The sequence below is a fragment of the Mytilus californianus genome, unplaced genomic scaffold (genome assembly GCF_021869535.1).
Source record: "Mytilus californianus isolate M0D057914Y unplaced genomic scaffold, xbMytCali1.0.p SCAF_8, whole genome shotgun sequence".
Classification (NCBI taxonomy): Eukaryota; Metazoa; Mollusca; class Bivalvia; order Mytilida; family Mytilidae; genus Mytilus; species Mytilus californianus.
In genome coordinates this window covers 52467128-52539216 of record NW_026262734.1, presented here as the reverse complement: position 1 = coordinate 52539216, position 72089 = coordinate 52467128, and the positions used below count along the sequence as shown (strand labels likewise).

General features: G+C 32.9%; 1 protein-coding gene and 1 long non-coding RNA gene across 2 annotated transcripts; both read right to left on the bottom strand.

Annotated features, from left to right (window-relative positions):
* Positions 1–30081: 30081 nt before the first annotated feature.
* LOC127710593 (uncharacterized) lies at positions 30082–51087 on the bottom strand. The gene is made up of 4 exons (XM_052216542.1): positions 51054–51087; positions 48257–49031; positions 42803–42895; positions 30082–31629 (listed from the first exon to the last, which is right to left on the bottom strand). Exons 2-4 carry the CDS (start codon positions 48906–48908, stop codon positions 30212–30214), a joined length of 2163 nt encoding a protein of 720 aa, XP_052072502.1. The 5' UTR covers positions 48909–49031; positions 51054–51087; the 3' UTR covers positions 30082–30211.
* Positions 32042–38275, bottom strand: LOC127710628 (uncharacterized). The gene is made up of 2 exons (XR_007986250.1): positions 37809–38275; positions 32042–36927 (listed from the first exon to the last, which is right to left on the bottom strand). It is a non-coding gene; the product is annotated as an uncharacterized LOC127710628 (long non-coding RNA).
* Positions 51088–72089: the final 21002 nt, after the last annotated feature.

The window sequence follows — 72089 nt, the reverse complement described above, 5'->3', positions numbered from 1 at the left end:
AAATAACTTTGCATCAGACAATACTGTCTACATTTATAGTTGGAAGTGACAGTCTTGTTACATCAAGGTTCCATGTTTTATCATATCTAAGCAAAGATTTGAGCAAAAAGAAGCATATCTCCATCTCCCATATTATTATATATGCTTTTTAATATGCAAATGTGGGGAACGGCCTAAATTGACAACCTGTTTTTTTAAGCTTGACATTGCAAAAGACCATTTTATCCACATGTGTTATGATATTTGAAACTTATATTTCCATTAAAAGTACATTTAAAACATGTAAAAGGTTTTCTTATAGCTTAACAACTTCAGAAAATTGTGGTAAGTGAAAAATATTACATTTCATATAAGGCCTCACTTCATTTGAAAACCTCTATTTTTTGCACATGCTCATATAAAATTAATTTCTGGCCTTTTTTATAAGTCTGATACATGAAGTATGCTATCTGTTGCTTTTAATAGGTGATAGCTTATACATAGAGACATTAAAAAGTGCAAGTTTTGGTATTTTTTGGTTTTTAGAAGCCCAAATTTGATAGTTGAAATTGTTCTAATTCAACGCCACAATTCAGCACCCAAAGTTCTGATATAAAAAATGCCACATTTTTTATAATTGGTATCATATGTCTTTGAAACTTTGTAAACTGTTTCAAAATACACTAAGCTTAATTAATGCCAAGTTTTATTAGAATTGGTCAAGTTTTACACCCCAAATAGGCCCAAGACCACAATTAATGATCCCGCTTTTCGTTGTCCACGAATATAGTTCCTTTTAATTAGGGTGTATTTTTTCTTAATTTTTTTTCTTTCCCTTCCTCACTCATTTCTTAGTTTTTTTTTTGGTGGAAATAAAAGAAGAGAGGTGAAATAAACTTTAAGATGTTGTATTTTAACTGATTTTGATATGGAAAGAGTGATTAGGCCAGGTGCAAAAAGGTGATATTTACAGTTTTCGGAACATCTCTTGACTTGTCCATAGGGGTATGGATGTGTATTGGCTAAATTTGTAAGAGTGATTGGTTCAATCTTTCTGAATTTTGGATATATTTTTGGACTAGTACTATACATTACACACACAAAAGATTTGACAAAAATGCATGGTGCATTTTTTTTAATGAAACAAAACGTTATAAAATACACTAATAGGGGAATTTAATTGTGGTCTGTGGCCTAAGAGGTGAATTCAGGAAATATTGAATTTGTACTTTGACAACTTCCCTGAATGATCTATTGGCATTAATTTGTCAAACTACATGAGAATAAATGATTTCCACTTTTATTTGATAGAAATTTTGTAAAAAAGTGACATTTCAGCCTACATGCCCAAAATTGAACTTTTTCAGTTGTTTCAATATTTTTACAAAAGTAGCATGCTTACTTTCTCTCTGACAGATTTTTCTGGTTTTTCTATTTGTGTTTGTGGTATCTAATGTAGATGTTTAACTCATTTTTGAACACTGAACACAAAAAAAAGTAGATAAAATCAGAATAAGAGTGCAAAATGTGCTGCTTTAATGGTCTTAGTCTAACGGTTAGTATGAAGCAAGTGAAAAATGAGGTTCTATGCACATACAAGTTGAATTCCTTTTAGTAGATTTCACTGAATCTCTATCAAAAGCACTTATTACTGGTTGTTTGGCCTTGTCTGTTTCACAGACTACCATTATTTTCTTTTGTTTAATAGCTAGTGGTTAAAATATTGGCCTTTTCAAGCTGAAATGTCATGCCGGTTTTAAAAAGTACAGTAAATAACTTTGCATCAGACAATACTGTCTACATTTATAGTTGGAAGTGACAGTCTTGTTACATCAAGGTTCCATGTTTTATCATATCTAAGCAAAGATTTGAGCAAAAAGAAGCATATCTCCATCTCCCATATTATTATATATGCTTTTTAATATGCAAATGTGGGGAACGGCCTAAATTGACAACCTGTTTTTTTAAGCTTGACATTGCAAAAGACCATTTTATCCACATGTGTTATGATATTTGAAACTTATATTTCCATTAAAAGTACATTTAAAACATGTAAAAGGTTTTCTTATAGCTTAACAACTTCAGAAAATTGTGGTAAGTGAAAAATATTACATTTCATATAAGGCCTCACTTCATTTGAAAACCTCTATTTTTTGCACATGCTCATATAAAATTAATTTCTGGCCCTTTTTATAAGTCTGATACATGAAGTATGCTATCTGTTGCTTTTAATAGGTGATAGCTTATACATAGAGACATTAAAAAGTGCAAGTTTTGGTATTTTTTGGTTTTTAGAAGCCCAAATTTGATAGTTGAAATTGTTCTAATTCAACGCCACAATTCAGCACCCAAAGTTCTGATATAAAAAATGCCACATTTTTTATAATTGGTATCATATGTCTTTGAAACTTTGTAAACTGTTTCAAAATACACTAAGCTTAATTAATGCCAAGTTTTATTAGAATTGGTCAAGTTTTACACCCCTAATAGGCCCAAGACCACAATTAATGATCCCGCTTTTCGTTGTCCACGAATATAGTTCCTTTTAATTAGGGTGTATTTTTTCTTAATTTTTTTTCTTTCCCTTCCTCACTCATTTCTTAGTTTTTTTTTGGTGGAAATAAAAGAAGAGAGGTGAAATAAACTTTAAGATGTTGTATTTTAACTGATTTTGATATGGAAAGAGTGATTAGGCCAGGTGCAAAAAGGTGATATTTACAGTTTTCGGAACATCTCTTGACTTGTCCATAGGGGTATGGATGTGTATTGGCTAAATTTGTAAGAGTGATTGGTTCAATCTTTCTGAATTTTGGATATATTTTTGGACTAGTACTATACATTACACACACAAAAGATTTGACAAAAATGCATGGTGCATTTTTTTTAATGAAACAAAACGTTATAAAATACACTAATAGGGGAATTTAATTGTGGTCTGTGGCCTAAGAGGTGAATTCAGGAAATATTGAATTTGTACTTTGACAACTTCCCTGAATGATCTATTGGCATTAATTTGTCAAACTACATGAGAATAAATGATTTCCACTTTTATTTGATAGAAATTTTGTAAAAAAGTGACATTTCAGCCTACATGCCCAAAATTGAACTTTTTCAGTTGTTTCAATATTTTTACAAAAGTAGCATGCTTACTTTCTCTCTGACAGATTTTTCTGGTTTTTCTATTTGTGTTTGTGGTATCTAATGTAGATGTTTAACTCATTTTTGAACACTGAACACAAAAAAAAGTAGATAAAATCAGAATAAGAGTGCAAAATGTGCTGCTTTAATGGTCTTAGTCTAACGGTTAGTATGAAGCAAGTGAAAAATGAGGTTCTATGCACATACAAGTTGAATTCCTTTTAGTAGATTTCACTGAATCTGTATCAAAAGCACTTATTACTGGTTGTTTGGCCTTGTCTGTTTCACAGACTACCATTATTTTCTTTTGTTTAATAGCTAGTGGTTAAAATATTGGCCTTTTCAAGCTGAAATGTCATGCCGGTTTTAAAAAGTACAGTAAATAACTTTGCATCAGACAATACTGTCTACATTTATAGTTGGAAGTGACAGTCTTGTTACATCAAGGTTCCATGTTTTATCATATCTAAGCAAAGATTTGAGCAAAAAGAAGCATATCTCCATCTCCCATATTATTATATATGCTTTTTAATATGCAAATGTGGGGAACGGCCTAAATTGACAACCTGTTTTTTTAAGCTTGACATTGCAAAAGACCATTTTATCCACATGTGTTATGATATTTGAAACTTATATTTCCATTAAAAGTACATTTAAAACATGTAAAAGGTTTTCTTATAGCTTAACAACTTCAGAAAATTGTGGTAAGTGAAAAATATTACATTTCATATAAGGCCTCACTTCATTTGAAAACCTCTATTTTTTGCACATGCTCATATAAAATTAATTTCTGGCCCTTTTTATAAGTCTGATACATGAAGTATGCTATCTGTTGCTTTTAATAGGTGATAGCTTATACATAGAGACATTAAAAAGTGCAAGTTTTGGTATTTTTTGGTTTTTAGAAGCCCAAATTTGATAGTTGAAATTGTTCTAATTCAACGCCACAATTCAGCACCCAAAGTTCTGATATAAAAAATGCCACATTTTTTATAATTGGTATCATATGTCTTTGAAACTTTGTAAACTGTTTCAAAATACACTAAGCTTAATTAATGCCAAGTTTTATTAGAATTGGTCAAGTTTTACACCCCTAATAGGCCCAAGACCACAATTAATGATCCCGCTTTTCGTTGTCCACGAATATAGTTCCTTTTAATTAGGGTGTATTTTTTCTTAATTTTTTTTCTTTCCCTTCCTCACTCATTTCTTAGTTTTTTTTTTGGTGGAAATAAAAGAAGAGAGGTGAAATAAACTTTAAGATGTTGTATTTTAACTGATTTTGATATGGAAAGAGTGATTAGGCCAGGTGCAAAAAGGTGATATTTACAGTTTTCGGAACATCTCTTGACTTGTCCATAGGGGTATGGATGTGTATTGGCTAAATTTGTAAGAGTGATTGGTTCAATCTTTCTGAATTTTGGATATATTTTTGGACTAGTACTATACATTACACACACAAAAGATTTGACAAAAATGCATGGTGCATTTTTTTTAATGAAACAAAACGTTATAAAATACACTAATAGGGGAATTTAATTGTGGTCTGTGGCCTAAGAGGTGAATTCAGGAAATATTGAATTTGTACTTTGACAACTTCCCTGAATGATCTATTGGCATTAATTTGTCAAACTACATGAGAATAAATGATTTCCACTTTTATTTGATAGAAATTTTGTAAAAAAGTGACATTTCAGCCTACATGCCCAAAATTGAACTTTTTCAGTTGTTTCAATATTTTTACAAAAGTAGCATGCTTACTTTCTCTCTGACAGATTTTTCTGGTTTTTCTATTTGTGTTTGTGGTATCTAATGTAGATGTTTAACTCATTTTTGAACACTGAACACAAAAAAAAGTAGATAAAATCAGAATAAGAGTGCAAAATGTGCTGCTTTAATGGTCTTAGTCTAACGGTTAGTATGAAGCAAGTGAAAAATGAGGTTCTATGCACATACAAGTTGAATTCCTTTTAGTAGATTTCACTGAATCTGTATCAAAAGCACTTATTACTGGTTGTTTGGCCTTGTCTGTTTCACAGACTACCATTATTTTCTTTTGTTTAATAGCTAGTGGTTAAAATATTGGCCTTTTCAAGCTGAAATGTCATGCCGGTTTTAAAAAGTACAGTAAATAACTTTGCATCAGACAATACTGTCTACATTTATAGTTGGAAGTGACAGTCTTGTTACATCAAGGTTCCATGTTTTATCATATCTAAGCAAAGATTTGAGCAAAAAGAAGCATATCTCCATCTCCCATATTATTATATATGCTTTTTAATATGCAAATGTGGGGAACGGCCTAAATTGACAACCTGTTTTTTTAAGCTTGACATTGCAAAAGACCATTTTATCCACATGTGTTATGATATTTGAAACTTATATTTCCATTAAAAGTACATTTAAAACATGTAAAAGGTTTTCTTATAGCTTAACAACTTCAGAAAATTGTGGTAAGTGAAAAATATTACATTTCATATAAGGCCTCACTTCATTTGAAAACCTCTATTTTTTGCACATGCTCATATAAAATTAATTTCTGGCCCTTTTTATAAGTCTGATACATGAAGTATGCTATCTGTTGCTTTTAATAGGTGATAGCTTATACATAGAGACATTAAAAAGTGCAAGTTTTGGTATTTTTTGGTTTTTAGAAGCCCAAATTTGATAGTTGAAATTGTTCTAATTCAACGCCACAATTCAGCACCCAAAGTTCTGATATAAAAAATGCCACATTTTTTATAATTGGTATCATATGTCTTTGAAACTTTGTAAACTGTTTCAAAATACACTAAGCTTAATTAATGCCAAGTTTTATTAGAATTGGTCAAGTTTTACACCCCTAATAGGCCCAAGACCACAATTAATGATCCCGCTTTTCGTTGTCCACGAATATAGTTCCTTTTAATTAGGGTGTATTTTTTCTTAATTTTTTTTCTTTCCCTTCCTCACTCATTTCTTAGTTTTTTTTTGGTGGAAATAAAAGAAGAGAGGTGAAATAAACTTTTAGATGTTGTATTTTAACTGATTTTGATATGGAAAGAGTGATTAGGCCAGGTGCAAAAAGGTGATATTTACAGTTTTCGGAACATATCTTGACTTGTCCATAGGGGTATGGATATGTATTGGCTAAATTTGTAAGAGTGATTGGTTCAATCTTTCTGAATTTTGGATATATTTTTGGACTAGTACTATACATTACACACACAAAAGATTTGACAAAAATGCATGGTGCAATTTTTTTTAATTAAACAAAACGTTATAAAGAACTAATAGGGGAATTTAATTGTGGTCTTTGGCCATATAACGTTCCTTTACCACTAATCCTTTGTTTTACAAGAGATATAACCCCTAAATAAATTTCATATAACACTAGTCCTTAGTTTTTTAAGGGATATGAACCCTAGATAACGGGCATATAACACTGATACTAAGTTTTTCAAGGGATATGAACCCTATAAAACGTTCATATAACACTGATACTGAGATATTCTAGGTGAATGACCACTAGCGAACTTTCCTACAACACTGATGATGAGATGTTGGAGGTTTTTTATCGGTAGAGAACGTTCTGAAACACTCTTACTGAGATATTTGGAGTGTATAACCCCTAGATAAAATTCATATACCACTGTTGCTGAGTTTTTCTAGGGATGTAATCCCTAGATAACGTTTTTAAACACTGGTACTGAGTTATTCGAGGAGTATGACCAATAGATAACGTTCCTATAACACTGGTCCTTTTGTTTTACAAGAGATATGACCCCTAGATAACGTTCTTATAACACTGGTCCTGAGTTTTTCAGGGGATATGAACCCTAGATAACGTGCATATAACATTGATACTAAGTTTTTAAGAGATATGAACCCTATAAAACGTTCATATAACACTAACATGAGATATTCTAGGCGAATTGCCACTAGCGAACGTTCCTACAACACTGCATAATAATGAGTTGTTCCAGGTTTTTTATCGGTAGGGAACGTTCTGAAACACTCTTACTGAGATGTTTGGAGTGTATAACCCCCAAATAACGTTCATATAACACTGATACTGAGTTTTGCAAGGGATATGAACCCTAGATAACGTGAATGAAACACTGATACTAAGTTTTTTAAGAGATATGAACCCTATAAAACGTTCATATAACACTAACATGAGATATTCTAGGCGAATTGCCAATACCGAACGCTCCTACAATACTGATAAAAAATGTTCGAGGTTTGTTATCTCTAAGAAACGTTTCTAAAAACTCTTACTGAGATATTTGAAGTGTATTACCCCTAGATAACGTTCATATAACACTGGTACTGAGTTTTCGAGGTTTATAACCCCTATATAAGATTCATATACCACTGATGCTGAGTCGTTTTTAGGGATGCAATTCCTAGATAACGTTCTTAAACACTGATCCTGTGTTTTACAAGTGATATGACCTCTATATAACGATCATATAACACTGGTCCTGAGTTTTTCAAGGGGTATGAACCCTATAAAACGTTCACATTACACTAATACTGAGATATTCAAGGCGAATTACCGCTAACGAACGATCCTACAACACTAAAATTGAGTTGTTCGACGTTTTGTATCTGCCCGGAACGTTCTGAAACACTCTTACTGAGATGTTTGAAGTGAATAACCCATAGATAAGATTCATATACCACTGATGCTGAGTGGTTTTCAGGGATGCAATCCCTAGATAACGTTCTTAAACACTGATCCTGAGTTTTTCAAGGGAAATGAACCCTAGATAACGTGCATATAACACTGATACTAAGTTTTTCAAGGGATATGAATCCTATAAATGTTCATATAACACTAATACTGAGATATTCTAGGTGAATGACCACTAGCGAACGTTCCTACAACATTGATAATGAATTGTTCGAGGTTTTTTATCGGTAAGGAACGTTCTGAAACATTCTTACTGAGATGTTTGGAGTGTATAACCCCTCGATAACGTTCATAAAACACTGATCCTGTGTTTTACAAGTGATATGACCTCTATATAACGATCATATAACACTGGTCCTGAGTTTTTCAAGGGGTATGAACCCTATAAAACGTTCACATTACACTAATACTGAGATATTCAAGGCGAATTACCGCTAACGAACGTTCCAACAACACTGAAATTGAGTTGTTCGAGGTTTTATATCTGTATGGAACGTTCTGAAACACTCTTACTGAGATGTTTGAAGTGTACAATCCCTAGATAAGATTCATATACCACTGATGCTGAGTGGTTTTCAGGGATGCAATCCCTAGATAACGTTCTTAAACACTGATCCTAAGTTTATCAAGGGAAATGAACCCTAGATAACGTGCATATAACACTGATACTAAGTTTTTCAAGAGATATGAATCCTATAAAACGTTCATATAACACTGATACTGAGATATTCTAGGTGAATGACCACTAGCGGACGTTCCTACAAAATTGATAATGAGTTGTTCGATGCTTTGTATCTGTACAGAACGTCATGAAACACTCTTACTGAGATGTTTGATATGTATTACCCCTAGATAACGTTCATATAAAACTGGTACTGAGTTATTCGAGATGTATAGCCCCTAGATAAAATTCATATACCACTGATGCTGAGTTTTTCCAGGGATTTCATCCCTAGATAACGTACTTAAACTCTGTTACTGAGTTATTCGAGGAGTATGACCACTAGATAACGTTCCTATAACACTGGTCCTTTGGTTTACAAGAGATATGACCCCTAAATAACGTTCCTATAACACTGGTCCTTGGTTTTTCAAGGGATATGAACCCAAGAAAACGTGCATATAACACTGATACTTAGTTTTTTTAGGAGTATGTCGTTTGGATCACAATTTTAAAAGACTTGAATTGACTTTTGTGAGGGCTATACCTATACAAAATATACAAATAAAGATTCACGATTTCTCTAAATTTCCACAAAAAAGGTCCTCATTTAGTAAGAATCTATCATGTGTGTCCCCAATTGATGTTACTTGGAGAAGCATACGTGTCCTTACTTGAATTACTTGGTCAAGCATATTTGTGCCCCAGTTTGATTTTTGTTTTAAAGTGTATAACCCCTAGATAACGTTCATATAACACTGGTACTGAGTTATTCGAGGTGCATAACCCCTAGTTAACATTCATATAACTAATGGTTTACTTTTATAAATTTTGACTTGGATGGAGAGTTGTCTCATTGGCACTCATACCACATCTTCTTATATCTATATACCACTGATACTGAGTTTTTCCAGGGATGTGATCCCAAAATAACGTTCTTAAACACTGGTACTGAGTTATTCGAGTGGTATGAACCCCAGATAACGTTCATATAACATTGGTCCTGAGTTTTTCAAGGGATAAGAACCCTAGATACCGTGAATGTAACACTGATACTAAGTTTTTCAAGGGATATGAAGCCTATAAAACGTTCATATAACACTGATACTGATATATTCTAGATGAATGACCACTAGACAACGTTCCTACAACACTGATAATAAGTTGTTAGAGGTTTTTTCTCTGCAGGGAAGGTTCCTAAACACTTTTAACGTGATGTTTAGATAGTATAACACCTATATAACTTTCGTATAAAACTGATACTGAGATATTCTTGGAGAATGACAACAAGCTAACGGTCCTAAAACACTGATAATGAGTTGTTCGACGTTTTGTAGCTATACGGAACGTTCTGAAACACTGTTACTGAGATTTTTTAAGTGTATTATCCCTAGATAAAGTTCATATAACACTGGTACTGAGTTATTCGAGGTGTATAACCCCTAGATAAAATTCATATACCACTGATGTTGAGTTTTTCCAGGGATGTGAGCCCGAGAAAACGTTCTTTTACACTAGTACTGAGATATTCGAGCACTATGACCACTACATAACGTTCCTATAACACAAGAGATATGACCCATAGATAATGATAAAAAAACACTGGTCCTGAGTTTTACAAGGGATATGAACCCTAGATAACGTGCATATAACACTGATACTAAGTTTTTCAAGGGATATGAACCCTATAAAACTTTCATATAACACTGATACTAAGATATTCTAGGTGAATGACCACTAGCGAATGTTCCTACAACACTGTTAATAAGTTGTTAGAGGCTTTTGATCTTAGGGTACGTTTCGAACACTCTTACTGAGATGTTTGGAGTGTATAACACTGATACTAAGATGTTCTAGGAGAATGACAACTAGTAAACGTTCCTAAAACTGATAATGATTTTTTCGACGTTTTGTATCTGCATGGAACGTTCTGAAACACTCTTACTGAGATGTTTGAAGTGTATTACCCCTAGATAACGTTCATATAACACTGGTACTGAGTTAATTGAGGTGTATAACCCCTAGATAAAATTCATATACCAAAGATGCTGAATTTTTCATGGGATGTGATCCCAAGATAACGTACTTAAACATCTGTACTTTGTTACTTGAGTGGTATGACCACTAGATAACTTTCCTATTACACAGGTCCTGTGTTTTACAAGGGATACGACCCCTAGATAACGTTCATATAGCACTTGTCCTGAGTTTTACAAGGGATATGAACCCTATATAACGTGCATATAACACTTATACAAAGTTTTAAAGGGATATGAACCCTATAAAATGTTCATATAACACTAATACTGCGATATGCAAGGCGAATTACCGCTTGCGAACGTTCCTACTACACTGATAATGATTTGTTTGACGTTTTGTATCTGTATGGAACGTTCTGAAACACTCTTACTGAGACGTTTGAAGTGTATAACCCCTAGATAACGTTCATATAACACTGGTACTGAGTTAATCGAGGTGTATAACCACTAGACTAAATTCATATACCACTGATGCTGAGTCTTTTTCAGGGATGCGATCCCTAGATAACGTTCTTAAACACTAGTACTGAGTTATTCGAGGAGTATGACCACTAGATAACGTTCCTATAACACTGATCCTTTGTTTAACAAGAGATATGACCACTAGATAACGTTCCTATAACACTAATCCTTTGTTTTACAAGAGATATGAACCCTAGATAACGTTCATATAACACTGGTCCTGAGTTTTACAAGGGATATGAACCGTAGATAACGTGCATATAACACTGATACTAAGTTTTTCAAGGGATATGAACCCTATAAAACGTTCACATAACACTGATATTGAGATATTCTAGGTGAATGACCACTAGCGAGCGTTCCTACAACAACACTGATAATGAGTTGTTCGAGGTTTTTTATCGGTAGGGAACGTTCTGAAACATTTTTACTGAGATGTTTGAAGTGCATAACCCCTCGATAACGTTAATATAACACTGATACTGAGATATTCTAGGAGAAAGACAACTAGCGAACGGTCCTAAAACACTGATAATGAGTTGTTCGCCGCTTTGGGTCTGTACGGAACGTCCTCAAACACTCTTACTGAGATGTTTGAAGTGTATAACCCCTAGATTACGTTTAAATAACACTTGTACTGAGTTATTCGAGGTGTATAGCCACTAGATAAAACTCGTATACTACTGATGCTGTGTTTTTTATCCCGATATAACGTACTTAAATACTGGTACTGAGTTATTCGAGGAGTATGACCACTAGATAACGTTTCTAAAACACTTGTCCTGTGTTTTACAAGAGATATGACGTGCATATAACACTGATACTAGTACTTAGTTTATTAAGGTGTATGTCGTTTGGATCACGTTTTTATAAGACTTGAATTGACTTTTTTGAGGGCTATACCTATAATACAAAATGTACAAATAAAGATTCACGATTTTTCAAAATTTCCATAAAAAGGGCCTCATTTAGTATGAATCTATCATGTGTGTCCCCAATTGATGTTACTTGGACAAGCATACGTGTCCCCACTTGATTTTACTTGGTCAAGCATATTTGTGTCCCAGTTTGATTTTTGTTAGAAAGTGTATAACCCCTAGATAACGTTCATATACCAACGATGCTGAATTTTTCATGGGATGTGATCCCAAGATAACGTACTTTAACATCTGTACTGAGTTATTCGAGTGGTTTGACCACTAGATAACGTTCCTATTACACAGGTCCTGTGTTTTACTAGTGATATGACCTCTATATAACGATCATATAACACTGGTCCTGAGTTTTTCAAGGGGTATGAACCCTATAAAACGTTCACATTACACTAATACTGAGATATTCAAGGCGAATTACCGCTAACGAACGTTCCAACAACACTGAAATTGAGTTGTTCGAGGTTTTATATCTGTATGGAACGTTCTGAAACACTCTTACTGAGATGTTTGAAGTGTACAATCCCTAGATAAGATTCATATACCACTGATGCTGAGTGGTTTTCAGGGATGCAATCCCTAGATAACGTTCTTAAACACTGATCCTAAGTTTTTCAAGGGAAATGAACCCTAGATAACGTGCATATAACACTGATACTAAGTTTTTCAAGGGATATGAATCCTATAAAACGTTCATATAACACTGATACTGAGATATTCTAGGTGAATGACCACTAGCGGACGTTCCTACAAAATTGATAATGAGTTGTTCGATGCTTTGTATCTGTACAGAACGTCATGAAACACTCTTACTGAGATGTTTGATATGTATTACCCCTAGATAACGTTCATATAAAACTGGTACTGAGTTATTCGAGATGTATAGCCCCTAGATAAAATTCATATACCACTGATGCTGAGTTTTTCCAGGGATTTCATCCCTAGATAACGTACTTAAACTCTGTTACTGAGTTATTCGAGGAGTATGACCACTAGATAACGTTCCTATAACACTGGTCCTTTGGTTTACAAGAGATATGACCCCTAAATAACGTTCCTATAACACTGGTCCTTGGTTTTTCAAGGGATATGAACCCAAGAAAACGTGCATATAACACTGATACTTAGTTTTTTTAGGAGTATGTCGTTTGGATCACAATTTTAAAAGACTTGAATTGACTTTTGTGAGGGCTATACCTATACAAAATATACAAATAAAGATTCACGATTTCTCTAAATTTCTACAAAAAAGGTCCTCATTTAGTAAGAATCTATCATGTGTGTCCCCAATTGATGTTACTTGGAGAAGCATACGTGTCCTTACTTGAATTACTTGGTCAAGCATATTTGTGCCCCAGTTTGATTTTTGTTTTAAAGTGTATAACCCCTAGATAACGTTCATATAACACTGGTACTGAGTTATTCGAGGTGCATAACCCCTAGTTAACATTCATATAACTAATGGTTTACTTTTATAAATTTTGACTTGGATGGAGAGTTGTCTCATTGGCACTCATACCACATCTTCTTATATCTATATACCACTGATACTGAGTTTTTCCAGGGATGTGATCCCAAAATAACGTTCTTAAACACTGGTACTGAGTTATTCGAGTGGTATGAACCCCAGATAACGTTCATATAACATTGGTCCTGAGTTTTTCAAGGGATAAGAACCCTAGATACCGTGAATGTAACACTGATACTAAGTTTTTCAAGGGATATGAAGCCTATAAAACGTTCATATAACACTGATACTGATATATTCTAGATGAATGACCACTAGACAACGTTCCTACAACACTGATAATAAGTTGTTAGAGGTTTTTTCTCTGCAGGGAAGGTTCCTAAACACTTTTAACGTGATGTTTAGATAGTATAACACCTATATAACTTTCGTATAAAACTGATACTGAGATATTCTTGGAGAATGACAACAAGCTAACGGTCCTAAAACACTGATAATGAGTTGTTCGACGTTTTGTAGCTATACAGAACGTTCTGAAACACTGTTACTGAGATTTTTTAAGTGTATTATCCCTAGATAAAGTTCATATAACACTGGTACTGAGTTATTCGAGGTGTATAACCCCTAGATAAAATTCATATACCACTGATGTTGAGTTTTTCCAGGGATGTGAGCCCGAGAAAACGTTCTTTTACACTAGTACTGAGATATTCGAGCACTATGACCACTACATAACGTTCCTATAACACAAGAGATATGACCCATAGATAATGATAAAAAAACACTGGTCCTGAGTTTTACAAGGGATATGAACCCTAGATAACGTGCATATAACACTGATACTAAGTTTTTCAAGGGATATGAACCCTATAAAACTTTCATATAACACTGATACTAAGATATTCTAGGTGAATGACCACTAGCGAATGTTCCTACAACACTGTTAATAAGTTGTTAGAGGCTTTTGATCTTAGGGTACGTTTCGAACACTCTTACTGAGATGTTTGGAGTGTATAACACTGATACTAAGATGTTCTAGGAGAATGACAACTAGTAAACGTTCCTAAAACTGATAATGATTTTTTCGACGTTTTGTATCTGCATGGAACGTTCTGAAACACTCTTACTGAGATGTTTGAAGTGTATTACCCCTAGATAACGTTCACATAACACTGGTACTGAGTTAATTGAGGTGTATAACCCCTAGATAAAATTCATATACCAAAGATGCTGAATTTTTCATGGGATGTGATCCCAAGATAACGTACTTAAACATCTGTACTTTGTTACTTGAGTGGTATGACCACTAGATAACTTTCCTATTACACAGGTCCTGTGTTTTACAAGGGATACGACCCCTAGATAACGTTCATATAGCACTTGTCCTGAGTTTTACAAGGGATATGAACCCTATATAACGTGCATATAACACTTATACAAAGTTTTAAAGGGATATGAACCCTATAAAATGTCCATATAACACTAATACTGCGATATGCAAGGCGAATTACCGCTTGCGAACGTTCCTACTACACTGATAATGATTTGTTTGACGTTTTGTATCTGTATGGAACGTTCTGAAACACTCTTACTGAGACGTTTGAAGTGTATAACCCCTAGATAACGTTCATATAACACTGGTACTGAGTTAATCGAGGTGTATAACCACTAGACTAAATTCATATACCACTGATGCTGAGTCTTTTTCAGGGATGCGATCCCTAGATAACGTTCTTAAACACTAGTACTGAGTTATTCGAGGAGTATGACCACTAGATAACGTTCCTATAACACTGATCCTTTGTTTAACAAGAGATATGACCACTAGATAACGTTCCTATAACACTAATCCTTTGTTTTACAAGAGATATGAACCCTAGATAACGTTCATATAACACTGGTCCTGAGTTTTACAAGGGATATGAACCGTAGATAACGTGCATATAACACTGATACTAAGTTTTTCAAGGGATATGAACCCTATTAAACGTTCACATAACACTGATATTGAGATATTCTAGGTGAATGACCACTAGCGAGCGTTCCTACAACAACACTGATAATGAGTTGTTCGAGGTTTTTTATCGGTAGGGAACGTTCTGAAACATTTTTACTGAGATGTTTGAAGTGCATAACCCCTCGATAACGTTAATATAACACTGATACTGAGATATTCTAGGAGAAAGACAACTAGCGAACGGTCCTAAAACACTGATAATGAGTTGTTCGCCGCTTTGGGTCTGTACGGAACGTCCTCAAACACTCTTACTGAGATGTTTGAAGTGTATAACCCCTAGATTACGTTTAAATAACACTTGTACTGAGTTATTCGAGGTGTATAGCCACTAGATAAAACTCGTATACTACTGATGCTGTGTTTTTTATCCCGATATAACGTACTTAAATACTGGTACTGAGTTATTCGAGGAGTATGACCACTAGATAACGTTTCTAAAACACTTGTCCTGTGTTTTACAAGAGATATGACGTGCATATAACACTGATACTAGTACTTAGTTTATTAAGGTGTATGTCGTTTGGATCACGTTTTTATAAGACTTAAATTGACTTTTTTGAGGGCTATACCTATAATACAAAATGTACAAATAAAGATTCACGATTTTTCAAAATTTCCAAAAAAAGGGCCTCATTTAGTATGAATCTATCATGTGTGTCCCCAATTGATGTTACTTGGACAAGCATACGTGTCCCCACTTGATTTTACTTGGTCAAGCATATTTGTGTCCCAGTTTGATTTTTGTTAGAAAGTGTATAACCCCTAGATAACGTTCATATACCAACGATGCTGAATTTTTCATGGGATGTGATCCCAAGATAACGTACTTTAACATCTGTACTGAGTTATTCGAGTGGTTTGACCACTAGATAACGTTCCTATTACACAGGTCCTGTGTTTTACTAGTGATATGACCTCTATATACCGATCATATAACACTGGTCCTGAGTTTTTCAAGCGATATGAACCCTATAAAACGTTCACATTACACTACTACTGAGATATTCAAGGCGAATTACCGCTAACGAACGTTCCTACAACACTGATATTGAGTTGTTCGACGTTTTGTATCTGTACGGAACGTTCTGAAACACTCTTACTGAGCTGTTTGAGGTGTATAACCCCTAGATAACGTTCATATAACACTGGTACTGAGTTATTCGAGGTATATAACCCCTAGATAAAATGAATATACCACTGATGCTGAGTGTTTTTAGGGATGCGATCCCTAGATAACGTTCTTAAACACTGGTACTGAGTTTTTCGAGGAGTATGACCACTAGATAACGTTCCTATAACACGGGCCCTTTGTTTTACAAGAGATTTGACCCATAGATAACTTTCATATACTGTAAATTCAGAAATTTTTGTGTGCATTTATTATTGCGATTTTGGAAGAAGTGACAAAAATGCGAGACTTATTATCATGATTATTGCGATTTCAGGAAACTTGGAACCACTTATATGTATTAGATATCAGAATGCGATTTCTTATTATTGCGATTATCACTCAGTCGCATTATTTGCAATAATAAAAACCTCGCATTAATTTCTGAATTAACAGTAACACTGGTCCTGAGTTTTTCAAGGGATATCAACTCTAGATAACGTGCATACACCACTGATACTAAATTGTTCAAGGGATATGAACCCTTTAAAACGTTCATATAACACTGATACTGAGATAGTCTAGGCGAATTACCACTAGCGAACGTTCCTACAACACTGATAATAAGTTGTTAGAGGTTTTTTATCTGCAGGGAAGGTTCCTAAACACTCTTACTGACATGTTTAGAATGTATAACACCTATATAACTTTCATATAAAACTGATACTAATATATTCTAGAAGAATGACAACTAGCGAACGGTCCTTAAACACTGATAATGAGTTGTTCGACGTTTTGTATCTGTACGGAACGTTCTGAAACACTCTGAGATTTTTTAAGTGTATAACTCCTAGATAACGTTCAAATAACACTGGTACTGAGTTATTCGAGGTGTATAACTCCTAGATAAAATTCAAATACCACTGATACTAAGTATTTTTTCAGGATGTGATCCCTAGAAAATGTTCTTAAACACTAGTACTGAGTTATTCGAGGAGTATGACCACTAGATAACGTTCCTATAACACTGGTCCTTTTGTTTACAAGAGATGTGACCCCTAAATAACGTTCATAAAACACTGGTCCTGAGATTGTCAATGGATATGAACCCTAGATAACGTGCATATAACACTGATACTAAGTTTTTCAAGGGATATGAACCCTATAAAACGTTCATATAACCTTAATACTGAGATATTCTAGGTGAATGACCACTAGCAAACGTTCCTACAACACTGATAATAAGTTTTTAGAGGTTTTTTATCTGTAGGACACGTTCCGAAACAATCTTACTGAGATGTTTGGAGTGTGTAACCCCTAGATAACGTTCATATAACACTGATACTAAGATATTCTAGGATGATGACAACTAGCAAACGTTCCTAAATCACTGATAATGATTTGTTCGACGTTTTGTATCTGTATGGAACGTTCTGAAGCACTTTTACTGAGATGCTTGAAGTGTATTACCCCTAGATAACGTTCATATAAAACTGATATTGAGTTACTCGAGATGTATAGCCCTAGATAAACTCATATACCACTGTTGATGAGTTTTTCCAGTGATGTGATCCTTAATTAACGTTCTTAAACACTGGTACTGAGTAATTCGAGTGGTATTACCACTAGATAGCGTTCTGATAACACTGGTCCTGTGTTTTACAAGGAATATAACCCCTAGATAACGTTCATATAACACGGTCCTGTGTTTTTCAAGTGATATGAACCCTATATAACGTGCATATAACACTGATACTAAGTTTTTCAAGAGATATGAACCCTATTAAACGTTCATATAACACTGATACTGAGATATTCTAGGTGTATGACCAATAGCAAACATTTCTACAACACTGATAATGAGTTGTTCGAGGTTTTTATATGTAGGGAACAATTTGAAACACTCAAACTGAGATGTTTGAAGTTTATAACCCCTAGATAACGTTCATATAACACTGATACTGAGATTTTCTAGGAAAATGACTCCTAGAATACAGGTCCGTATACAGAATTTCCTATTCATCAGTTAGTTCATTTGAATAGAGACCGCTACCAATGGTTTTATTACATAAGATGATCCCATTTTGATGCTTTCCATTGACACACTAATGTCCCCACTTAAATATCTTTGATAAGACGAAAATGCCTCATTTAGAAATCTCATATCATACTGTGTGTCCCCATATAGATCACAAAATAAATGCTATTAATAGTCCCCATTTAGAAAGCTCATATCATACATTTGTGTATAATTTGTGTGTCTCCATTTAGTTTACTTAATGTATGTCATCCAAATGACATTTCTCAGCTACCAACTGTTACATGCGTTTATAATAAGTTCTTTTGTAAGCAAATCTGATATCAAATTAAACACAAGACCAACACGAAAGAAGTCCCCATTTGATCGTGTTGTAGCAGGTGTCCTCACTTGACACCTTAGACATGTATGTGTGTGTGTGTGAGAGAGAGAGAGAGAGAGAGAGAGAGAGAGAGAGAGAGAGAGAGAGAGAGAGAGAGATAGATGGTTACTCCTACGGAAATAATTGTCAAAGATAGTTTTGTTCTATTTTCTCTTAATTTTACTTTATGTCTTCTTACGTTTTAGAGAGAGAGCATCCAATGAAAAAAATTGGTTTGAATCAATTATAAATGTACTAGAACGACACACACATCTTTGAACTGAATTGAACACTAATCCGGATTTTAACTCGAACGCACACAAGTATTACTTCACAGAAAGACAATAACGAACCTATTAGATACTGTATTGTGAATCCGAAAAAATAAACAGATTTACCATGTATATGTCAATTTTACTTCTAAAGACGGAAATGTAAAACAATTCAAATCGTCTTTTCTCTGACCACCAGGGTATGAGCAGGAATGTAGAATAGTTGAAAAAGAAAAAGAAAATACAAGAAGAAACATGTTTCAATAAATTATGGGCTCTACAATTATCATTTATGAAATATATATACCAAATATTTACATAGTACATGTATATCATGTGTATATGATGTGTCTCTTTATCATTTTACTTTTAATAACACAATGTAGAGCAGTTACCAACGTGTACAATATCGAAAAATGGTTGATTGATGTACACGTATCTGAACCAAGAAAATGGTTAATTGGTGTTATTAATTTGTAGATCCACGCATCAACCTTTTTTAGGTATACAAAGACTAACAATTTTGACTGTACATCAGACACCGATTTTAGGTTAGTTCCTTCCGCACATTGTTGATACATACCTTCGTTTATGATTTTCGTTGCATATTATTATCTTAATTGAAGATAATAATGTTTTCATAATAGACATGTTTTTCAATTGATCATATATAGTACTTAAAACATGTCACTATTTTATAGATTTGAAAATTATGAGAAGAAATAAAATTACTATCTAAAAATACTAAAGAAAAAACCCAAAAGAATTTCAAAACATTTACTAAACGTCAAGACTTGAGATGTAAGGTTTAAAAAAAATAGCGAGAATTAAAGGGAATGTGAAGCAAAATCTTGATATATTGTCTGGAAAAAATGGAAATCAAAACTTGACAAAATACTAGAGACTGTAAAAAGGAGAAACGAACATCTCTAATATGTTTAATGAGGTATTGCATTTTATTTTAGGATACATGGCTAGTCCTACTTGTACAACAAGTACCGCAAAAGGAAGCGGATCTAATTATTTATGTTTATCCAGTAAACGTTAAGCAAAATCTTTCCCTGCAGACCGGAATCAAATTCCTGGACATCTTTATGGAATTAGTTGGAAACTAACAAGTAAGTAGCTGCAATAAGTCTATTTTTTCTAATTATGTATGTCACAAAACCAATAAGTTAATACAACATGAACAATTGGAAAAACTTCCCTACAAATGGGTTAGTACTGGTTGGCTGGATTGCGGAGGTCTTATACGATGTCCAGAAGGGTGTCTTTCTGAAATACCAACTTCTTGTAATATCTATTCCTCGAATGCCAAGAAACTAAATTGAACAGATGATGTTTTCGAGAATGGGTATTGTTCTAGAACAAAATTGAATTGTGTAGTAGTTTAAAGTTATAAATAATGTTGCACCTTAAAAATATCACTTCTTTCAATAAATAAATAATTAGAATGGAATGGAATAATATGAATATGGCATGCAAACATAAAGGGGCATTACCTTCGAGATATGAAAATAAAAAAAAAATATGATTGTTTTTTGTTCAATCATTAATGAAAGTGAAATAATAATTCGCTTTTAGCAGCCAGTTTAGTTCAATTTTGTCAAAATAAGCTAAGAAACATCGTAGATGAATTATTTACTTGCAAGTGAATAATATGACCCCATTGAATCCGTATTCATGTGTCCTTCAATTTAACTTCATTTTGATAGTCAAATAGATGTCGTATAGACTAAAATACACACAAAATCCTGATATATATTATCGATTTCATGCATTTTTAATTGTTTATTTCAGACTTATTGTAATTTGGATATAAGTTTTAGTATGTTATAAATCAAATATGAGAATTTGAGTCAAATCGGTGAACATGAATTTGACAGGTAATGCCCCTTTGAAATAAAAAAAAAAAAAAAAAAATTGAATAAATTAAAAAAAGTAATCTTTGTGAAATATGGCCATTCATCATGTTCATTTTGTAAATCTTAAATATACGTGTGCTTAATTTTTATGTGATTGCGACATGTGCTTTGATAATTTGGTGTTTTGTTTTTTTTTGGTTCTTTATCTTTATATATCTTATATGCTTGTTTGCATGATTATTAGGAAAGAAATCGACACAAATTTAAGCCTTTTTGAACTTGTTCGCTGTGATCACTCGACAGAAAAACGTCATATTGTGACTCGTAGATTATATTTTACAATATCAATATGCAGACAACCTGATAATCGGTACTCCCAGTCACATGTAGGGTCTTCTTTTCTAATTATCTTTAATATGCTTCCACTGAGCTGTCAACAAGAGCTTATAATCATGATAATAAACGTTGTTTTTATCATTCTTTAAAAAAAATTATCTCTTTTCAAACAAACAGAAAAATTCAAGGACATAGAGGTCTCCAGTACAGCACGTTTACTAAACTATTTGATACCTTGCTGTTGTAATAACTAAATTATGGTTTAGTCATCTGGGTTGCCGTGTCATTGTAAATACATCACAAACGTCTTTGTATAAAACTTATCAAACATTAGAATATTATTATCAGGAATTGACGGGAGCAAAAGTTCAAACCACCCAGATCACAAAGATGGCCAATGTGATGTGTGTCTGACAAAAAGTAAAACACCATTGATAATTCCTGTTAGAACGTCTTGCTATGCAGGTTGGACCTAGAAATATACAGGGTTTCTCGTTACTGTGAGAACCCAACATGGCTTTGCAACAACAGAGTATGTCTACGCAGATGCCGATCCGGAATGTTACGGATCAACGAACTATAACCTGGGTACTATCAGTTTTGTAGAAGTGAAATGTGGAAGCATTCCGTGTTCTAAGTATGGAGACAGAACCAAACTGAGCTGTGTTGTGTGCAGTAAATGGTAATGCAATTGGATTGACAATCTTATTGTTAATTTATTAAATGGTTCATCTTGTACTTGTCTAAATATGGAAAAAAAATTGTCTGTAAAATTATTAAACTTGTTATTATCAAGTTGTAGGATTATTTGCTTCTGTATGAACAAAAGATGTGAAAGTAATGTAAAATAAGACAGCAACACAACGACAAAAAATGATCTAAATAGATCCAGGGGGTAACCTTCAGTCTTCAACATAAGACCAGTGTCTACAATATGTCAAGTTCTAAAAGGGCCCGAGTCTATACAATACAAGCAGTCTGAGAAATGAATAGTTATAAATGGGTCATCCATACGTAATGCTCTACCAAATTTGGATTTGGAATTAAAATTTAAAATCTTGATGCACTCCCCAAAAATGTCATTTTGAGGAAGTTTGGTAGAAAGTACACATAGCAATTGAAATCTTTTGGAAATAAAATCTTGAATAGCAAGACATTTTTGAGATAGGTCAGAGAGACCCCCCCCCCTTTCCTTAAAAAAAAAACCCACCAAATAAATTGAAAAAATTGTCTCCTGAAATCGCTTGGCCAATTGCAAGAAAACTTCGCCTGCATCATCCGTTAGGCAATTCTATTCTAATAAATGGCTTTTTGAATTGTTCACTCCTGATCAGTTAATTTAAAAACAACAAGTTAGTAACTACTTTTATTTGCAACAAATGTCAATGATTTAAAAAATATATACGACTTGACTTATCTACTGTAAAAAAAGGGGAAATGTACAAAAAGGTTAATGAGACAACCATCCAAGAAATTTGAGAAACTAGAAATACACACAGAAGTCCAACTACGACAGATTGTTAGGGGCATCTAGATAAAAACAAATATATATCTATTTTCACATTTCATACTTCCAGTTTGACATTTCTCATTTTTAACTTGACTTTATTCAGTTTTGATATAAAATAAAGATCGAGTTGTGGTATGATTGCCAATGATCTACCAATCCACATGAATCCAAATGACGTAGATTTAAGCGACTATAGGTCACCGTGCGGCTATCAACAATAAGCAAAAACGCATACCGTTTATTCAGCTATAAAAAGAAACCAATTAACATAACGCAATAGGCATAAAGCAATTAATAAAAGCTAGTACAAAGCCAACTACACCTAATAAATAAATCACATTCTACCAGACTACAGTATCAATCTGTATACATCCAACGTATTTAGTGTAAGACAAAAATATAATAAGACAGTATCGACATGATGTAGGATCATGAACATTCATAACTACATAGATAGCTATATATAGTTAGTTATGTTTAAATATTTCAAAAACAAAATCAATGTTAATACAAATAAAACAATACCAAGTTTAAGGATTTTATTACGTTGCTAATTTGATAACCTTTAAGAATAAATTTATTAAAAAAATCAATGAGTTTACATGGATCATTTCTAAATTAACCGACTCTATAAACAACATCACCTTAAAAATTAGGATGTGACATCCCGTTTTTAATAAAAAAAATTTACACGTACAACTTCCTTACCAAATCTTTTTATCTATGAATGCATTTTAAACCTCATTTTTCCGCTTCAAATTAACAAGATGTCAACTTGGAACTGTCCGTTGAGAAATTCAACTATATAATATGTAAAATATAAATCATCCCGAGTCAACAAAATTGCTGAATAAATGAAATTGTAAAAGCTTTTCCCTTAACACGAAGTTCACCATTTCTAGTACAACATATTAAGACATGACACAGAACCTAATAGACTAGGATGTCGCAAGTTTTCCCGTCGAAAGGTCGGTGGTTCTCTGCAAGTTTAGATTTTTAGGAAGTATATTTATATAGTTGTAAATTTAAGCGACTGGATGATGGAAACTAGCTCTCCACGGGGACTCTAGCTTCCTCAAGCAGTTGAATATGTCCATCCTAATAGAACAATTACTAGCAATGAAAGTGGCATTTAACACCGCGGTAATAAAACTGCGCTGAAGTACGTCTAGTATTCATTTTTCATTTTTCAAAATTCAATTATGAATAGTGAAATAGTTCATTATTCATTATTCAACGTTTATTAACAAATTGTGAATAATGAAATAGTTTATACCTCAGTATTCAAGTTGAAAAGTGAATAATAAAATATATCATTTATTATTTCACTGTGTCACTATCCCGTATTTCTGAATTCGCCATTTTTGATGTCAATAAACATATTTTGTAATAGGGATGAAGGGTCGCTGCAGTCCATTCAATTATTCAAAATATTGTACCTTGCGAAAATTGTTCTTTTGATTTCAAGAACTTCGAGATTCTAAAGATGTCACGATCACACAGGCTAAAACCGCATAGCAATTGGTAAAGAAAGGATTTTGGAAATGATGGATTGATTGATCGTGTGTTGCTTATAGTCTAATGGCTAATATTTCATTCATGGTTGAGACGAGAACAAAGTAACTATAAATCCAATAGTTAATTTTTGTTGAAACATTATTTGTTTTCATAGTGATTAAGATTATATTACAATGTTTACTGCTGTACCCCAGTTTTTGACGTTTTTACCTAGTTTGTCTGTTTGTTTTGCTCACACATTGTTGTCAATATAATGAAATTCTATGCGACTGTCATACATGTGAGAGGTTGAGCTAGCTATACAACCAGATTTAATCCATCATTTTCTACAGAAGGAAATGCCTGTTCCAAGTCAGGAATATGACAGTTGTTTTCCATTCCTTAGATGTGTTGGAGCTATTGATTTTGCCATTTTATAACAAACTTTCCGTTTTGAATTTCCTTTGGAGTTCGGTATTTTTGTTTTTTTACTTTTTTTGGACTACCATTGGAAATTGAGAGTATATTAGATAGGGACAAAAAAAATTGCCTTGAAACAGGCCACCTACGGATCTATCAAAGAGTTGTAACAAGGGTTCGTTACAGGCACGGAGCGTGACACGAGACATCGGATTCGGTGTCTTCATTCTGATCGGACGTGACTGAGTACGTGTAAATCCCACACAGCAGAACGGACGCCAAACCTTGACAGGGTTTTACTGCCGATCGGAAGAAGACCTAACCTACCATATTTCTACTCACCTTGGGGTGATTTTGGAAATGATTATTCTAGGCTGGTACTAACTGTAAAAGATAAACTTGTCCAAAACAGAATGAAAATATATTTTGTCAAAAAAAATACACTGAGGACTTTGCAAGAAATAGTTGTGTAACAATCGTGAACATAATTTTCGCGCGAAATAAATAAACCGAACTTTCAACAGGTGTGAAATGAATATTCCATTAGCAAAAATTCCCCCTCGCACTGAAAATCAAATGGTACACTAGAACTATTTTAATTGAATCATACTCATTAACTGAGCACTTTTTGCGTTTTTGACTTAAAGGGAAATAACTTAAGTCATAATATTTTATAACCATTTTTATTCCAATATGTAACTTCCTTAAATATTCACAATAAAATCCACGTTCTAAATATCTAGTTATATGTACACTTAATCCACATAAGGTCTACATTGACTATCGACTGCATGTAGTCAAAACCTGATTTAAACTACATGTAAACATTGATTTTTATCAATGGGAACGTACCAGAGTTTAGTTTAAGTGTTGAATACACTTACACCACACCGAGTTTAGCTCAATGTGAACACGGCCTTGTATGAGGAAACATTTTTTGTAAAACTCTTTGTAGTAAATAATACCATGAATATGGACAGGTTTTATCAATTTGTCCTTTGTAAAACAGAAAATCAAGAAAAAAAAAAACCGATTTGTTTATAGTGAATATAACATTGAATCTTAGAATATCAAGACATTTTCAAATTTGAAGATGATCAAGACCTTTTAACACCCATAATAACATACAAAAACAAAATAGGCAACCATCAGTCCACACACTCAAAACTTTCAATTCAAAGCACTTATAAGAATAAAAAAAAAAAATACGTGAATAAAAATGTACTAATGTACTAGATTCCTAATCCTTAAAGACTACATGGTTTCAAGAAATCGAATTCTTTATATATTGTTGTTAATATAATGGAATTCTATGCAACTGTCATACAAATGAGAGATTTAGCTAGCTATAAAACCAGGTTTAATCCACCATTTTCTACATAAGGAAATGCGTGTACCCAGTCAGGAATATGACAGTTGTTTTCCATTCGTTAGATGTGTTTGAGATTTAGATTTTGCCATTTTATAAAGGACTTTCCGTATTGAATTTGAAATTCCATTGGAGTTCGGTATTTTTGGTATTTTACTATTTGTGTAGCATGTTCAATGCATAATGCAGAAATACCTCGGAAAAGACGATAAAATGAAAGTCGTAATGGAACATGTGTGTGTTATATTGGAAGCAAATGGTTGTCATATTGAAACTGTATCAAGCTTTATATTCATTCATTAGTGTTATAGTAATAACAAATCAAGTACCATATCCGGATTTGAATGTCAATGTCAAAATCGTCAAAGTCAAACTTAATCTCCATTTTGTAATGAAAATACTATTGTAAAATTAACAAGGAACGATCCAACGGTTCTTACGATAATGCCCAGACACTGGTTGAAAACAAAAGCCCTCCAACTTGACTGCCAGCCAGCCTTACTTTCTCAAATTTGGATTTTACTGTAAACACAGTCAGTATGAGTTACACAAAATCATGGATATAATCGACATCATCTAATAGTAGCCGATGAAGGATGAATATGTTTGCTTAAGATTATACCAAATAAAGTCATAAAGAGCAGCAATAGTAATTATGACAATTTATTCAAAACAATACAGCTTATAGAGTAATCATTATTGAAATAACTATTCATTGCATCATGATTTTGACAATTAATTAAATAATAGTTCTTGAAATAAATTGCTGAATACAGTATTTCATAACATTCAATATTTCTTTTGTTTTGATTTATAAAATAAATTATCTACCAGTTACGAAAATCTACTGTAAAACTGTATGCATTATTGAAATAACCGTTTTAGTTTACCGGTAAATATTATACTAAGGTCACTCTTGGGACCACAGAAAACTTATTCACAGAGCGTCCGTTGAGCAACGTGAATAAACTCATCATAGATATCAGGATAAGGATTTAGTAGGCCAGATGCACGTTTCGTCTATAAAAGACTCATAGAGACGTTAACGGGTATGTGCGTTAAAATGTAACGTTGTGGTAACGGGTGTACTGTTCACGGGTGCGTTAGTATGCAACGTAGGCGTATTTGATGCGTGATGCGTGTTTCTGTCGTGACAGCGCGAAGCCCGTTATTTCGTTAATACATTAATTGCACAATATATAAATGGAATAAACGGACTAATGCTTGCAATATGAAATTACCAGACTTAATGGTATATACTTACCAATATAAAAATAAAATCCAAAACATAATCTCTTATTAAGGTAAGAGAAGATGTTATTCAAAGACATTGGTCGACTCAGTTAAAATATCAGCACAGAAAGCAATCTTTTTTTTTAACCTGCATAATGTGTACGTTTCGTAAGGCTGTTAACACAGTCTGACTTAATAGATTTATCCGATTGAATAAGAATAGAAGTAACGATTTACTATCGAGTTAGAACAAGTATACACTTAATGAAAATTAGTCTCTATGATATTTACCAGCATCAAGTACGCCGCTGAATCCTGTCGGTTACTTAAGGATTTCAACACTGCAGGACAGGTTAATTGCATTGCAATTTCTTCCTTATATTGCTATACTCATTTCCTGTCGCGACGAAAAATGGCGATTTTCCATTTCTTATGTGCATACTTGTGTCTGCTCCGTTATCTATTAGGAAACATGCAATGTTATTAGTTCTAAATTAGCAGTTCATACAATAACAGTGTAGATAGTAAAATAACCAAAAATACCGAACTCCAAGTAAAATTCAAAACGGAAAGTTCTTTATAAAATGGCTAAATCAAAAGTTCAAACACATCTAACGAATGGAAAACAACTTGGTACAGGCATTTCCTTATGTAGAAAGTGGTGAATTAAACCTGGTTTTATAGCTAGCTAAACCTGTCACTTGTATGACAGTCGCGTTGAATTCCATTACATTGACAAGAATGTGTGAGCAAAACAAACAGACACAATAGGTAAAAACGTTAAAAATTGGGATACAGCAATCCACATTGTAATATAATCTTAATCACTATAAAAAAAAATAACTGTTTCAACAAAGAAACACAAAATGGCATATAGACAAAGTACATAAGCAAAAATGAGAGACAAGAATTCAAAATTGACCATAGCACAATAACACAATGGCGGAATGTATAAGTACTGAGCCACGTCATAAGTATATAATAAAAAATGGACTATACAGTAACGGTTTAAAATATACAATACCTGTCTAGTACTGTCCAAGGACGAAACAACAATTTCAATAATATAAACTATTTATGATGAATGCTTGCATTGCAATCAACCTTGTGTTCTTAAAGTAACCATGTGGTTTTGATATGTCTATATGCTACAACTAAGTATATTTTGGTAGCCCGATATTCGTTCTAATTTATACATTTGCTTTATCATAAATTAATACACATGCTATTCATGTGTTATTATCCTGGCAAGCAACTCTTAGCAGTAATAGAAAAAATGACTTGATGTTGTTATGAGTGATATAAAAATATTTATGTATAATAATATATATATGTATTATATGTTTTATTGATTGCTTGAATTATATTTATTAAAAATTAATATGCCACCCTCCATCGATTGCCTACATGTCAGAAGTTAAGTGGTGTTGACAAAGGTTTTCTTTTATCAAATAGTAGACGTTTTTATTTTACATTATATTTGAACTTTAAAAGTTTTCATACCATGGTATAGGCAAGAACGCTGAAAATTAAACACCAACAATCAACCAATCAATCATTTCAAACTTTCTTATTGAAAACACAAAATTTCAAAACAACTAACATAACTAATGAAAAATATTGACAAAATTAAAAAAAAAAATACATCAATCTTAAGGTTTATAGTAGTCTAATTAGTTTTTCAATGAAATTTGACAATTAGGAAATAATGGAAATGCCTAACCAACTAACTGTCAAAATTGAGGAAAGAGTATTAAGTACGGAATATTTTTTTGGTTCTTTTTGAAAAAATAATAAAAAAAAAAGACATTTTGGAGTCAAAGTAATGAAAAATTGTCTTATTGTCAAATAAAAAAATCGCAGATGTATTACTTCAACTGTTTATTCCTAAAACAATATAGCAGATTCCCGTAATCATTCAACTCACACTGACAAAGATATTGTTTAGGCTTTGATTTTCTTGAAATGCTTCCGCAACTTCATCTCTATATACTTATGTCCATTTTGTTTTGCGATGGTCTGCGGCGATTTTCCATCATTTCTGAATAGCCTGATATTTGCTCCTTTATCTAATAGCAACCGTACAATATTATCATGTCCGAGTTTGCATGCATAAAATAATGGTGTTGTTCCATCTTCTTTTGTCAGATTTACACAGACATTATATTGCAAAAGACATTCAACTGTTTCCAAATTACCAAAAAAACAAGCAATATGCAATGGAGATGATCCTGCCATTACATCAAAGATATAATCTTTTGACTTTAAACGAGCATACTGTTGGATACTACACACTCCCTTTTCAAGTACAAAGTTGTATAGGTACAGCTTCAAGTTTTCTAATGTTGTCAAGGGACGAACCATTGTTTTAAATACTATTAACTCTTTCATGTAAGTACGCGAATTGATGTCAGCATTTGATTCTAAGAGTAACCGAATGATTTCAATATTTCCATTTGCTGAAGCAAAGATTATAGCGTTAGAACCAGTGTACGTTCTCATATCTACATTCGCTTTACTATCTATCAATAGACGTACCATTTCCGTATTGTTATTTTGACAAGCGAACATAAGAGGAGTGAAACCATCTGTATCATAAAAATTAACGTCTGAGTTTTTCTCCAATAGCTTTTTCATGATGTCATAGTGACCCATCATAGTAGCTTGAAGTAGCGGGGATACATGAATTTTTCCATCTTTCATATTAATATTGACATTGGCATTATGTTCCAATAATGCTTCCACTATTTCGGTATAACCTTTCTCACATGCAATGAAAAGAGGAGTAACTCTTTTTTCATTACACACGTTGATAGAATGATTCTTCTTTAACAAGAGGGAAACGATATTTTGTGACCGTTATAACAAGCCATATAGAGAGAAGTATTGCCATCATCTCTACATTGATTCACATCCACGGCATTGCCTAACAGCCAATGAACAATATCAATATAACCTTCAAAACATGCACATATTATGGGATAGCTTCCTGAAGTACCCCACTCCTTTTTTTGAAGAGTATCCTGTGTATTTGCCAGTTTCTCTTGTTGTATTTTTTCTAGTTGCATTAGGTAAAATAGGAATTGATTTCTAAATGATTCATCATTCATATTTGAGTTGGAAATTACGACTGATACTTTGCCTTTGGACCAGTCATTCACTAATCTGTCCAAATACCAATGCAAGTTTTCATCAGTTAGCTCTATAGCGAATTCATTTGTACTAGGGTTTATCGATTTTGTCCACTGAAACCGTTCATATATGAAATAGGGATGAGAATGATCTATCAAACATCGAATCATTTTTCCACCGAAGTAATGAGCCAAAAAATCAAAAATTTTGTCATGTATGGTACTGTACGTTAAATTCCCTTTACAAACTAGTGAACCATCTAATGTGTCTAATGCATCCATAAGTTCAGTCTTTGGTATACCTGTGTTCAGCCGGCAAGCCATAAATACATCGTCTAAAATTTGGCGCTGTGCATCTGTGACTCTTCCTTCGAACCATTTTTTCTCCAGACAATTATTGAAAAGTACACATAAAACAAGACTACATATTTTTTTCTTGCCTTCATCACCACATCTATTTAGATTGTCCAATTCTTTTTTATAAAATTCGAACGGACTCTTGAACAAGTTGCTGACATCTATTCCATCTTTTTCAAGAAGCCATTGCAGGGAACATAAAAGAGGGAAAAAATCACTTACTTGTGCAATGTCATCTAAGTTTTTGTTACCCAAGTACTTTTCTTTAATTTTTGTTTTCTCTGATTGTGTAAGACACATTTCGTCTGAGTTTAAATTGCATTCACATATCTTAAAAGGCTCTAATAAACTTATTTTATCATCCCTATAGACTTGTAATCTACAAGTTGCAATAATTTTGCAACAGTTGTCTGCAAGTATTTGTTCTATTTTTGGTAACATTTGTTGCCAATTCTCAAGCTGCGATTGGTTTGCAATAAATTTACCACATATATCATCTACAAGAAAAATAGTTTGTTTTCCGGGTGTATAATAGTCCCTTATATCTGTTGGTGTTAGAACTAGGATAATCCTATATCCTTCTGATTGGAAATAAAGGGCGATGTGTCGAGCAAGGAATGTTTTTCCAACCCCTGGACTGCCGGTCAATGTCACGGAGCTCTTTTTTTTCAAGATATTGGAAACGTAAGCGCTTACTCTTGTAGGTATAAATTTGTTGTCTTTTATTTTCCACTCCTCTATCTCTTTGGTCATTTGGTCTATAATGTAAAAAAAAAACCAAATAGGCAGACAATACAATGGGATATTTAAAACTCATTAGTCATGAATAAACAGACAACGCAACGGTAAAAATAAGAAAGACGACAAAAAACAAACAAGTTCACAATACACTACATAGACTCATCAACACGAACCTTACAAACAGTTGGGATTGTGTACTGAACAAATAACATGAACACACAAATTTTCAACGTATTTTCAATGAAGTTCAAATAGAATGGGTACATATTTTGACCTATAATTGTTCACGTTTTATACATTGTGACTTGGATGGAGAGTTGTCTCATTGGCACTCATACCACATTTTATTATTTACATGTACGTAGACATGTAACTAAAACATGTACTTTTCGTTATTATTATTGATGCGCAATGATTAGAAACACGGTATTGGCAGTATTTGGCCACAGCTTTATTATAAAATTATAAACACATATAACTAGGTAAACAGTTAAGATATATATATGTAAAGTAAATAGATATTTCGATGAACGTAGTCACCTTTCATATTGGCAAACTACGACACGATAACTAGATAACTAAATAGATAAATAATTAAGATATATATATAGTAAATAGATAATTAATTAAACGTAGTCACCTTTCATATTGGCAGACTACAAAAAGATAACTAGATAGATAGATAGATAACTAGATAACTAATTATTTACAATAAATAAAGCATCCAATTAAATGAATCCTGGGAAACAGAGATTCGTAAATTTTTGTGTGGTGGTCCTGGGATACAGAGACCCACAATATCAAATGTTTTGGATGCTAAATGAAATATGACGCCAAATGACGCATATTTAAAGGAAACGCAGCGAAATGTGCCCATGACTAAATATCACTACGGAATGATCATGTAAACCGGCACGTACAAAAATTGTTCTTACATGATACATGTACGAACGAAGTCACAGATTACTGTAGATATAAATGTCTAAGAATAAATAGTCTTAAAACACAACACACGTTGAGATGGCATAGCTATACTAGCAAACAACGGAAGAGTACACTGTAGATAATAATCTGATGTTCCACATATACTGCTTAGTTGACGGTTCATCCGAACTGTTGTACAAGAATCATCCTGAAAAATATAGTAAAGACACAGCAAAAATATGTTCATGATATATTATGCTAGGTAGTATAAGACATAGTGGTGGGTGGGTGGGTCTTTAAATCACCAAATAATATTCCGTCTGTTTCTTTCAAATGTCGGAATGAAAAGATCGCGTGCGCAGTCATATTGCGCATTGACAAACATACATCTGATAGCCTACATTTAATAGAGATGAAACAGCTAATAACACAAGTAATCTATGCTTACACTAATAACCGAATTTATGCTGAATCATAAATTCTATTATTATTGATGCGCAATGATTAGAAACACGGTATTGGCAGTATTTGGCCACAGCTTTATTATAAAATTATAAACACATATAACTAGGTAAACAGTTAAGATATATATATGTAAAGTAAATAGATATTTCGATGAACGTAGTCACCTTTCATATTGGCAAACTACGACACGATAACTAGATAACTAAATAGATAAATAATTAAGATATATATATAGTAAATAGATAATTAATTAAACGTAGTCACCTTTCATATTGGCAGACTACAAAAAGATAACTAGATAGATAGATAGATAACTAGATAACTAATTATTTACAATAAATAAAGCATCCAATTAAATGAATCCTGGGAAACAGAGATTCGTAAATTTTTGTGTGGTGGTCCTGGGATACAGAGACCCACAATATCAAATGTTTTGGATGCTAAATGAAATATGACGCCAAATGACGCATATTTAAAGGAAACGCAGCGAAATGTGCCAAATTGACCAAGACAGTCATAAATGACTGTCGGGTCAACCGCCATTAAAAGCGGATAGAGCTGCGTAGAAGCTGTGAGCCAAATACAATATAAAGGACTCATATATTTAAACCCTAACGATAACTGAATTCTAATGAATATCATGCAATTTCTTAATACACATTGTGGAAAGTATGTGGTGTGTAGACAAGAAAGGCTTCTACCGCGCTTTGAAATGTGGTAAGCAAAATGTATTACCAATATGAGTCAAATGTTCACCATCTTGGCATTTAAATATGGAATTGGGAGATACATCGGAGTATCGTATGTATTGATTGCAATATCCCCCTTGACGAATGATCAAACTAGCCAGCCAGCTGATTGTCCTCTTTCTGGTTCTAATCATTGTTTCTGTTACTACGGAATAATGTCATGTTTATTTGGCAAACTTAAGACCACAACAATCTGATATTCAGTAAAAGAACAGAAACTATATTCACAGTATTTTCCCACATCTTATATGTTTTTTCCCACATCTTATATGTTATACTCCTGTCGTATTGTCAATTCAATCAATTCCGCGTATCTACATATGTGAAAAATTAGAGATATTGAAAACTGAATTCCAGTTTAATCTTGTACAAGATGAATGCCACCTGGTATATTCCAAACTTGAATAAATTCGTTTTCTACAAAGGTGGAAACCAAACTCTAATGATTACTGGCGAAACTGCTAATCTTGCATAACGGTTAGTATTACTAAAGTAATTGCAAGTTCTAAACATAAAATTAGAAAAAATTCAAACAGTTATACCCATTGTTGTATTTGAATATATGAACGAAATGACATAGACTTCCATGAACACATTGCCTGAGGTTTAGAATCAGGTCAACCATTTATGGCAGCTCTGTAGCAGCGCCTTTCCTGAAGAAACGAGAACTTTGTATCCCTTGACTTAATCCGAAAATATTCAGTGACTATCTTAGGACTCCTAAACTGATATTTAGAGAAAGGAGTTCTATCAAAACAAGCATTCTGAAAGTAATGCATTGCAATACATAGCCACAACCGGTTAATAATTCATTGTACTGGAACAAAATATTAACTTGATCTATAACTTGTCATGGTGTAAACTACAGAACAAATATCAAGTCAATATATTCAAGCATGACGAGAAAAAAAAAAATGTGGAAAACTGATTATCAAGTAAATTTTTATTAAGTCCAGGGACCATTACTCTGCACAAAATCACCAAACCGGAACAAAACTCGAAACTTGAGCAATTACTTGTCATGATAAAACTATATACCAATTATTAAAGCAATATCTTCAAGCATGACAACAACAAAAAATTGAGGAAAACTGATAATGTGTGTGAATTTATAGAATATTAAGTCCAAGGACCAAAACTCAGCACAAAAATCAGCAGACTGGAACAAAATATGAACTTGATATGTAACTTACCATGATAAAACTATGTACAAATTATCAAATCAATATCTTCAAGCAATAACAAAAAAAAAAATAATTGCGGAAAACTGATTATTTGGGGGAATTTTCTTAGTCTAAGGACCATAACTTTGAACAAAATCATTAGGCTGGAATACAATTCGAACTTGATCTGTAACTTGTCATGATAAAACTATATACCAGTTATCAAATCGATATCTTCAAGTAAGACGAACAAATATGCGGAAAACTGATTATTTGAGTGCATTTTCTCAGTCCAAGGACCATAACTTTGCACAGAATCATCATACTGGAACGCAATTCGAACTTGGTCCGTAACTTATCATGATAAAACTATATACAATTTATCAAATCAATATATTCAAGCATGACGAAAACATGTGCAGACAACTGATTATTTTAATGAATTCTCTTAGTCCAAGGACCATAGTTTGCACAAAATCATCAGACCGGAACACAATTCGAACCTGATCTGTAACTTGTCACGATAAAACTATATACCAATTATCAAATCAACGTCTTCAAGTATGACGAAAAAATGTGCGGAAAACTAATTATTTGTGTGTATTTGACCACAACTCTGCACAAAATCATCAGACCGGAACAACATTCATACTTGGTCAGTAACTTGTCATGATAAAACAATACACCAAATATCAAACCGATATCTTCAAGCACGAAAACAAAAATGTAGAAGACTGATTTGCCGGATTGACAGGTGGACAGACAGACAGACCTTAAGTCCCCCTAAACTCAATCGAAAGGGGACTTATAACAAAGCAATTGACCAGTGACAGGTCTAAACTTGTAAATAGTAAGTTATTTCGTTTAAGCAAAAATAGGATAAGCATCTCTAGGCCGCTCATGAATAACGTGTGTGGTTCCTTCGAAGCACTGGTCAGTCTTAGATAAAATTAAATGGAGTTCAATAATATATATATTTTTCTTGATATCTGGCGAGATGACAATATTATTTGTAATTTAGTTCATTTGTTAGAATAATTTTTTTTTTTTTTTTATTAGTATTAATCATTAGCGTAGAGATCGTTTGTACACTATTTTCGATTGCAAGTTACTTTTACAAACTTGATCACCAAAAATTTTAATCTTTGAAAAGATTATCGTCTGCAAATCGTTGACATGAACTTACAATCTCAGAGAGTTAACGGTTTCCTTACATTTACTATATATCATTTCTAAGGTCAAGAAAAGTTCAAATCGTAATCGGCATCGCAGCTTGTAGATACATTACGTTAGGAATTTATTATCTCAAACTGTAACGTATCTAATTAGAAAGATTTTGTATTCGAAAGAGAAACATCGAAATGTGTGTTAAATAATGTGAACAGTTGTACAAGGACTATCAAGTATATATTGTAAACATTAAACGTAGATAACATAATATTCATTTTAATGACAGCCAAATCGATTGAGGATATAATAATACTGCTATATTAACATAGTTGTCGAATGCCTAGTCCCAAACCGTGGAACTTTATATCGAGCTTAATTCCACTGCAAAAGTATCTCAGCAACAATATATTTATACTTAAGTTCAATTTCTTTATTTGTTATTTTTGTATGAGGCAAAACTGGTTTAATAAAAAGTTTCCCCTGTTCATATGACACTTTTTGCTGATCATTATCAACTATAGAGTTGTTCCTAAGTAAAACAAAGATGACATACTCGCCCGTTTGATTTTTTTTATTTTATTTTAAGTACTGACTAACATCTTAATCAAGACTAGGAGAGTAACTAGTTGTTTGCGTGAGATTTGAATGATCTTTACCGATTGCATTACCTGGTCGATTTAATACATCAAAAGAACAACTATCCTCCTGAAGTTGGGGGATCGTTAGATGCTGGTACTGAACCTGGTTAAAGTTGTGTTTCCTCTTGTCTAGATGCAGCTCCTAATGTTGCAGTGGCTTTCCATCTTTTTGATGACCTTCTTGTATTCATCTTAGTGCCAAACAACTATAAGATTAAATTGAACAACCAAAACAGAATATTGCTTTGTACTATAAATAAAGAATTTGTCAATTAGCGAACTTTAAAAGTTCATTGACGCCTATAACCAACCAGTTTAACATTCATCTGTCAGGAATGAAATATTTGTGTTTACGTGAAGTGATACCGTTGCACAAATGTCGGTCATCTTCCGACAATAAATTATTCTGGGTTACACGAGCGAGGAGGCTGATTAAACAATCTGTACCGAATGACGATGCTGTTAAAAATAGCGCAAGTGAGGTGATATATTCTAATTTATATTATAAAATCGGTCAAAGTAATTAAACGGACACAGAGTTAATTTAACAGAATACTAGACGATATTTAAAACACATGTACTATATATAACTATCTATAATGATTATAATAACATCTAGAATGATGATAATAACATCTAGAATGATGATAATAACATCTAGAATGATAGTAATAACCTGAGGTAGATAATAAGACAGCTAACAAATTGTTGCGATTGCATATATAATGATGCTTACAGTTAAGGTTATGGTGATGCATACATGAAGAGATAAAAAATAATTATGTTGAACATGCGTAACCTTCAATTAGCATTAAGCTGTGACCGCCGGAGTGAAATGTACAGATCGGTGTCAAGCGTTGAAATGAAATGGAATAAAACGTGTATATCTCTAAGTAACAGTACATAAAAAAAATTAATGGCTCAATTCTTATACATAAACACCGATCGCTACCTCCGGATAGTAAAAGTATTATAACATGTAAAAATAAGCAAAATAAGCAATAAATTGAAATTAATTTGTTTAAAACACTGATATTCGATTAAATATCCCACAATTGTTGCGGGAGACTAACTCTAATTATACCACCTGAGTTCCAATTGTAGAAAAGTGGTACCAAAACCTGCACAATGTGGATCCTATATCTTTTTAATCACCAAAATAATTTTCTTTAAATCTTTAAATCACCAAATAATATTCCGTCTGTTTCTTTCAAATGTCGGAATGAAAAGATCGCGTGCGCAGTCATATTGCGCATTGACAAACATACATCTGATAGCCTACATTTAATAGAGATGAAACAGCTAATAACACAAGTAATCTATGCTTACACTAATAACCGAATTTATGCTGAATCATAAATTCTATTGTTCAATGTATTTTGCTAGCAAATAGAAACAAAAAATATATATAGAAATAGCTTATTTTGATTGCAATAATGCTTTTGTGTAGCTTAGAGGTACCAATATTGACGTTCTTTTATCTTTAAATTTAAAAAGATTTCTCAGTTTTAACTTCGCATTTCTCAGATGAACTTTGAATTTTGTAAGTTCCAAGTTAACAGTTCTCTCTTTCATATTTTTACAGAGTTACAGAGGAACGTCAACTTAGAACTAGAAAATATCAAGGTGGAAGTGAGAAATGTCAACATGGCATACGAAATGTCAACTTGGACGTGAGAAATGTCGTTTAAAGTAAGCAATGTCATAATGGAAGACTGAATGATAGCATTTTTTAAAAATAAAATTGATTTATTCATAGGGTTGTTGCATCGGAAATCAACACATTTATTTTAAAATCAGCAGTTGGCATGATACGGGCTATGCTCTTCTCGTATATTTATGATAGCATGATACTAAACCCCGAATTGCAAGGATTGTTAATAATTTTCATATAAGGAAGGCATAATTTTTCGATCAGTTTAATTGAGATCTTGAACTGACATGTCAGTAACTGCTAGTAGTACTTTGTTAATTTATGTTGATCATTGTCATTTTGCTTAGTTTATTCTGGTACCTTTTTTAACATCGGACCCTATAATCTTTTAAAATTAGTTTTACTGTGCGTATTGCTTTGCATAGTTGTTTTTTCACATTGGCTAGAGGTACAAAGCGAAGATTGGAATCTCAAAATAAAATGTTTAACCTCGCCGCATTTTTCCGCCTGTCCCAATTTAGGCAACTCTTGCTTTAGTTAGTCTTGTGTGTTGTTGTTTTAAATGTTGGTTCATTTGTATGTTTCGGTGTTTAGTGTTGCGTTCATTTCACTGAACTAGTATACATCATTGTTTAGAGGCTAGCTTAAGGCCGCCTCCTGGCGCGGGATTTTTTATCGCTGCGTTGAAGACCAATTAGTTGCGTTTGGTTGTGTTCTGCTCTTAGGTAGGGTTGTTGTCTCTTTGACACATTCCCCGTTTCTATTTTCTTAATCAAATAGTGTCTCATTTAAAAATAGTTGGTCTCTACCAATCTTTGACAATTGTAGGAGCTATCGATTATTCAGCTGATTGGAATAACATGGTATTGCTATAAAAGACTATATGCCATGTGCATTTTTTGTATCATAGTAGTTTTCATGGTAATTCAATTATTAATGAATAACCTTGCATTCATTATGCGTGATAAATTTTGTTGAAATCAGCATAAAGCTGATTTAGCATATATAGTGTTAGTTATATATCCCATAGAGTTAAGTGAAAGATCACTACCACCAGATGTGCTACTAAAAAAGTTGGAAACGGTTGTGTTTAGAAATATTATCTACAAATGATTACAGTGACTCCTACAGTAATATAACTGGTACGAATTAATTGCACGAAATGCGCATTTCGAAATTAATGTCTCTTCAGTAATACTCGAGGAAAAGATATCTATTTTGTAGGCACGATTTAACTTAAAAGTACAACAAAATCTCATGGCTCTCAAGAGCATAAGTCGCTCATCTAGATCTTTGTGCAACTTCAACAATTGCCAATCCTAATATTATTACCAAGAATATAAGTCTTGATCTTAAGATTTCTATTTGTTGATATTGTATTGCTGATCATTTTATCAGTTTGCAGTGTCTCTCTAGTTGATATAGATTTTGCCCAAAACGTCAATCATGGATAATATCCTCAATTATTGTCATTAACTCCTTTAGGAATCATTCAATTGGTTGATCGTCTTGTCATTTTTGTACACCTTCTGATGCTGATAATGTTTTGCTGTTTACAATGTTAAATTATCTAATATTCTGTTCATGATACCTTGGAAAAGCAAGGTATCAAGAACATTTTTCAAAATGCGTTAATTAACAGCAATTACTTCTTATGTTGTCTTCCAATTGTTTTAAACAAAGAAACATTTTTGTTCATCTGGGTTTGCTAAACATATGTTTGTTTATAGATTCTACCTATCTTTCAAAGTTTACGAGATACAAGACAATTTTTAGCATTTTTACCCTTATTTTCTATATTTAAGACACCCCTTAGTATCACTTGCCCAATTGTTTGTATGAAATTAGTTTATCGGCTTCACGGGAGACGATATTTGGAAAAGTTTACGACAGATACAAATTAGTCAAACATCGTCTTTTAAGGGCAATACATTCTTCATTATATCATTAATGGTAAAAAGTTTACTCCACCAGTTCGACAATTGATGTCCCTTGCTTTAGTGATCCTCGAAGCCAAAATATTTGAAACTCCTAAATCTTATACAAACTTTGAAGAGCTAAAACACATAAAATGGACAAAAAAGAAACCAAACCAGGACCAGGAATAAGAGCTATGCACGAGGGACTTGCATTCCTTAATTAATATCTGAAAATAGCAAACCTAATAGACTCTTTAAGAACTGCAAACGTCTATAAAATATAGCCAACCAGGACAAAGGTTCATGCTATGCTTGAAGGAGATGCAATCCCTATTAAAATAAAATAAAAATCCAAAATCTTATTCAACTTTAAAAAACAGATATAATCGAAATTGCCCGAAAAGTAGAGGAAAACCGGGAAATTTATCCGATTTTTCCTTGATTGAAATACATTGCTTTATTAAAAAAAATCAAATATATAAACAGCCTTTTTCAATAACACAAAATCCGTATTTTCATTAACTGAAAAACTGATATAAACGGACTGGATTATAAAACACGGTACACCTTTCATGTCATTCATCATAGAGGTTGGGGTAAGAAAAGTATTTTAGTCAAAATGTTTGTTTCTAGATTTCATGAAAAATAAAATTTTCAGATGAGAGTTTATAAAACAAATATGACGTTTTGTAGTGTTAAGAGGAACGCTTTCCGACAAAATGATTTCTATTAGGTTTAAGGTAAGGTTTTATAAGTTTTCTTTGCAACAAAACATTAACCAACTTACATGAGCAACACGACGGGTGCCACATGAGGCGCAGGACCTTCTTACCCATTCGGACCGCATGATATCAAGCCTACTTTCTTTTTCAGGGGATCATAGTGCTATTGCTTTAGTTGAACGTGTTGTTTTTTTGTGCTTTTAAATTTTTCAGTGTTTGTGTTGTTTAAACAGGTAACAGTTTCGTTTGTCCTTTGTCATTGAAAACTTATTTTATTTTCATGTTTCACGTTCGGTCAAGTTTCCGGTTTAGACAATTATACACGACCGATGGTCTAGAATTTAGTGATGTCTTAATGTTAAATAAGAGGTTTTAGATTTCATGAAAAACAGAATATTCAGACGAGAGTTTTTGATACACACATGACGTGTTTTAGTGTTAAATGGAACGCTTTCCGACATAATGATCTATTAGGTTTAAGGTAAGGTTTTGTAAGTTTTCTTTGCACCAAATTATTTACCAACTTACATGAGCAACATGACGGGTGCCACATGAGGCGCAGGACCTTCTTACCCATTCGGACCGCATGATATCAAGCCTACTTTATTTTTAAGGGGTTCATAGTACTATTGCGTAAGTTAAACGTGTTGTTTTTTGTGCTTTTTAATTTTTCAATGTTTGTGTTGTTTAAACAGGTAATAGTTTCGTTTGTCCTTTGTCATGGAAAACTTATTTCATTTTCAAGTTTTACGTTCTGTCAAATTTCCGGGTTAGAAAAGTATTCATGACCGATGGTCTAGAATTTAGTGATGTCTTATGGTTTGATACGAGTCAATTACCAATCCACTATTGCGTGATGTCTTATCACTTGATATAACTTATCAACATATTTTATAACAGTAACACAACGGGTGTCACTTGTGTAGAAGGATTTGCTTACCCTAGCCTAGCACCTGAGATCACCCCTGTTTTTGGAGGGGTTCGTATTGCTCAGTCCTTTTCTTTGTATGTTGTGTTTTTATACTCTTGTTTGTTTTGTGGTCTTTTTCTTTTTTTTTCATGACGTTGTTAGTTTATTTTCGACTCCCTCTCTTTTTCAAAAACATGTTGTTCTACTTTATTTTGAGTCTGTTAGATAGTTGTCACATAAGCAATCATATCAAGTACCCTCATTCTACATTGCATTTATACATGAATGAGCTTTAACTCATTATAATAGATTAAAAGCGATGTAGCTTTGGATAGAACATTTTATGTAATAACCAGTAAAAGCTTATATACGCCAGAAGTGAAACTGAATAAATGTAAATCGACATTCCTTACAGAATTATTGGTCTACAAATGATGACTTTTAAAAGTTTTAAAAGAGTTTAGCTTTCTATTTTCAGATAATAAATACTAATCATTAACCAATCAGAATAAAGTTCCCCTTTGGTGGCTTTGCCTAGCTGATCGAAATAAAATACCATAACTTGTAGTTTGTGAGGGAAGAGAATGTGAAATATTTACCAATCAAAACAGAAAATGTTTTTTTCTGTCAGTGTTTTCCATTCAATTATTGCATTTTTTACATCATTCGGTATATAATATTCCTGAAAAAGTTTGGTAGTCACATCAATTTCGGAGGGACAATAACATACAAACAGTGAAAAAGTACGAACAACAAGTAATTGTAGTATCTAACAACGCTTATGTGTAGTTTGGATTTCGACAGTTATAAGTATATCTATGTCTCTTCGATATGTAATTGACTTAGTAAAGGAAATACAATTTACTGTACACAAACCTCTTATATTCTTAGGGATGGTTTCTTCTTGTTCAGTTTGTAAAGTAGTGACTTTTGCACTCACATGACTCAGACCAGTTAAGTTGAGTTCACCTGTAATTTGAATAAGCAAATGTTATCTGATGTGATCTAGTCATCATGGTCATGAAGCATGACGTAAATCTGATTATTTTGGCTGTCTTAATATTTTGGGTCAGTTTGTCGTTTTATGCAAAACTGAAGGTTAATCAGCTTTCGATAATTTCAAAATAAAAAAAAATATTACATTTATCAGATATCATTTCAATGTCAGAAATATTTGTTAACAAGATCAACTGATACTTTTCACAATACTTCCAATAGACATCTTCACATTAAGCTGAAACCGAACCCGAGACCGATACCGAAACTGAAACTTATAATAAGTTGAATGAGTTATTATTCTCTTGTATGAAGGTTAGTTATAAGGTGTTAATGAACGCAACCCGTATATTCATTTATATTTTTTCTGAAGTTGACAATATCACTTCGATTATTACATGAAACATCAATTCACGTGAAAATATTTAGATAGTGAAGATTATTATTCAAACTATTACCATGATTACTAAATACGCTTATTAAGTAATATACAATTAAATATGCCAGTATAACTTTATTTATGATGCACTTGCATATTGACACCACATATCTATCTGAACACCAGTTTTCTTACACCATATATAGTACAACCTCTTTAATAAATGTGCACCATCTAGTAGGGTCATCATCATACCTTTTATTTGGGGTCATAAATGAGAGGATGTTGACCATTTATCGGGGTCATAAAGTATGGGCTAGTTGTCAATCAAATAAGGCTACCTGGTGAGATTTAATGATATATTTTGGCTGAGCGGTCAGGTGTGAAAAGGACGACCTACATGTACATCAAAACTTTACCTGTACAGGTAGATATGTCTTATACCTTTCCAATTACCTCTATGTTAATAAGTTTTCCTGATTGAAATATTTTTCGTCATTACTCATTGGGTTGAAACTGAAAACTTGTATGAAGTAAATTTTATTATGATTATATATGTGTTCAAATATTTTTATTATTTTGCATTTTTATGTGATAAAATTTGTTTCCCCTTCTCAAGCAGTGTCATTTATATACTGTAGCATTTTCATTTGAATTCTTCAAATTGCTAAAGATACAGCATTCATTTTTCTGAATTGTTTTTTCAAAGGACTAAGTAAGACAAAAAGTAACAGAAAAAAATATCACAATTCAGTTTTGAGAAAATAATTCTATGATTTACAAATAAATTATTTTCAAAGTACATTTCCCTGTGTATTTTGAGTGAATGGTTAAAAGGTCACTAATCTGGTAGGAAAAAAATAACAGTTGATTTATATGTAGGAAAGAAGTCACAAGCACATCACTTGAAATGTCATCATAAAATATTTTGTTTTATGTATGTGAGTCACATATCATATATATGAAGTAAATATCAATTGGATTGAGAAGTAGTATCCTCTTGGGGTATCTATAGTTTTGGAAAATACATTAAATACTACATAGTCTTCAACTTCAAAATGAAAGACCTGTACTTCTATCGAAAGCTTTTTCCTTGTAATCAGTTAAAATATAAAACACTTCTACTCAAAATGCCATTAAATATAAAGAAAATGAATAGAAGTATTTTAAAGATAAGAAAACATTACTGACAGACTAAAATTGGATGATGCATGTATAAATGAAACTAGTCTGCTAGAATTAAAACTTTTATATAAGATTAATGAAAAAAGATCACAAGTAAAAAGACTCTCCTCTGGTAGTAGTAAAGTCAAAATAATAACGTCTGCATTTTTGTTTTTTAATTCTAAAAAAACATCGACAATCTTATCATGCTTATGTATGGTCTACAAATAATCATATTAATGAAAAAAAAACTTTCAATTTTTTTCTGAATTAACTTTAACATTAGAATACATGGGGTATGGGTTTACTACATGGTCAGTGATTTGTTCTATTTCAATGATTGTTAATTCTAAATAATAAATGTTTCCTTTTTTTTGACAATGATAATTGATTTATTAGTCTAAAGCTGTTACAATAACCTTATTGCTACAGCTATCACGATCAAGGTACTCTGATATCTTAACAAACTTTCCTGATTTTTTTGCTGAACAGAAAAACATTGGTTCATGAAGATACCAAATTTCTACAGCAGCACACAAATACGCAAAACACTAACTGGCTTACCTTTATCTTTCGCCTTTCCAGTTAATTGTCAATTAAGACATACTATACAATTGGAAAAACCATCCATAGAAAGGAAATCTGAATACACATATGTTTTGAAATAATACTGCATTATTTTCTTATAAAACTTCAATATTAAGTTTTAGAAAAGAGAAAAAAATAAATAAAGGAAATGAAAACTTATTAAAAAAAAAAAAAAAATAAAACAACAACAACACGCTATAAATTTCATGCGTCCGAAGCGCTTTTCTGGATTTATCTTCATTAGGAACGCTCAAAGCCGAATATATGAAAGCCAAGCCATTAAACATTTCACTTAATTTATTTCTAGAGGAAATCTTGTAAAAAATGAAAGAAAACACACTATGATTTTATTAATTCAGTTCAACAAAAGATTGTGTTTTACATTTACATTTTCATTTTACTTGTTATTTTTTTTCTGGTCTTGTTTTCTGTAAGTCTGTTTTCCTACAATTAATAATAATTAATTCCAAAGTCAAAAATCTGCACACTATTTAATTTTAATATTGGCATATTTGCTATTTCTAACTTGTTCAACTAGATGATTGTGCATGTATATCTATTTTGTACATACCATTTAATGTAATTGATTTCTTTTTTTTCTTATAGATATTACAGTCATTAGATGCACAAATTCTGTCAAAACACTAACACGCAATTTACCATGGACATAATATAACCTCAAAGCTATTTCAGTTTGCCACACAAATGCAATCAGCAATTTCCTAAACTCGTGAATTGGTTATGAGTTATACCTTGTGTATTAATCAAACCACAGGTAGTAAGATGATGGAAATAGAAGGAAACCATTTACCAGGGTATGTCACAGGTAATACTGGACCATGCAACGGTTAAATATCAACATTGAATAATCTGCGATCAACGCAAACTTATCAACATCAACGATAAAATTGGAACAAGATGGTGATGATGAATTAATGACTGTTTAACCTTCATCGTCATATCAAATTCATTCAGGACTAAAAACAAGCTAATGTTATATGCTTTGTACTAGGCCAATGCGCTGAGCTGGATTTTTATCTAAAAGTAGCAGTCCTCAGAAAGACATGTCATCCTACTCGGTTATATTGTTCTGACTCTGAGCAAACCAGTCGTTTATTTTACTCCCTTATGCTCTAAGTTATCGGACAGGCAGCAAATACCAATCTTGAATTCTTTGATTTCACCCGGCTTTGGTTCGAACCCACGACGTCCCGATCGCAAGGCGACAATCTTCCACGAGACCAAAGAGACGGTTCTATTCGAACAAAAAGAGTGTTTTCAGAACATCCAATCAGAAGAATAAAAAGTTACCTTTATGCAGCACAGTGTCTTCGAAGAACCATGTCCAATGATAAATGTATATAATATTCAAAATCATACCGATATCTCAAATTGTATATAGTTACACCACTGTATTCAGCAAAGGTAGAGATTTACAACGGAGAATTGCAACCAACTCAACTATCCTTGGTTTCGGTTTCGGTATCGATTTGGTTCGGCTTATGGTGATGATGTCTATTGATAATTATTCAAATGGTTACTTCAAAAATCTATCTTGAATTCTACTGTCAAACAAATGTCAAATATTTTAAACCCATCTTGTCTGATTTTAGATTTTTATATATGTTTATATCTACTTAGTATAATAATGGCCTTTGTATGTGACGGATACTTGTAGTATTATTATTTTGTATGAAACAGTAAACAATACACTCTGTTAGGGACTGTTCATTTGCTTTCATAGGAGGAACCTGGGTGGAGACAACGGAGTTTCTATTATTTTTTCAAGTCCCCACCTTGATGAAGAAAAATGAATTCAAGACCTCCCTTTTCAAAGACATGAAAATTTTGATCCCCTCTAACGTTTAGCAATACTTTTATTCTTTACAACAAATAATACACGCATAGAATTTCTATTTATATTATCATTCAATACAATATTACATCAGTAGTTTATCTAGAGTTTCAAGCGAGAATATTTTTGTGACGTCAGGGAACTTTATTTGGATATGCCAGTGATGGTCGCATTGACATTTACTAATTAATTTCAGCCAATTGTTCATATATGTATCCTTAACTAAAGAGGTAAGCACATACATTTCAGATAAAAATACATTCTTGGAAGAACATGTTGAAACTTATAATTTTAATCTTAAATGGTCAGCAGAGCGGATCGAGTTAAACAAAATTGATGTATTTCATGCTAATTGTTTTTTTTAATTGTAGTTGAAAGCGGTGGGTGAGTGTCGTCCAAATTTGTATCTCTAGGTCTTAAAGGAAAATTATTCACGTGAAGACATGATAAAATTACCCACTTCAAATATTATTCTAAACCATTGAAATATATGGTCAATCATGGGTTAACTATTAATCACGCAAGGAATTAGTCATTCTTAGGGGTTCTTTTATCAAAAGGAAAGTGGTATGATCCGAAAAGTTTTGAGAAAACTGCAAAACACTAAGACATCAGACCCTAACATTGTCGTTCTACATGTCCAACAAACAAACAAACAAACAGAGGACGATCATGAATCACATGAAACAAATATTGAAATGTAAGTTGAAGCAAAAAAAAGGCGATTAGGATATGACACTTGAATCAAGTTATAGACACTTCTGCTGAAAAATGCCAATTAGTTATAACTTTTGCAAGCTTGAAATACAAGATTGCTCAAATATTATAAACATGTCAATACCCCTACATCTGAAGTATTGAAAAGCTAGATTACATAAGCTGTATTTGGCAAAACCTTTCTGAATTTTGGGTCCTCAATGCTTTTCAACTTCGTACTTTATATGGCCCTTTCTTAGCGTCACTGGTGAGACTTTTGAAGACAAAAGGCGCCTCTTGTGTATAAAATTATTATCCTGGTATCTATGATGAGTTTATTTGATGAAATTTTATGCTGATGGAACCTATACAATTTTATTAAAAAACTGATAAAGCCTCGTGAAACTAACTCGAAGACGAGTGCACAGTCTAAAGGTTTTCAATGTGCGGTCAGACTAAACCAAAGACTTGTAGAGTGGTATTTTTTTTCTACTTGATAAAATTCAATCTCAATTATCATCTGAATATATATGACATGTGTGCCACTTTGTTTATCAAACATCCAAAACATAAATCAAATTTAAACATAACAAGAAAATATTAAACTAAACTATTTTTCAGTCGCTTCTTGTTTGTTGCTATATTCACTTACTTTGTCTACGCATCTCATCAACACTATGACTGACTGCTGATATATTTGATGCCATTATTGTCTCTCTTTCAAAAAGATCTTCCAATTGTCGAAGGTACATTTGTTCTGTTTCCGGATCTAGGCAGCAAGTTTTAGCGTGTTCTATTGCTGAAACATATTCTCTGTTCGGTTTATTTAGGTATACTTCCAGTCTACGTGCAATGTCCATAAAAAGTGAGAACACATTTGCTAGTTCTACGTCTGAGATATTTGTATTCCCACTATGCATAATATCATTCCGGCAACGTCTAATTCGTTCTATATTATCTCCAATTGTAATTTCTGTCGAAGTTGGTGGAATTTGTTTGTCCCAGCCTTGTGTTGGTGGTGGAACTAATTTCAAATTTCTTATTATCTTGTACATAAGAGGAATATCAAAATCAGCATACTGTTTCGTGTGGACAGTTGCTATGACACTCCATTCAAATGATTTCAATGTATTATTCAGGTAAACGTTTTTCCGAATATCCCCATTTAGAGAAAGATGTGGTTCTTTCACAACAAGCAATTCCCGAAGAAAGTTTGAAATCTCTATCTGAATCACTACAAATAATCTAACAAAGTTAGTTGTGTTTACACTGGAACCTGACAACTTAGAATTCCTCGCTCCCATCTCTTTGCTTCAGTTACAATTTGCAGGCACAGGACTTGGAGCGGCTTCAATCACTTGTTTTAAAGTATATATTGGCTTCTAAAAATGATTACTATACCAAAACACCTTGTGTCATAATATGTCCTAAAAATACCAGAGTTAAATATATCGAATATATCAAAAATATAATACACCCTATATATGAATAGTTCATCGTATATTAAATGCTAGAACTTTAAAATGAAAGGAATTTCTTGTACATACTTGAGAGTGGAGTTTCAAAGTTACAGTTGTATGCGTTATATCTACGTTAACAACTATGGCTAAATAAACCAAGAGTACGATGTGCAGAGTGCCCTAAGTACTGCATCAATTGTTGTTTAGATAAGATGTTAGAAATGGTCAAACAAAGTTGTTGATATCAGAGGACTTGGATTTTAAGGATTTCTAAAATACACATATAAATAGCTAAATGATTCATATAAAAGAGAGAAGCCTACTTGAACCAAACTGAAGATTTTGGTCAGATAAGAAAAGTTCATAAGTTAGTTCAACAACTGCTAATATGGTTTAGTTAGTAAAATTTTAATTGACTGTCTCCAAATAATTCAACGAAACAAAAATTCGGGAAAAAAGAATAAGGTAAGAATACGTAAAAAAGCGAAAATCATTTTCTATATTAAGGACATTGATGTTACTGCATTTCTTTTCTATTCAAGATCAAATCGAAAATCTACAATAAGTCTTATATTTTGATCCGCTGATAATCAGATAAAAAGTAAAATAACGAAAATACTGAATACCAAAGAAAAATTAAAAACGGAAAGTCCTTCCTTAAATGGAAAAATCAAAAGCTCAAACACATCAAAAGAATAGAAAACAACTGTCATATTCCTGAATTGGAACAGGCATTTACTTGAGGGGAAAATTGTGGATGAAACCTGGTTTTTATAACAAGCAAAACCTCTCACTTGTATGACAGTCGTATAGAATTCCATTATATTGACAACAATGTGTGAGCAAAATACTCGACTATAAAATTGTTGAGCCTTTAAACGCCGATTTTATTGATTTATTAGCTCATTATCTGCTTTCAAAGGTTGGAAAATAACAATGTTATGAAACAACGCATTACAACAAACGCCATGTAAAAGATTAAAAAAAAAAAAAAAAAAAAAAAAAAACAATCACCAATGTTCAACAAAACCCACCTAAAATTGTGTATATACAAACTATTTCAACCTCCTTTTTATGTTTCATTTTGGTCTATATACATGTTCGTGTTTCAAAGCTGGTGTTAAGATAAGAAGACAGTTTCGTTTTGTTGTATTTATCAAATACTCATTCTTTAAACAATACATATGATAATTTTGATTGGCGATTGACAGACAAAATCTTTGATACATTTATGTTCTAATTTGTACAATTACATGATTTCTAAATCATTTGTAAAATACACATATAAATAGCAAAATGATGCATGATAAAACAGAGAAGTCTACTTGAACCGAACTGAAGATTTTGGTCAGATAAGACAGGTTCATGGTTTACGTTAACAACTGTTAATATGGTTAAGTTAGTATAATTTATAATTGACTGTCTCTAAATAATTCAACGAAACAAAAATTATATTATGGAATGATGATTGAGTTAATTTAGGTTGGTCTTAATTTTCACTTCATTTTCTAACAGTAATAATGGTATTCAAAAGACAGCATAACAATATGTTAATTAATGATCGAAATCGACTTTATTCTGTAAGGTTTTGAAACTATTTAACACCATTTTCCCTCCATTTTTTTTCAAATTACAGAAGACAACTATTTATGATGATCAAGACTCAGAAGAGATCAATGAACATGTGATTGGGTTATGTTTTTATATCTCATAATTATGAGGATCTCTTTTTTGAGAGTGTAGGTAGACAATTCCCTGTGTGTACATTTTTTTTTAAATTTGATATGCATTATTGTTTTCCGAGCCCACCTTACACATTATGTACTACGTATACACAAGAAGAATGACAATTCATGACGGATATTATCACTCACAATCTTTGGCCAACATATTCAACATTTATGTTCAATATATTCCTAATAGTATAATTGATACCGTTTTTTATGTAGCATTTGTACCTGAGTTGGAAAACAAAATTGAAATACATACTTACGGAAGTTACAGCTCGCCGCGTGAAGGCCGTACACCAGGAAATGAAATACAGTTTAAATCTTTCGAAAGGTTTTACACCTTAAGATTATACATGGTGAAACAAAAAAAATCGATAAAAAACTAATTCGAAATTAAAGGCGACTTTTGTCCGATTTTAAAGAAAACATTGTCGAACAAAATGGCTATGAAAAGTGTTGAAATGCAGTAGCCTTAGTTAAACTTCACTTGAAACCTGATTAGTAAGTGAAGATTTACACTCAAAGGAAAATAACTTTATGAGAAGACCTTTTCGCTTCTTACTATCACAAAATGAATTTTGATATATTGATTATTTCCAGTTGGATAGAACAAGCATGTGAAACCTTTGTTCAGTTCTGGCAAGATTTCGATGATAAACTTTAATTGCATAACTTAAAAATGTTCACTCACTAGGGTACGTAGATTTCCATCAGGCTTTCGCTTGTCCTATGTTATGTTTTGTTGACAATATACTGTAGACCAGGTATATGACGCATATTTACCTGTGTCACGTTATATTATTTCTATTAATAGACATGTTAGATAAATAACTATTGTTGACAAAGGAGAGCCGAGAGTCTATAGTTGAGACATTTAAATTAGGAACCATCTCAAAAAAACAATATTGATTTACTCGACCCCCCCCCCCCCCCCCCCCCCCCCCCCCTTTCCCCCTTTTTGACCTGCCAATGCCACCTCACTCGACGATAATGTTTTGCACTTCAGATAAAAGACTCAAACTACATGTCATGAATTAGAACGGCTGTAATATATTTGAAGTTTTTTTTATGACATAGCGATATATTAACAAAAATAAACGAGTCATATACTAGGATATTCTAGTTATTTAAATTAGAATCAGAATCACATTCTGTAAGAGTAAATGCTAAAAGCCTTTACAATTTTTGAAACTTGCTTCCTTACATATGAATCGGTCATATGCAGCTGGTCTCCCAGAAATCGCCTTTTAATTGTTATCTTGTGGCTAAGAACATATCCGTGTTATCGATTTTGTCTTTGATGTTTGATGTTTCGTCATTAACTATGTCACATACAATTGATGGTATAGTACCGTTGCTGTGGAAGATATTATCATCATTGTATTGTCCGTAGCATAACGATTGGTTGTCATTGCAAGACTGATGGTCAGGACTGCGAAACGCAGTGGCGGTAATAAACGGTGCATCTCATGCAATGTATCGCCCGCAAAATGAGCCACAGGAACGGTTTTATTCCGGACACAGACATATGCACTGTATTCATACCCGGCTTTTGATTGAAAACCAAAACAACAGCGGTTTCCTAGTTCACCAAAATGATGCACAACAATTCAACTCGATGCCAGAGATAGGACACGGACTTCATCTTGATTTCCTAGAGAACATTTTTATATTAGCGGATAAAATATATGCTAACTGTTATCCAATAATGACGCCTTACAAAAAAAAAGTAAATAGCAAATGTTCTGAACTCCAAGGAAAATATTCAAAATGGAAAGCCATCAAGTGGCAAAATCAAAAGCTCAAACACATCAAACGAATGGAAAACAACTGTCATATTCCTAACCTGGTGCTGGCATTTCCTCATGTATAAAATGGTGGATTAAACCTGATTTCATAGCTCGCTTAACCTCTCACTTATATGACAAAAAAAAATCACACCAATTAAGTCATAAAACAGGAAGAGACCGTTCTAAATTTAAATGCAAGAACTAAATCGTCGCATTGGAGAATGCAGAGTTAATGTCGAACATGCTATTCGCAGACTTAAATGTTATAATGTACTTGGAACAATGTGGCGTCATCCGCGCTGGAAAAATAAATCAGATTGGTTAAACTTTGCGCTGGTTTGGTAGAAAGAGGGCACAATTTAATTGACGGAAAATAAAAAAAAAATCCTTACTTTAGCATGCTTCATTTGACTTTACCTACATGACCTAATGCATTATTCTAATGGTAGAAAAATTAATAAGTCTTTTGAGAGGACCCCTTTGAAATGTTTGTCAAAAGTCATGATTTATCTAATACGTCTATTAATATTTGTATATCGTACGCATGTTAACTGCAATGGTTATCTTACAGGTGTCTTTATTGGAGTGACATATCAAAAAAAAGTGCTTAATTTACGCCTTTAATGAACCGGTATAACTGCAGGCTAAAAATTATATTTTTGCAAAGCCAATACCTTAATCTTACTTTTTTGCCAAGTCGTAGCCATTTCCTGCGGTGCAGTTTTTTTCATTCAAAATATACTAGACAACACATTTTACGTTTATTTCTTTTCTATAGTCCTCACATTTCTGATTTGGTATCAAATGAAGAGTTTAAGTGCTTATTCATATTGTAGAACTATAGTTTTCTCTATTAAGCCTTATTGTTGTTGTTTTCACTCATTTTTGAAAATATGCACTCTCTGTTTTATATCAATGGAGTGGTTTCGACATTTGTAAATTTAATTACTTCCGCATCTTTCAAATTTTTCGATATAGAAAGGAAAAAACTTTATTTCGTAAAGTTTTAGACCACTACGGCTCAGTTTTTACAAATAAATTTACTTGTTTTTACATATTTTTGATAAAAATAATTATAATTCAGTGAATTTCCGGATCTATTTCTCCATCCGTAGGAAGTAGATTTACTTTTATGGACAAATCGCTTCAGCACTGCATCATACTATTAATTGTGTTTCTGTTAATCAAATATGATAGTATTGATATTTTCGTATCACAGGTTTATTGAACAATGTTTTTAAAAGGTTTTGACTAATATTTTTTGGTCTAAAAGATATTTTATCGTGTTTTTACCTTTGTTGAACATAGATTTGTCTATCAGTAAACGTCAAATTGATGCGGATAAGTGTTAATCCCGGAATATGTCTACTTTTAGTGGTCCACTAATACTGACATCTCCGAAAGCTTAAAGAAGCCGTCCTTCAAACAACTGGAACTATTGAATTATATATCCGATTTAAACAATCAAGTAAAACCTGTCCTGTTTAACTGCAAAAGAAACCATACGGCTTTATAATTCTGTGAATACAAGAAAACAGGATGTGTACCACCGACTCCATGAAGTGTGTATAGTTTGCTTGATGATGTTGATAAAAAAAGGTATCAGTATCACAATAATATGGTAAATTTAGAAAACTTAGCACAGCCTGATATTATTAGTTACATAGTGTGATGAGTGATGGGGTGAGAGCGAAGCTCGAATCCCCATATGAAATTAACAGACCCCATATATATCGTATTAGGTCATTAGCACACTGTGTAACGAATTTATCTTACCGACTATCTTAACATATGGTATATAGACTAGTGGCCTTTCAAAGAGATCAAGTCTTTAATACTAAAAACCTACTTCAAATGGTCTATACAAAAACAAATGCCAACAATAACAACTTGTTAAAACCTTATGTGTTCACTCTGAAACTTATTCTTATTTGCGAACAGTTTAATCGTGGTGTTCCAAAATTAACACTGCCCTATGAGGCTCTTAGTTATGGTTCCTTTATTTAAATTTTTTTCAATTGATGCATATACATAAACTGTACAAAAAGTATTGAGCCAAACGTATGGAAATTGATTTTTTTTTACCGTCATCATTCATTTATTTTTGTCTCATCCAAAAGAACTGAAAGCATTTGAAATTTTTGTTTACTGTTTTTAAAGACCATACCTGTGTTTGAAGAATTGAGAACACATACCGGTTTTCTTCGAGTTACCTATGTCATAAGAGATTCTTCACGACCTTATTTTTACATGCAAGGGTAAAGAGCTTGAAATAAAAGCTGTGTATTCAACACATAGAATTTGGCTTGTACAAGAATTTGATCGTATGGAGGGGATGCGGCATGTAGGAATCATCTTACTCACCCAGAAATTTCTGAAGAAGACGACGACGAAAACGATGTCTGCACAACTGCACAAAATATGAGTCAAAAATATTGGGAAAATTATTCCGTACAAATGTACAACAGTAAAGTACTCATGAAGTGTGGATACCACTTTGACTCTGCGGAATGTTTAAACCCAAGGACTAATAATGAGAAGTCCGATGTTCAAAAATATTATGTGCAATTTGCCCATCTGAATATTCCTAAAAAAAGACATTTGATAATTACATGTTTTTTTTATTCAAAATGACTCGAAAAGGAATTTCTATTGTTTACCTTTTCATGGTAAGGAGTAATTTCTTGCCTATTTCACAATTCAGAAATTATGTTTTTTACTTTTTATAACCCCTTGTAACATTTTTGGACACTAATGAAAATCTTAATTACCGAATTTGGACTTCAAATTTAAAAGAAATGCACCATTTTTCGATTCTACAACCAGGCAAAAATTAAAGTTCAAACATTCTGCTAAACGAAAAATCATGAAAAATTGAAAACAACACGTTAAATAATTTCATGCGTCCGAAGCGCTTTTCTGGATTTACCTTCATTAGGAACGCTCAAAGCCAAACATTTGAAATCCGAGGGATGTATAAGTACCGGAACAGTTGAAGAGCTATATGACAAAAATAAATAAAACAAATAGCCAAATTAATCTAAGGTCAACTTTGCCTGAAGGAGTTTAGCCTGTAGGTAGGGTGGTCCTTTAAAGTTGAAGATTTGTTGGCTTGGTCACTCCACTACATCCCAATTGTCCGTTTGTTTTAAATTACCGGTAAAAACTTATGGAAATTAAATGTATGTGGTATAATCAGGAAAATGTTTGTTGAACAATTGGGAAATTTAAATGTTGGACAGTTGGAAATTGTTTGATAGGAATTCATATATGAAAGTGTGTATATGATCATTAGAAGTTATGTCAATGTAACGTACACACAAATGTATGACATTTGTAATAAACATGGAAAAAAGTTGGTAATCATATTTCATGCTGTGTTACATTTTGTTAAACTACTGTACAAAATTAAGAAGAATATACTACAAAGAGTATATAATTAGCAAGTCTAAAAGGGTACAACATAACCATAAAAGTAAAGTCATGAACAAATGTTAGATATTTCGGATAACTAATATCCTTCATCAGTAAGATGTCAAATGATTCTTATCTTGACATGTGGTAGTCAAACTGAAATAATAATGTTGATCGATACAAACTATCACGAATCAATACGCTAGAAAAATTTTAATATTGATGTTTGGGAGAAGGAATGAATTCCTTAAAACTGTCAGAGTCCTGTACTGAAGTCAGAGTTACAAAAAAACAAGTGATGGTAGGGATTCATTGTATTTTTTTTTTCATTAATGCCCTCTTGGGAAACTGTCCTTAACTTTCTTATCCATAAAATTTCCCGATCAAGTCTGTGGGCCCTTGAACAACCTTCGTTGTGGTCTATGATAGTGATGGTAAGGTTTTTGAGACCAGCTTGGACGTGCCCAGATGATCTCAAATAAAAACTTACGGAGAGGTCGGGCTTGCATGTGAAGTCACTTCGATGACCATTCATGTGTTTGTTGAATGGCTGTTCTGTCTCGTCAACATACTGCATGCCACATAAACACTGAAGAAGGTATACAACATTCTTGGTTTTGCAAGTTACATTACAATATATAGTGTATACGGACCCAGTGGAGTGGAAGTAAATGTTGGAGTACTTTAGTATTCAGTATGTGTTGGCAAGTCAGACATCGTCTGTTACCACACGACTTGCATTTGCACCATCATGCAGTTGAAGAGCTTTCATTAGAGGAGACATCAGCTTTCACAAATAAATCTTTCATACTTTTTGGTCTCCGAAAAGCTAAGACAGGAGGTTTGGGAAAGATCTTGGATAATTTTGGGTGTTTGGCAATAATCTGCCAATTGGCACGGATCAAACGGGAAAGGTTAGTAAAGGCGGGATTGTGTGTTAAAACAAACGGAACTATTTCGCTTCGCCTCTTTTGTTTGTACTGTAATATGTCATTGCGGCTGTTATTGTTAGCACGCGCAAACCCCTTATCTATTTGCCATTTCTTATAACCTCGTTTGGTCAAAAATCAGCGAAGTTCCTGTAACCGTTTAGTGACAGCCTCCTCAGAGGAGCAAATCCGCTTTACTCTGAGAGCTTGACTGTACGGGATACTTTTTGTACAGTGTTTTGGGTGACAGCTTTAGGGAGAAAGGTACTGATGTTTATTTGTAGGTTTACAGTAGAGGTCTGTTGATATGACACCGTTCTTTATAGATGTAGTTGAGTCCAAGAGTATATATATTTAACTTTATAGAAAAACAAATTGAATACGCTTCAAAAAATATTTTTTGAATTGGACAAATATATTGTTGAAAAAGTTAGAAGTATCAAGGATAAAAAAAAAAAAAAAGAGAAAAAAAAAACATAAGAAAACAATTAAATTTTACAAAATGTCGGGTTCTCAACTTGACAGATTTTTGGCTGATACACAATATGTTCATTAAACAATGAAATAAAACATATTTCATATAAAAAGTCTGATCATAAAGTAGTTAAAGTAAATTTTGAATTCAAACGTCAAAATGGAAAGGTCTTTGTCTCGCCAGAGAAGTAAGTCGCAGTATGCGAGACAAAGGGGTTACTATCCTGCGACGGTGTAAACTATTTGTATAAAGTTTTATACTGATGAAGGTAGTGACTACTTGAAGACAAATGTAGTCTTTTTTGTCATGTGAATTATAAGTTATTATGAGTAATAGGATAACTATATTTGGTTATGGATTCCTTCCAACATCTTCATGTCCGTCAGACAGGGTTCACCTGACCTCAACCTCATTTCAATAACCAGTAATCAAGGTTAAAGTTACATGATTAGTTCCGTTTCATAGACACTTTTTACAATATGTCAACAATATTTGGTGTATTGAATGATTGTAAGGGGTACATGTCAGTCATGGAGGTTTCATCTGACCTTCACCTCATTTTCATGGTTCGTTGGTCAATGTTAAGTGTTTGTGTTTTGACTGTACTTCAAGCAATAGGTCAAATATATTAGGTGTATGGAATGATTGTAAGGTGTAAATATCTGTCTGGCAGGTATCATCTGACCTTGACAATCAACATCAAACATTTCTCATGGTTCATTGGTTAAGGTTAAACTTTTGTGTTTTGGTCTATTTTCAATTACCATAAGCTTCAATTTTTACATTTATTTTTAAAGCATTAAATTAAGATTCACAGAGTTCAAACACTATGAAAACAATATTTCATCTCTCACACCTTAAGAGATAAATAAACTAAAACCTACTTTAATTTGAAAAAAAAAATGTATTGGATTATTCCAAAACATTTGTCACAAGGGTATCCGTACGTCATCTTCCAAATATATAAGCGTAACATTCGAATCATTGAATATACATAGATAGTCCAGCATGCCCTCCTAGACATCTTCGGGATCATCAAACTACTCCAGAAGACCTAAACAGTAAACACAATATATAGTGCTTCATATATCTTCTTTAACATAGTGCTTTCTTTATTTCCTTTTGCAATACGTTTATAAATTTGCTTTTGAGATCTCCCTATGTTATGAGTTCTATGTTGAGTGAATCCATAGAATTGACATTTGATATTGAAATATGTTATTTATTTATTAAATTACAAAATGAAAAAATAGCTGAATACATGGAAATCACAAATAAAAGTTGGAACAAGCTATAGAATTGTACATATGCTTATTAAACCTTTTGTCTATTTTTGGTTTACTTAAGTTAAAGATAATTTGTGTAATTAAAAGTTGACAGACCATCAGTAAACCACATAAGCACTCGCTACTATTTAAAACACCAGTTGACCAAAAAAGCCATACCATCAATATAAAAGTATAAACGAAAATTCACAATTACAAAATATCCAAGATTTGTAATTTTACGGTATATATAGTCATTATATCTAATTGAAAGTACGTAGTATATTTAACATTCATATTTACCTTAATTCAATATAAACGTGTTTAACAAAACGTTATGGATCTAAATTTGTGTTATATGTTCTTTCTATATTTCTAAATTGTTTTATTATTCTCGTAAATTCATATATAAAGTTGTCAAAAAACCCAATGAAAGACAAAAAAAAAAAAAACGGCAAAAATCACATGACTAAAAGAAAATTTATGAAACAAAGGCCGAGTTTGTTCACTTTATTTCTATATATATATATATATATATATATATATATAAACAAGTCTAAATTGAAAGAGTCAAAATAGGATAAACGGATCATATAAACCCGAAGGCAAATATAATACAAGCCCAAACGAAAAAATATAAACAAGTCTAAATTGAAAACAACGTTCAAACCTTAATTGCGTTGGATAAAAACCGCAATTTTTATACGTGTGCATGCAAAACAAATTTCTTGGTAGAGGGGTCTAAATACAGCACAAACAACATTTTCCAAAAGACCAAATGAGTGAAAAAGTATATTTTAACAAAACGCATTTGACTAGCAGGTCGAACAAATGATGTTCTTAAACCCTGCTGACTGCCATTGGCGATTGCAAATAAACGGATCACAAGATGTAACCAAGTAGATCTAGTTATTTATTTATTACTAAACAGAAACAATAAACTTGCGGAAATGATGGTATACCGCAAACATGAGGTGCAAAAATTTGTACACCATATCCGGATTTCGACAATTAATGTCTCTTCAGTGATGTTAGGAATCGAAATGGTATTTGGAAGGCCATATAATTTACCTCAATTTAGGATAGACTCTTGAATATATATATATATATATATAGAAGTCTATAAAAAGGACCAACCAGCAAATTTACTATGTACCGGATCGTCTAGAATAGACGATACTGTGCAGATAAGGAAAAAAATTATATAAGTCTAGAGATTTGCACAACGATACTAATATAAGATGGTATTATACGAAGATGTTGTTAATAAATCGTGTTGACAAATATTTCGGCTTAACAAATAGCCTTCTTCGGTGTCAATTATTTTAAAAATACTGATAATATGTATAAAAATAGCTCAATAATACAGGTAAGTTTTGGTCATATATATATATATATAAGTCTAGAGATTTGCACAACGATACCTTTATAAGATGGTATTATACGAAGATGTTGTTATTAAATCCTGTTGACAAATATTTCGGCTTAACAAATAGCCTTCTTCAGTGTCAATTATTTTCAGTACTTCTGGAGAATGTCGTTCGTGTGATGAAAAACGCTGCAAATGCTGCCTACAGATGCATCACTCATCAACTTTTCACAGTAAGGCAACCGAAAATAACTATATGATATTTTGCAATGTTAACTGCAAAAGTATGAATGTTATTTACATTCTAGAATGTTCGGTGTGTGGCCTCCAATATGTTGGTGAGTCAAAGCAGCCTTTCCACAAACGCCTCAATGGCCATAGGAGTGATATCTCTAAGAAGCCACTTCTCCCAGTTTTTCAGCATTTCAGACAGTCTGGTCACAAACTTGATGACTTTAACCGCATGAAGATCCTAGTGATTGAACAGAACATTCACTGGAGTGTTGCCCAGCGACAGGTTCGGGAAAGCTTTTGGATAAAGGAACTAAATGTACATCATCCAAACGGCATCAATAAAAAATACTAAGTTATTTTTCATTCATTTTGGGATGTAAATATACACAGTCACGTATATTTGAGTATTGCGTTTTGTTTTATATTATGATGTTCAGGATTTTGGATTAAATCAATAGACCAAAACTTACCTGTATTATTGAGCTATTTTTATACATATAATCAGTATTGTTAAAATAATTGACACTGAAGAAGGCTATTTGTTAAGCCGAAATATTTGTCAACACGATTTTATAACAACATCTTCGTATAATACCATCTTATATAAGTATCGTTGTGCAAATCTCTAGACTTACATAATTTTTTCCTTATCTGCACAGTATCGTCTATTCTAGACGATTCGGTACATAGTAAATTTGCTGGTTGGTCCTTTTTATAGACTTCTATATATATAGATTGCCTAACAATGTAATTTTAACACACTATTTAGTATGTAAATATAAGAATGTTTAAAATATTTACAAAATGATGAAAATAAACGCAATATTTCGCTAGACTAACTAGCTTTATCAAGCGTGCATCTATCCAGGTGAAATCGGATGTAGATGATAAGAAACTTTTGCAGCTCAATGTATATGTTGCACTTGAATTTAGCTGCCTTGAAAAAAATACATAATTTGGATGAAGTTCAAGATTTTTACAAAATTGGTAGTTGAAGTTAGCAACGTCCATTGGCCAATATTACAGGATAAAAAGGACGATGCTGTGTACTAAATTATTCTTTATCTTTCCTGTATCTTTTCTCATCTTTTTCGTTAAGACCATCAGGTTCTAAAGTGTGGAGTTGGTGGATCCAAAAATTTTCTCTTCTCCTTCTCGCCGTGGTGTCCCACTCGGTGTTGACTTCTATGATTTGGAAGGTAACATTATCAAAAGAATGTTTCGTTGAACGAAGATGTCTTGTGAGAGGACAGTTTTTGTTGGTTTTGTACCATGAACGATGGTTATTGAGCCGAATATTAAATTTGTCCATTGTTTCTCCCACATACTGAATGCCACATGTGTCACATGTTAATATATAAATTGAGTTCTCCGTTTTACAGTTGGAATTTGAGTAGATGGTATAATTTTGTTTAGTAACGGAGCTGATGAAAGAACTGCTTGTATTGGCAGCTTTACAACACAAGCAGTTCCTTCGACCACATTGTTTGTAGCAACCGGGAGATGGAGTAGGCTGCTTTGCTAATACAGATGTCACTAATTTGTCACGGATGTTTTTAGGTCTTCTGAAGGCCATGACTGGTGGTGAGGAAAATACTTTTTTAAGATTTGAATCATTTTCTATAATTTTCCAATGCTTCTGAACAATGGAAGACACATTTTTAAAATCAGGATGGTAAGTGAGTACAAGGGGTGTTCTGTTAGCTGCTTTATTCTTATCTTTGTACTCTAGAAGTTCTTGGCGACTAGTTGTGTTTGCTCTTTCGAAAGCGCTATCAATGATGTTGTTATTGTATCCTCGAACAACTAGATGTTTACGTAGTTGTCCAAGTCTAGCATTTTGCGTATTTTCAGTAGAGCATATTCTCTTGATTCGCAATGCCTGGCTGAATGGGATGCCACGGGAGCAGTGTTTAGGATGGCAACTTTTAGGAGAAAGAAATTGATGTTTGTCCGTTTGTTTGGTATGAAGGTCCGTTATAATGGTTCCGTTCTTGATGTAACTCGTAGTGTCGAGGAAGTTTATTTTCTCCATAGATGATTCATATGTAAATTTTATTGAATGGTGGAAAGAGTTACAGTGTCCTAGAAATTCATTAAGATGTTCTTGTGAATCTGTCCATTTGAAATCAATATCGTCAATGAATCGGAACCATGATAAGGGCTGGTATGGAGCACTAGCCAAGAGGCGTTTTTCAAGTAGGCCCATAAATATGTTGGCATATGACGGGGCCATTTTTGTGCCCATACTAGTACCGTCTATCTGGAGATAATGTTTTTCATTGAAAGAGAAGTTGTTGTTCTCTAGCACTAGTTTCAGAAGTGTAACAAGGCACTCAGTTGGAGGATTTTTTTCACTACGGGTGTTCCATACCTCTTCACACGCTGCTATTCCTTCGTCTTGTGGAATGTTGGTATATAAAGAAGACACGTCCATGGATGCAAGTATAGTATTGCTTGGTAGAGGATTGAGGCTTTCCATTTTCTTTAGATAATCAGTCGTATCTTGGATGTAAGAGGGAAGTTCTTTCACATGAGGTCTTAGATGATGGTCTAAAAATTCTGATATCTTTTCAGTTGGATGACTATTTGCTGAAACAATTGGTCGACCTGGATTGCCCGTTTTATGTATTTTAGGCAACATATAGAATCTTCCGGCCTTTGCTTCGTTCTCAAGAGGTCGGAGATAATCAAAGGTGTCATTGTCTATATGCTTTTTGTCGAACATCTCTTGAAGGATGGTGTTGATCTTTCTATATATATATATATACAACTCGTCTAAACATCAGCCCAACAATGTTAGATCTGTAAATTTGCTTTCGCAAATTTTTTGTTTTTCCCTCGCCGGGATTCGAACTCATGCTACTGAGATATCGTGACACCAAATCGCCTGCACTGTATCCGACGCGCTGGACCACACGACCACCTAGGCTTCAAAATAATAAAGCATTCGGTGGCCGGATGTTACATTTTAAGTCAATTTTAATCTAGCGTCGTAATACAGTACATGATATATAAGGCATAAAGATGGAATTGTTACAGATCAGCTGAAATATCTATTGTAAAGGATCCTACAAATGAATGCAAGATACAGTCACAGAAATTATTATATTTATAAGTACGTCTGAACCAGTGACAACTCTACAACAGATTTATCCTTCGGATCACCAGCAGTGATGGTGATACATGGCTGTCTACATTCTGTATATACAACTCGTCTAGACATCAGCCCAACAATGTATATAAATACAAGTCTAAATTGAAAACAACGTTCAAACCTTAGATTGCGTTGGAAAAAAAACGCAATTTTTATACGTGTGCATGTAAAACAAATTTCTTGGTAGAGGGGTCTAAATACAGCACAAGCAACATTTTCCAAAAGACCAAAAAAGTGAAAGTAAATTTTAACAAATCGCATTTAACTAACAGGTCGAACAACTGATGTTCTTAAACCCTGCTGACTGCCATTGACGATTGCCAAATAAATTGATCACAAGATGTAACATGGATCTTAATTATTAATTTAATACCAAACAGAAAACAATCAACTTGCGGAGAAGATGGTATACCGCAAACATGAGGTAAAAAAATTTGTACACCATATCCGGATTTCGACAATTAATGTCTCTTCAGTGATGTTAGGGATCGAAACGGTATTTGGAAGGCCATATAATTTACCTCAATTTAGGATGGACTCTTGAATTTTAAAGAGTCGAATATATATATATATATATTGATAATGGTAGGCATAGTTTCTTTTAGTATGAGTTTGTTATATTCCAGATTTAATTATATGCCGAGTTATTCAGGAGTGGTAAAAAATTTAGTCATCACACGTCTTTTGACTATGCTGAATGCATCATTACAAGCAAAAAAATACTAATCGGTTTTGGGTGCCATCTTTAACATGTTTAAGCTCCTGAATTAACTAGTATTTCAATATTATCTATGGTGTATCACAGATATAAATTGCTGTACCTGTATTGTGAGGCTGCTAAAATATATCCACTTAATTTTGTCTCTGATGGATAGTTGTTTCATTAGTAACTATACCATCTTCTTATGTTTAAACTGCATATATATTTTTTTGCGTGTACAGACAAACAAATGTGAATCATTAGGGAATTTTGTAATCACTAGCTTTTTCCTCATATAGTAAACAGACCACAAAATTATTTAGCAAATTTTGATATAATCATTATGGAGTCGACGTGATTTAATCAAATACATTTGATATTCGATACAATTTTACAAAAGGAAGTACCTTTATTCATTGGTTATGCATAGTTTCCTATTCTGGTCTCGCGTAATGAAGGGTACTTGTATTCTAAAATCATATCAACTTGTCATGCGCACTGAAATCGGTATAATGGAAATTTTCTTTCAAATAATGTTGTTCTAGAAAAGTATAACTTTTGCTTACTTCAGTATTTGATATGAACATACAACCTTTTTTTTAGCAAATTTGAAAAATCGACGTTTACATAGGGATTATTGTTACCAAACTTTATAGTCTATAAAATGTCACGCCGGAGTCGGGCTTCACCTGTCCCCATACAAATATATATACTAGTTCATCAAAAATGGACATCACAATGAACTCCGAAACATATTAATGAACCAAAATTAAAAACAAACATACAAGACTAACAAAGGCCAGATGCAGCGGGGTTTAACATGTTTTGTGAGATCTCAACAGTTTTTTACTTTTTTACTTTTTTTTTGTTTAAAAATTATAGTGTAGAAGAGAGAAACGATGATTATATCTACGTTTCTAATTTACCCTAAAAAATATATGAATCTGGCTGATAATTGATATTTTGTATATGTTTTTCGTAAAGAATCTTCGGCATAACAATTTATATTTTGTGTACATGTTTGTGGAGAGAGGCAGTTTTGCTTTAAAACCATACCTCTTCCCACTAATTTTTTTGAAAAAAAAATATCAGTAGGGAATAACATTGAGAATGGAAACAGGGAATACGACAAAGAGACAACAACCCAACCAACGAGCAGCCCAAAGCCACCAATGGGTCATCAATGCAGCGAGAAAATCCGTCACACTTAGGCGGACTTCAGCTTGAACTCTGCTACTAATGAGTTTGGTATATAAAAAAAAATTGCTATTAAATTTAACTTTCTTGATCATAATTGTTATTGAAAAAATAGTTTGGTTTTGATTTAGGTTGACAAGATATTGTTTGTCTCCTCCCAACCCACCTCCAAAAAAGTTAGAAAGAACAAATTGTGGTAAACATTGTTATTGGTACTCATACCAGCATACAAATTAGCTAGGAATTGAGTTAAATCTTGTTTATAAGTCGGTACTACCTATTTAAGGTATCATCCCGTCTCATCAAAGAGTTTGTTGTATATACTCAACAATATAATGTTCACGAGGTTCACAATATGTATTTATTAACAAAATGGAAAAAAAATTATAATATCCATCGATTTATATCTACAAATCAGTCCATGATTATCCAGGAGTTCCTCCTTTGTAAATGTTTAGGGGGTATATGTTGAGTTTCCAAGTAAATTGATACATTTGAAACGTTGTTGGTTGGTTGCTGTCATTTTACAGTATTTTTAAAAGTATCCTTATGTTCACTGTACGAGAATACAGTGTCACGTACGAGAAGTCGTGGTTTCGATCAACGCAGGTTCATACATTAGACTTGAAAATGATATTTCCTATTTTGTTTTTTATCTAAGAGTAAAGCTTATACTGGTTGCGTTGAAAATACTGATAAGTTGCCGTATTTCCCTGTTTTGACGAATGTTTTGTGAGATACATGTACTGGATTAAACTCCTACTTTAACTACAGTTGAAAACAAACCACAGTATCCCTTAAAAATGTATTGCTAACATCTTGAATAAGCTTAATACATTTACCGCTGGACATAATTGTGGATGTGCCTTCTAACAGAAATCAGTTCATTTTCATAAAATAAAGTAGTTTAAAAAAGAGAAACAAAAGGGACATTCAAACTCATAAGTCGAAAATAAACTGACAAATTGAAAGCCATTGCTAAAAAAAAACCCAAAAAACAACAGACACACATTAGTACACAAAACACAACATTGAAAACTAAAGACTGAGCAACCCGAACCCCACTAAAAACTGAGATGATGGTGCTCTGGAGGGGTAAGCAGATCCCGTTCTACATGTGACACAGGTCGTATAACTCATGTAAGTACAGTTATAAGTCTAATTCGGTAGGTCACATTCAGAAAAGGTGGACGGGATTGTAATAACAACAATTGGAACAGATATTCCATAACGGTCAAAAACATCGTGATGGCGTCCGTAAAATTTACAGAGGGTTTATTTCAACTTCTTGATGAAGTCTGTTTTAAAGAACTTTTTGTTTGAATCGGAGTGATTTTTTACAAAGTACGTTGGCCATACTTTTTTATGAAATAAAGTAGGACCAATGCACAACATTCAATTTTTCTTTTAGTTAGGAAAGGGGAATACTTGTGTAAAATTTAGAAAAGTCAAATGTCTTGATACTATTGCAAGATTAAAGAGATTGTTTGTACTCTAAAAGATCTTTGGAATTTTTCGATATCAACATCTGATTCATGCCTCATCTAGATTATAGGTAGTTTCTCAATAACTTTGAAGCACGGCTTTGATTGCAGATAAAATTGATGTTGATAATTTAGAAAGAGTTTTCATGAAGCATTTGATAGACCCAGCAATATAACGTTGTTTGTAAGGACACTTACGTAGTTTAGTTATCCAACACAGTGATGGAAGATCTAGTTCTTCATCTTTGGTTGAAATACCAGAGGAACATATAACAGACCAATGATTATCCAGGAGTCCCTCCTTTGTAAGTGTTGTGGGGGTATATTTTGAGTTTCCAAGTGAATTTGTACATTAGAAAAACAATCAAAAAGACTCAAATAAAATAATTTTCAATACAAAAAGACAAAACACCTATATATACAACATTTACTTCAAACGAGTTTGATAATCCTGTATTTACATATTTTCCCAAATACAGTGTCAATAATTTGACTTCTATGTTGTTTTATGTCGCATCTATTTAGCATGTATGAGGATATGGATTTGAGTTAACCGAATAGAGAATAATAACCCAATACTATAGCAAAATTGTTATGAATAGGAATCAAATCTTACATAATGTAATACTTTACCAGGCAGTAAAAGCATAGCATACATGTAATAGCTTAATTGAATTATTATTTATTTAACATGTTTAATTCACTAAGTTATATATGACAAGAGACATCTTACAGGTGCGGAGGAGGGTACTTTTAATTTTTGCAATCACATATTCCTTTGATTATTAATATAATATCGTTATCTTTTTTATATTATGACATCACCGAATGAGATTTGCCATGAGTAACACTACGAGTGCCATACGAGGAGCAGGATATGCTTACCCTTTCATGCTTAATGAAGCAGCCCATTTCTATCGGGTTTTGGTAGGGTTTTGAGGCATATAGTATTCTCTGTAGTGTTTTGTCTTTTTGTTGTTCTGTTTGCCATGGTATTGTTAGTTACGACTAATGCTTTTTTTATTATCATTTAGTTACCTTCTGCTTTATTTTTATATGGTTTTAGACGCGTGCATAAGTTGTGTTACTATGAAGATGTCTTGATATATTGTTGATTGCAACACTTCAAGTAACAAAAACATCAAAGATATTCAGTTAACAAATTGCAAATCAATTTATTAGATGGGAATTTGTACTTGACTTGGAAAATGTTTTCAGTGCAATACGAGGACATGATGTCCTAGAAATAGTAGATGTGGATGTAAACGTCTATAATGCAGTAACTCAAGGGAAACAAGTAACCAAAGGAAATCACCAAGAGGGCAATATATAGTCTATAGGTGTCTAAACAAAGTCATGCTCTTTATCGCTTTGAGTCCATAAAGTTGGCATACATTCAACAGAAAAAAGATCTGAATATGATGAGCACATTTAGTTTTGCATCAAATCACAAATTGCTATGCGGTATGGGTATTGCTCATTGTTACAGGCCGTTCGTTGACCTTATTATAGTTGATAACCTTCTATGTCATTTTGTTGCTGGTGCAGAGTTGTCTTATTGGCAATCCTACCACATCGTGTTATTTTTATCTTGATATTATAAAAACAGTTTCACTCATCGGCTAATTTGGAGAATCCAAGTCATCTTAATCGAACACATTATTCTGACTCAGAGCAAACCGCTGTAATATCTGCGATTACTCCGAGAACGTACCACACAAAACTTCGATACAATAACGTATTACGTAACGTCGCTACAGTGATACGAATTGTATTTTTGTTAGTCATTTAAAATACCATCTGAATAATCAAGTCTTGCTCGGATCTTTCACTAGCATTTGCTCTTACTCATAAACACCGCATGCCTAACGGAGAAACATCAACTACCAATTTTGAAGTCTTTGGTTTGACTGGGCATGCGTTCAAACCCTGAACCACCCGCACTCGAGGAGAGAACGCTACCACGAGATTTAGAGCTTAATGTATCGCATAAACAACGGTTATTGTTGAATGTTACTGAAGAATGTGTATTGTCCTCTAGAAATCTTTTGATTACTTATGTCGTTATATTGCTGTTTCAATGACGTTTCTTTTCCAACTTCCTTTTGTTCATATGGGTAAAATCTTTATCATTGTTTTCATTGCTTTAGACTTTTGAAATCATCAATGTAAAATTACTTTTTTTATTACAATTAAAACCAAAAATACATTGGAACCAAATGCAAATGAAATTAGAAAAAATCAAAAACAAGATCAGCGAACATCCTTAACTAGCCATAGACTGCAATCAAATTGGTGATACATATAGAATAACGGTATTTTTGTTTTTGATACTGACTTTATCTGCAAGAATATCAAGCGAGCCCACTAGGGCGAGCTGATATTCGAGCTGATGAAGTCAGTATGAAAAAATATGCAGCGGGGTTTAACATGTTTTGTGAGATCTCAACAGTTTTTTACTTTTTTACTTTTTTTTTGTTTAAAAATTATAGTGTAGAAGAGAGAAACGATGATTATATCTACGTTTCTAATTTACCCTAAAAAATATATGAATCTGGCTGATAATTGATATTTTGTATATGTTTTTCGTAAAGAATCTTCGGCATAACAATTTATATTTTGTGTACATGTTTGTGGAGAGAGGCAGTTTTGCTTTAAAACCATACCTCTTCCCACTAATTTTTTTGAAAAAAAAATATCAGTAGGGAATAACATTGAGAATGGAAACAGGGAATACGACAAAGAGACAACAACCCAACCAACGAGCAGCCCAAAGCCACCAATGGGTCATCAATGCAGCGAGAAAATCCGTCACACTTAGGCGGACTTCAGCTTGAACTCTGCTACTAATGAGTTTGGTATATAAAAAAAAATTGCTATTAAATTTAACTTTCTTGATCATAATTGTTATTGAAAAAATAGTTTGGTTTTGATTTAGGTTGACAAGATATTGTTTGTCTCCTCCCAACCCACCTCCAAAAAAGTTAGAAAGAACAAATTGTGGTAAACATTGTTATTGGTACTCATACCAGCATACAAATTAGCTAGGAATTGAGTTAAATCTTGTTTATAAGTCGGTACTACCTATTTAAGGTATCATCCCGTCTCATCAAAGAGTTTGTTGTATATACTCAACAATATAATGTTCACGAGGTTCACAATATGTATTTATTAACAAAATGGAAAAAAAATTATAATATCCATCGATTTATATCTACAAATCAGTCCATGATTATCCAGGAGTTCCTCCTTTGTAAATGTTTAGGGGGTATATGTTGAGTTTCCAAGTAAATTGATACATTTGAAACGTTGTTGGTTGGTTGCTGTCATTTTACAGTATTTTTAAAAGTATCCTTATGTTCACTGTACGAGAATACAGTGTCACGTACGAGAAGTCGTGGTTTCGATCAACGCAGGTTCATACATTAGACTTGAAAATGATATTTCCTATTTTGTTTTTTATCTAAGAGTAAAGCTTATACTGGTTGCGTTGAAAATACTGATAAGTTGCCGTATTTCCCTGTTTTGACGAATGTTTTGTGAGATACATGTACTGGATTAAACTCCTACTTTAACTACAGTTGAAAACAAACCACAGTATCCCTTAAAAATGTATTGCTAACATCTTGAATAAGCTTAATACATTTACCGCTGGACATAATTGTGGATGTGCCTTCTAACAGAAATCAGTTCATTTTCATAAAATAAAGTAGTTTAAAAAAGAGAAACAAAAGGGACATTCAAACTCATAAGTCGAAAATAAACTGACAAATTGAAAGCCATTGCTAAAAAAAAAACCCAAAAAACAACAGACACACATAAGTACACAAAACACAACATTGAAAACTAAAGACTGAGCAACCCGAACCCCACTAAAAACTGAGATGATGGTGCTCTGGAGGGGTAAGCAGATCCCGTTCTACATGTGACACAGGTCGTATAACTCATGTAAGTACAGTTATAAGTCTAATTCGGTAGGTCACATTCAGAAAAGGTGGACGGGATTGTAATAACAACAATTGGAACAGATATTCCATAACGGTCAAAAACATCGTGATGGCGTCCGTAAAATTTACAGAGGGTTTATTTCAACTTCTTGATGAAGTCTGTTTTAAAGAACTTTTTGTTTGAATCGGAGTGATTTTTTACAAAGTACGTTGGCCATACTTTTTTATGAAATAAAGTAGGACCAATGCACAACATTCAATTTTTCTTTTAGTTAGGAAAGGGGAATACTTGTGTAAAATTTAGAAAAGTCAAATGTCTTGATACTATTGCAAGATTAAAGAGATTGTTTGTACTCTAAAAGATCTTTGGAATTTTTCGATATCAACATCTGATTCATGCCTCATCTAGATTATAGGTAGTTTCTCAATAACTTTGAAGCACGGCTTTGATTGCAGATAAAATTGATGTTGATAATTTAGAAAGAGTTTTCATGAAGCATTTGATAGACCCAGCAATATAACGTTGTTTGTAAGGACACTTACGTAGTTTAGTTATCCAACACAGTGATGGAAGATCTAGTTCTTCATCTTTGGTTGAAATACCAGAGGAACATATAACAGACCACTGATTATCCAGGAGTCCCTCCTTTGTAAGTGTTGTGGGGGTATATTTTGAGTTTCCAAGTGAATTTGTACATTAGAAAAACAATCAAAAAGACTCAAATAAAATAATTTTCAATACAAAAAGACAAAACACCTATATATACAACATTTACTTCAAACGAGTTTGATAATCCTGTATTTACATATTTTCCCAAATACAGTGTCAATAATTTGACTTCTATGTTGTTTTATGTCGCATCTATTTAGCATGTATGAGGATATGGATTTGAGTTAACCGAATAGAGAATAATAACCCAATACTATAGCAAAATTGTTATGAATAGGAATCAAATCTTACATAATGTAATACTTTACCAGGCAGTAAAAGCATAGCATACATGTAATAGCTTAATTGAATTATTATTTATTTAACATGTTTAATTCACTAAGTTATATATGACAAGAGACATCTTACAGGTGCGGAGGAGGGTACTTTTAATTTTTGCAATCACATATTCCTTTGATTATTAATATAATATCGTTATCTTTTTTATATTATGACATCACCGAATGAGATTTGCCATGAGTAACACTACGAGTGCCATACGAGGAGCAGGATATGCTTACCCTTTCATGCTTAATGAAGCAGCCCATTTCTATCGGGTTTTGGTAGGGTTTTGAGGCATATAGTATTCTCTGTAGTGTTTTGTCTTTTTGTTGTTCTGTTTGCC

Bases quoted from the DNA above. Each gene is read 5' to 3' on its own strand.
- LOC127710593 (XM_052216542.1), bottom strand. From the start codon at position 48,908: ATGGGAGCGAGGAATTCTAAGTTGTCAGGTTCCAGTGTAAACACAACT. The intron at 42,896-48,256 runs GTAAGTGAATAT...TTCAAATTACAG, and splicing joins TGATGAGATGCGTAGACAAA to GTGAACTCAACTTAACTGGT. The intron at 31,630-42,802 runs GTTTGTGTACAG...TTTACATTATAG, and splicing joins CATCCCTAAGAATATAAGAG to ACCAAATGACCAAAGAGATA.